The sequence below is a fragment of the Vigna angularis genome, chromosome 7 (genome assembly GCF_016808095.1).
Source record: "Vigna angularis cultivar LongXiaoDou No.4 chromosome 7, ASM1680809v1, whole genome shotgun sequence".
Taxonomy (NCBI): domain Eukaryota; kingdom Viridiplantae; phylum Streptophyta; class Magnoliopsida; order Fabales; family Fabaceae; genus Vigna; species Vigna angularis.
In genome coordinates, this window is record NC_068976.1 from 29,572,567 (window position 1) to 29,625,370 (window position 52,804).

The window sequence follows — 52,804 nt, forward strand, 5'->3', positions numbered from 1 at the left end:
CAATTAGATGCACCCACCATTCACCCCTATCTGAAATTCTATCAAATGCTAAAACAATTATTTAGGGTAACGAATGCCAAATTTAACGTGTTGTTTACCTTTCAATAAATTGACCAATTACCTTTCTTCACCTTCCAAAAAGATGACCAATTTAAACCAATACTCTTCACCTTTACCTTGTAAAAACATAACCAATATCAACCCAAGAATAAAAAACATATTTTGTTAAACATCAACTACCTTAAACCAATTGTAGAGAATTCTTCAAGCTGAGATGAACATCCACCACCTTGGCTCCCTTTCACACGTGACATAAGCCAGAGCTAGAACACGTGAAATTAACTCTTAAGTTACTCGTGACTTCACTGTGTATCAAACAAAGGGCTTGCATCGTGATATGCATGGATTGTGTTCTTTATTTATTAGTAACCAAGACGCAAATTGGAATTGATTATCCAATATATGGAATTGAATACGTTGCATTTGGACATGGTATTTTAGAAACAGTTGAGGGCAAAACTAAAATTTTAAAACAAATCACTCCAAATCTGAGCAGTTCCGCGGGTGATAAAAAAGGTCCATATCTCGCATATCCTCGTAAATCCATCCTCATATATCTGCTCAAATGAACAAATCACATCTTCCAAATCTGTCCTCGCTATTCTTCTTCAACAATGTAATCAGCTGATGCGAACACAACCTTAATGACATTTATCTAAATGGTAAAAGTGAATGTTTAATGGGAAAGATAAAAAACTGTGAAAAGGATATGAATAAGAAGAAAAAGTTAATGTCTAGTGTTGTTTTCATGTAAAGATGGGAGAAGATGTGTAGTTCAATGGCTAGAGTTGTGTGAAGTGGTTTGGGATTCTCTATGTATTCAATGGCAAATGTTAGGATTTAGAAGTATTTTATTTTACTACGGTCGAGTCAAGTATCCGTAAACATGTAATTTATTATCCATACCCAACCATTCATATCTATTTATTTCATTTTACGTATTCAATTTTATTATTGACCATTAATCTATTTTTCGGTGTGGATTTCTCGATTTCTGTAAGGGCCTGAAAAATAAAGGAGCCATTGGGCCTTATGGGAGGCAGCCAAACCCATCAAACTAGGGACAACTTAGCTTTAGGAAAGACTTCTCAAAAGTCTGATTTAGTTGCTTGAGCTCTCTCTCTCTCTCTAAAACTCTTTTGTCTTAAATTCTCTCTGCCTTCTCTCTAAAAATTTCCATTCACTGAACCATTCAATCTTGGATTTGAAGGTGCTCAGGCGTTCACCACATCAAAGGTTTCCTTTTGACCCGATCATATTTTCGTTTGGACTGGTAACTGATTTTCCCCTTTCCTTCGCTGTTTTTGGAGCCTAGGGCATGCGACGTTACTGGTTGCATGTTGCTAGAGGGGTTTCGTCTTCATATTTTCTGCCAAATCAAGCTCTAAGAGCTGTTGCTGTCACCACTTTGGTGGTTTATAGGGTCAGGTTGAGTTCTCGTGTTGTGAAGGATACTCTTAGGACAGTTTCAATTAGTGTGCTTGGAGAAACCCGGGTAAGGAAAGCTAGTTATATTTTTAGGAGCTGTATGATGTGCATGTTTGATAAATTGTGAATTGTCTTACTGTTATACTATATTTTTTGTGGTGAGCATGTTGAGTTGCCTTTGTTGAAAATGTGAAATTTGTGTAACCATGGTGTGCTGATTATTATTTGACTTGGATGAGTTTGGCTGTACTTAATTTTATTGGAGAGGTTTGGAGTAAGAATTCTGTAATATTGTTAATATGGATAGTAAGTAGGTGCACAGGTACTGTTTTAGGTTACTATGAGGGGAAGTGAGATAGTAAATTTGAGCATAGGTGGTCTTGAGTGCAATTGGACAGTTTGGCTAGCTTGGAGGAGTCAAATGGAACTGGTTAGGGTCATAAAACTGAGTGAAGTCATGATCAAAATGGTAGAATTGAAATGGGGTTCTTGGGTTAATGAAATCGGAGTTTTAAGTTAAAAGTTGGGTATTGATCACTTTAGAATCGTATTAATAATGTTTATAATCAAATAGACAAGTTTAATTAGGCTTATACTACGACCTAGGATCGTTAGAAGTTAAGGAAGAGGTATAGAACGAGTTCTGAGGTGTGAGTTGCATGGATTTGCTGAATTTACGTTCTGTAGATGATGCAGAGTTGCTATGCGAGTTGTCTCGCATAGCGAGATCCTGTAGAGGGTGCTCACTGTCTGAGGCATTCACTGTGCGAGCTGGTGCGCTGTGCAAATGACCAGAGGGTGATGCCCTATGTTTGTGGATTCGCCTGGCGAATCCTGTCGCTATGCGACTGGTGGTGGTCTGGAACCATTGCCCATTTAATTCGAGAGGCGAGTGGGGCGCATAGCGAGATAATTAAGGGGGTTGATCTCTCTCTGGGCTCTCGCATAGCGACTTGGGTGCGCTATGCGAGAGGTTTGAAGTCTGATGCATGCTGTGAGTTAATTCGCTATACGAATTAAGGGGTGCGCTGTGCCAGATCCTCTTGTCTCGCCTTGCCCATAGGGTGCGCTGTGCGAACCTTTTCGGTCCAGTCTTCTCTTTTGTTCTTTCTTTGGGTGAACCAAGTGTGTGTGAAAGGATTGAAATACATAGTATGATGGTAGTAATGTTATTGAACTGATAGTATGTGAGAATATGACACATGTTTGGTGGTGGAGTGTAACAAGTATGGTTAATGGACGTAATTCCATGATCTTCAAGGAGAAGATCCATGGTGGTGCCCTTAGTTGTTTAGAATGAAAGTAGGAGCTCAGTCTTGGGGGTCATCCTGAAACTCCAATGGTCTTTCTTCTCACGTGGAGAGGATTGAACCATGTGGTGAGGAGTAGCAGGAGGTCTCAGTCTTGAGGGCTTCCAATATGCCTCAAGGCCCGGAACATGCTAACCTCGTGAGTGTGGTAGGGTGGGGAAGCCCAAGTTTCACAAGCCACCACGAGTGCAAGATCCGCCATAGCTCGACTATCATTCTAAAGTCCGGACGAGTCAAGTCTAGTATTCAACATGTTAGGATGCGTGTTTACCTTGCTTGATTGAAGTTAACTTTTGCATGCATATTGTCATATTGTATGCTTTTTATATAATTAGCTCACCCTTGCTTGTTTGTGTTGTTTTTGTATGATTCCTTTTGCGATGATCATCCACTTGGATGGGAGCAGATGGTGAGGAGGTTTCTTTGGAGACAACTTTGGAAGAAGACAACAATGTTGCAGTTTAGGCTTCCTAGGAGTTCCTTAGTCATTTAAGGATATTTTGAAATATTTTTCCTCTTTAAGTTTATAGTTTAGACCTCTTTTGTTAAAGTTTAAATTCTAAAACTATATTTTAAGGATGACGGTAAATCTTAATACTCAACTCTATATTTTCAAGTGCTTTCTATTATTATAATATGATAACGTCTTTATAATATACACCGTATATTTTGGGAATGTCACAATTTCAATCTATTCAAGTTTATTACTTATCCTATTGTACTATCACATGACACTATTGTACACAACTATGTCTTAACATGTGACAAAAAAATTAAAAGAAACCAACAAATTAAATAAATAAATAAATAAAATAAAGAAATTATAATAATATTACAAACTAACACGTATATAAAAATGAAATATAATGGAAATGATTTAATTGAATTGTTTTAATAAAAATTAAAATTTAATTGAAAAAAACCAAATTGAATAATAAAAATAAAAATTAAGACCAAATAAACAATTTAGAAAAAAATGTTATACTTCCTTAGGTTTAAAAAAACACTATTATAGACATTATTGTAGGTAAAAATAATTGAATATAAAAAATTTAGATTTTTACTTTTGACATGTGCCCCAAATAATACGTTTCCTTCTATTTCAACCACAGTGTGAAACAGATACGTTTGAGTTTATAAGAATGTAATATTTTCATGATCGTATTCTAAGGTCGCTTTTAATCATTGAAATGAAACAAACAATCTCTGTCAACAGTGGGTTTGCTTTTTCAGAACTGGACCGCAATTGTACAGAAATAGTTATTGGACGGAAAAAGCTCCAAAAATAAAAAGGCTTTTGTTTCTTTTATCCATTTTTTTAATATGTTTCCCTTATTATTTTATAGCAACTGTAACAATGAAAATGTTCAAAGTTTGTTAAATTGTACCATTACAAAATCTTTTCGATTTAACAATTCGGAAAATTGATTTGAGTTTCATTATTATTATTATTATGGATTGTGGATTATAGATTCTGAAATGTTAGAAGTTAACTTCACTCACACCATTAGAACGAGAACATTTCTCAATTTTAAATTATGTAATCTCCAACAATATTTTTATGTTGTTTTTGAATAAAAAATAATTTAAAAGGTTAATACCTTATTTGGTTCCTAGTCGGGACTTATCTTTTTTTTTTTTATATTTTGTAAAAATGGTTCTTAGTCATTTTGACTTATCGTGTTAAAAATCTAACAGTGTAATTATTTATGTGACCAAAAGTGATTGAGGTGTTCAGTTTTGTAATACGAGACACACTAAAGTCAATTGAAGTGTAAATTTAAAAAATTAAAGTTAATGACGTGAAAAAAATTTAACAAATAGTTAAATGAAATCCTGGTTGTACCATTTTCCTACTACTTGTGAAACGGTTTCACCCTCATCATCACCATAAACCTCCATTGAGTAATTCTTCCTACACCTCTCTGAATTCTTCATGCACCTCCAAATTTACTACATTGCCCTTCTGAATACTGCACAATTTACAAAAAGAATGAAAGAATCCTTTAATGAGATTATTTTTCAAAAATTAAAAGCCTAACCCTACACCCCCAAAACACATTCCAATTTTTCTCGCACCCCACTCCCTCTCTTGCTCTCTAGCGGTGGCTCTATTTCCCTTCTTCTCTCGCCGCTCCTTGTCTTCCTTCTTATGTTGCTGCACCTTTCCCTCTTTCTCTTGCTACATCTCTATGTGTCTCAGTCGCGCTCTGCATTAAGGTTAGGGCTTTCTTTTCCATTGATAATAAAAGGACAACCTATTCTGGAAATTTCATTCACTTTTGACTGTTTTGAGTTGAGAGGTTATACATTGATAGTTCTGATCTGTGGAGGTCCTTAGTCCAATATTTAAATCAAACACACTTAACCGCAGTTAGAGCTGCGGTTTAGGTGTTGTTGTTCGAACGTCGTTTTTACATAGCTGCATATCAGAACTGCGGTTCGCCTTAGTCGCATATCAAACTGCAGACAACCCAGAACCCGAACCGCACTTCCAAGTGCGTCGGCATGCACCCCGAAAACCAACCGCAGATCCACTTGCGGCTGTCATCAGCCGCAGATCCAATTGCGCCGTCACCAAATCCGCACTTCGTAGTGCGGCGATCGTTAAACATATGTAGATCAACAAGATTGTTTTCCCACACCCACAAGATCAAGCATAAATGAAAATACCGCAACAAACTGTGAACAAACGAGCGATAGGGAGGAGAGGAAGAAATACCGTAACACGTTCAAAAATGATAAAAAAGGAGGGAGAAGAGGAGGAGGGGAGGACGTCCGGAGGGAGAAAGAAGAAATAATCAAGGGGGTGTTGGATTTGAGGTGAGATGCGATAGAGGAAATGGTCAAATTTATTTTACTGGGTGAACTTTTTATAAAACAATATGCTTCTGACACTCATAGGTAGACTTAGAGGTATAGTTGAAATTAAAACAAAATTGGGAAATGCAGGATGAAGTTTGGAAAGTGCATGAAGAATCGCTCACCTTCATTCTTTTAACACATTTAAAAAAGCTGAGTAATTAAACATCTTTTAAAATCTTAATTTAACTATTCAAACAAGATATTGATTTAATATCATCTTATATTTTCAAAATTACCTTATATTTCATATAATATACAATTTAATATATTTTTAAATTTTTATTAATAAACCATATATATATATATATATAATAATTTTTTATCGATTTTTCTATTAACAATAAGTGAAAAACTGAGAATGACATATCTATACAATTTTATTTTTTCTGCATTTGTATACGACTAATATATTTTAATTTATCTATTAGAACATGATATTGATATATTTTTAATATCATCTTTTATTTTCAAATATAATATTTTTAAATTTACCTTATCTTTCAAATCTTTTAAAATTGTCTTATCCTATAGCACAAATATTTTAATATTAAGAAAAAAATAATATCATTTTAAAATTATCTTATTTATTTAAAGATGAATATTTAAATATTTTAATATTGATAAATTTTAATATTTTCTCAAAATTATTATACCATATTAAGCTTAAAAAATACATTTTATTTTGATTTATTATGATTATATTATTTAAAGGTAGTTAGGATATATTTTCTAAATCTTTTATCTTTAAAAATCTTATATAATAAGGTATTTGGCTTACAGAAGTTTCACTTTAATAAAAAAATTCTTTCACTTCAATCAGTAGCTCTGCTTTCAATTTGTGTTCATACATTTCTTCTTGCATGGAAATGACAAATATGATTACTAGGAGCAATTATGAGGTATTTTATCATTGATTTGATTTGGAATTGATTTTAGGATTAATGTTTCTTTAAAAGGTTGTTCTTATGCATTTTTGTATGTTAAATGAAATTTCTAGGGAGAACAAGAGGAAAAGGATAAAGAAATCAAGGATCTTTTCCAAATAGAAAGAAAAAGGAAAAGAAACGAGAGAAACTCTGCTAAAATACCTTTATCAGTCATGAATGTCATGATTGAGTTTAAAGTTGCTGCTAAGGAGGATTGCGATCTTAACAGACAGGAAAAACCTGCCATTAATAAACTTAAGAAATTGTCTCTTTTTACCGACGTCCTTTCAGAGTATGTGGTTAATTAATCTTTAATTTTAATTTTTAATATTTAGTTTATTTCAGATTCTTGAGCGTGTAAGAGACTCCCTCATTAAAAAAAAGTTTATAATTTTTATAAATATAGTAACTATGAAAATGGTTTGAGTTCTTTCATAATAAAGAAACTTAATTTTCCAAATCAATAATGTATTTTTTAATATGTTTATTGAAGTGGGTAGAATAATTCTAATAATTTTTTCACCAATTATTTTGCAGGAAACAACAAGAGTTTTTAGATAATGGATTGCTAACTGTATTAAAGAATTGGCTTGAACCACTTCCCGATGGAAGCTTGCCAAATCTAACTATACGCACAAAAGTTTTGAAGATTTTGAATGATGTATATTGAATTTGTAGCAGTATAATATTTTAGGTTAATTATTATTTTTGTCAAGATTATTTAGAATCTCATTTTGTTTTTGTGGTTGTGCAGATGGACCTAGAGCACCATGATAAAAGGGAACATCTAAAGAATAGTGGCATTGGAAATGTATGATTTCTCTAATCTTATGACTAATTTTTTTTTCTTCATAAACCCTAAAATATCCGCTAAAAAATTTGTCATAATTTCAACGTTTTTTTGTGTTGACAGGCAGTCATGTTTTTATCACAATCCGATGAAGAAATTAATTCAAACAGAAAACTAGCCAATGAACTAATTTACAAGTGGGTAAGTAATACAATATTGAATTTTTACTTTATCCTATACTTTAGATATATGTTTATTTATTTATTTATCCTTTTATTAAAAAATGACATTCACTGACTTATTTTTTGCATAATTAATCTCTTTCTTTTATTTAATTGTTTCTTTCTTTACAAGAAAAGTTATGTTTATGTAAATTCTATCTCTTACTTGCAGTGTCGATCCTTATATCATAATAAAAATACAATTTCGTTTAAAAGATCAGAAGCTAAAACACAAGTGACTAAAACACAAGTGAAGAGTCCTCTCTCAGTTCAGCAACTTCAGCAACGCATAAATAAAAAATGGCAGAAGTTGAAGACATCTAGAAAGGAGCAGTTTCAACATGCAAGACCCATGATAAATAATACTTAATATTGTTATCATATTGAAAATATTTTTTATATTAATCTTTTTGTAACTGATTTTAAAAGTTAAATACATGAATGATGACAAAATATATTCAAATGATTTTTTTAATTTTTTATTTTTAAATAAAGTACGTCTACACATCAATATTAAGATTTTTGTAATTGAAACATTGGTCTTGAAAAAAGAATCATGATATATAGTGCACGAAAAATAATAATAGAAAAGATGATAAATAATGAAATCAGAAATGAAGAGAAATATACGAAGACAATGAGGTTGAATTTTAATATCTAATATATAATATAGAATTGTTGGGGTGATCAATGTTTAAAGTGGTTATACCTTTTTTAGCAGTTCATTATTGTCTTATATTTTGTAAAAACAGTTCAAGTTGGTTTTTTTGTCTTACGACGTTAAAAACATAATGATACAATTACTTTTGTGGCCAAAAGTGAATGGAGTGTACAGTTTTGCAATGCACGTTATGTAAATTTTATCAATAAAATTGAATGACCTAGAAAATGTTTAACTAAGGGTTAAATGAAGTTACAAGTAGGTTAAAGTCCATTCACGATTTGGGATTCAAGAATTTTGTGAAAGTGGTCTTCAATTTAGGTACGTGATTCGTTGGAGGTGAAATTGGAAAAATCTTCTTTGCCAGAACTGCAACCTATTTCAACATTCATAATCTCCCTTTCTTCATTCGTTTTCCAATTCAACCACAACAAAAGAGAGAAGGAAACCTACCGCACCCACCTCCATCTTCTTTTCGTGAGGCCACAACAACACCACCTTCACCCACGACTGCACTTTCCTCGCCTTGTCGCTAGCGTCGAGACGGACGTGATTGTCGCGCTGCATCTTTTCCAAGGCACGTCGTTGGCCAGCAGCTCCACCAACGTTACCATTGACCCTTTTTCTCAATTATTGTTCAACCTTCTTTGTCCTCTTTGAATGGGTTTTTTTTTGTTGTGGGTGTTTGAGGTGAAGAAGAAGACAATGATGGGTTAATGGTTGCCAAAATGTTAAGAGAGAGTTGGGGTTTCTGATTTTTTATTAATTGAAAATTGACATTAGGGTTTCTAATTTTGCACATGATTTTGTGAATATCGAATTGGGATTCTGATTGTGGAAATTACAATTGGTGCTTCTGATTTTACACATGATTTTGCACGAACCCTAACCCTTTTCTTTTACCCAATAACTTCAACTTTTAACATTTTGCCAAGTCAATTCACCTCACCTTGTCACACAATCAATGAGTGCATAACTCATTCACTTTTGGCCAAGGAGACAATTAAATCGTTAGTGTTTTTAACGCCGTAAGCCAAAAGGACCAACTTGAACCGTTTTTACAAAAAATATGGGACAATAGTGAACTGTCGAAAAAGAGTAGGACCACTCTGAATACATCGCCCCAAACTAGGAACCAAATGTTGTATTAAACCTTTTTTAATATGTTTCCCTTATTATTTTAAAGCAACTGTAACAATGAAAATGTTCAAAGTTTGTTAAACTGTACCATTTCAAAGTCTTTTCGATTTAACAATTTAGAAAATTGATTTGAGTTTCATTATTATGGATTGTGGATTACAAATTCGGGAATGTTATGTGAGGAATGAAGTCCCACATTGGTGGGAACTTCTAAAAGGTTATGACTTGGTGGCTATAAAAGAAATCCCTTGCCCCCTTTGTTAATCATCCCATTCTCTCCTATTCTCTCATTTCTTGTATTCTCATAATTTTGAGAAGTTTTGTATTAAAAGAGAGAGGTGCTGTAAATTTCTTCCACCAGTATAAAATTTCTATTTTCTCTTCTCTATTTAAGTTGTGTGTGCTTGTGCTGTATGACTGATACCCAACAGTGGTATCAGAGCCCGGTTTGTATTCCGCTGCTATTGTCATTAGAATAGTGTTGGTAAAATTCTGAGTATGCACTGTGGTTGCGGTTTAATCCGATCTTCCGCATCAGAAAAGAGTTATTACTGGAAACGTTTGGTAGTATGAAAGTACTGTCGGGGAAAGTTCTGGCTAGGAAAGATTTGGCACTTAAGAGTGTCCATTTGTGACCCACCTCTCTTTCCTGGGAACTTCTTGGTGTGTTACTTCACGATTTACCTGTGTTGTTCCAGTAGACAATACTATTCATAGTGAGAAGTGCATAAGCTGATATTTTAGAAATTATGACAACAAAATACGAGATAGAGAGGTTCAACGGGAACAATTTCTCATTGTGGAAATTGAAGATAAAGGCAATTTTGAAAAAGGACAATTGCATAACTGCAGTTGAAGGAAAACCCGTAGAATGACAGAGCAGAAGTGGAAAGAAATTGACAACAACGCCATCGCGAATTTGCACCTATCAATGGTAGATTCAGTGTTATCCAGTGTGGCGGAGAAAGAAACAGCAAGGGAGATTTGGGATGCCCTCATAAAATTATATGAGGTGAAGTCTCTTCACACAAGAATATTCTTGAAGAGGAAACTCTACACTCTTCGGATGAGTGAGTCCACAACGGTGACGGACCACATCAACCATCTGAACACTTTGTTTGCCCAACTATCAGCGGCAGATTTCAACATAATTGAAAATGAACGCGCAGAGCTTCTACTACAGAGTTTACCAGACTCGTATGATCAACTCATCATCAATATTACGAATAATAATACTGAAGGCTGTCTACACTTTGAGGATGTTGCCGGAGCAATTCTTGAAGAAGAATCCAGGCGGAGGAACAAAGAAGACATACTAGAAAGTTCAAAGGAAACACAAGCTTTTTTTCCCACACCCACAAGATCAAGCAGAAATGAAAATACCGCAACAAACAGTGAACAAATGAGTGACAAGGAGGAGGGGAAGAAATACCGTAACACGTTCAAAAATGATAAAAAAGGAGGGAGAATGGGAGGAGGGGAGGACGTCCGGAGGGAGAAAGAAGAAAAAATCAAGGGGGTGTTGGGTTTGAGGTGAGATGCGACAGAGGAAATGGTCAAATTTATTTTACTGGGTGAACTTTTTATAAAACCATATGCTTCTGACACTCATAGGTAGACTTAGAGGTATAATTGAAATTAAAACAAAATTGGGAGATGCATGATGAAGTCTGGAAGGTGCAGGGAGAATCGCTCACCTCCATTCTTTTAACACATTAAAAAAAGCTGAGTAATTAAACATCTTTTTAATCTTAATTTAACTATTCAAACAAGATATTGATTTAATATCATCTTATATTTTCAAAATTACCTTATATTTCATATAATATAAAATTTAATATATTTTTAAATTTTTATTAATAAACCATATATATATATAATAATTTTTTTTATCGATTTTTCTACTAACAATAAGTGAAAAACTGAGAATGACATATCTATACAATTGTATTTTTTCTGCATTTGTATACGACTAATATATTTTAATTTATCTATTAGAACATGATATTGATATATTTTTAATATCATCTTTTATTTTCAAATATAATATTTTCAAATTTACCTTATCTTTCAAATCTTTTAAAATTGTCTTATCCTATAGCACAAATATTTTAATATTAAGAAAAAAATAATATCTTTTTAAAATTATCTTATTTATTTAAAGATGAATAGTTAAATATTTTAATATTGATAAATTTTAATATTTTCTCAAAATTATTATACCATATTAAGCTTAAAAAATACATTTTATTTTGATTTATTATGATTATATTATTTAAAGGTAGTTAGGATATATTTTCTAAATCTTTTATCTTTAAAAATCTTATATAGTAAGGTATTTGGCTTAGAGAAGTTTCACTTTAATAAAAAATTCTTTCACTTCAATTAGTAGCTCTGCTTTCAATTTGTGTTCTTACATTTCTTCTTGCATGGAGGTGACGAATATGATTACTAGGAGCAATTATGAGGTATTTTATCATTGATTTGATTTGGAATTGATTTTAGGATTAATGTTTCTATAAAAGGTTGTTCTTATGCATTTTTGTATGTTAAATGAAATTTCTAGGGAGAACAAGAGGAAAAAGATAAAGAAATCAAGGATCTTTTCCAAATAGAAAGAAAAAGGAAAAGAAACGAGAGCAACCTGTTTCAGCATTCATAATCTCCCTTTCTTCATTCGTTTTCCAATTCAACCACGACAAAAGAGAGAAGGAAACCTACCGCACCCACCTCTATCTTCTTTTCGTGAGGCCACAACAACACCACCTTCACCCACGACTGCACTTTCCTCGCCTTGTCGCTAGCGTCGAGACGGACGTGATTGTCGCGCTGCATCTTTTCCAAGGCACGTCGTTGGCCAGCAGCTCCACCAACGTTACCATTGACCCTTTTTTTCAATTATTGTTCAACCTTCTTTGTCCTCTTTGAATGACTTTTTTTTAGTTGTTGTGGGTGTTTGAGGTGAAGAAGAAGACAATGATGGGGTGATGGTTGCCAAAATGTTAAGAGAGAGTTGGGGTTTCTGATTTTTTATTAATTGAAAATTGACATTAGGGTTTCTAATTTTTCACATGATTTTGTGAATTGCGAATTAAGATTCTGATTGTAGAAATTGCAATTGGGGCCTCTGATTTTACACATGATTTTGCACAAACCCTAACCCTTTTCTTTTACCCAATAACTTCAACTTTTAACATTTTGCCAAGTCAATTCACCTCACCTTGTCACACAATCAATGAGTGCACAACTCATTCACTTTTGGCCAGGGAGACAATTAAATTGTTAGTGTTTTTAACGCCGTAAGCCAAAAGGACCAACTTGAACCGTTTTTACAAAAAATATGGGACAATAGTGAACTGTCGAAAGAGAGTAGGACCACTCTGAATACATCGCCCCAAACTAGGAACCAAATGTTGTATTAAACCTTTTTTAATATGTTTCCCTTATTATTTTATAGCAACTGTAACATTGAAAATGTTCAAAGTTTGTTAAATTGTACCATTAGAAATTCTTTTCGATTTAACAATTTAGAAAATTGATTTGAGTTTCATTATTATGGATTGTGGATTACAAATTCAGGAATGTTAGAGGTTAACTTCACTCACACCATTAAAACAAGAAAATTTCTTAATTTTAAATAATGTAATCTCCAATACTACCTTTTATGTTGTTTTTGAATAAAATAATTTAAAAGGTTAATGTATTTATTTGAAGAATATATAATTTTTATACTAAAATAAATTGTTTGGACAAAGTAATTAGAAATAAACTAAAATTAAATTTTTTTGAAAGATATTTTAAATGAATAAAATAGAAGGTTGAGTTGATTCGATTTGAGATAAAGAGTAGAGCGTTTTCGTTTTGAGAGGAAGGTCGAGCAAATTCAACTTGACTTGAAGGTCGAGATAAATTGGTTCAGACTGAAGGTTGACCCGATTTGGTTTAGGTCAAATTCTGAGTTGATTCGACCTAAGATGAATGTTGAGATAAGTCACTCTGGATTGAAAGTTGAGATGTTGTTCGTTGGGTCAAAACTCATGATGAGTTAGTTTGGATCAAAAGTCGTGACGAGTTAGCTTAGATCGAATATCATGATGAGTTGGTTTGGATCGAAAGTCAAGACGAATAAGTTCGAGTTGTAAGTCTTGACAACTAGACTTGAATCTAAGGATGTGACAAGTTGGTCTGACCCAAAGATTAAGATGAGTTATCCTATGTCAAAGGTTAACACGAGTCGTCTCAAGTTATGATTGAGACGAATCAATAGTCAAGACAAATCGTTTCGATACTACGGTTAAGATGACTCGAGATGAGTTAGCCTAAGTCGAAATTTAAGTCAACATAGATTGAATGGTAGAGTCAAGTTATGAAAACATTTTTAAAATAAATTTTTGTTTTAAAAACGAAGTAAAATTACTTTATTCAAACAATAATATTAAAATCTAAGATATTTCAATTATTCAATCCAATAATTTAACTATAAATATTTCAAATTTCATATATTTCAATTTTTTAAAATTGTTAAAATTTATACAAAGTTTAAGCTAAGAAATCTATAAGTTGTTTATAGAATAATTGATAAAATATTATAATTCTAAATTGAGAAAGTGATTTATGAATTTCTTAATTTAAGAATAAAAAATTATTATTCTAAATCATATAATTTAAAATTGATTAATTTTGGATTGTAGATTATGAAACTCATGCTTAATTAAGCGTGATATAATTTAAAATTTAAATAAATATCTTTTTAATTAATAGCAATACAATTCATAATAAAACACAGATTTGGTTTCATATTTCTATTTCAATTAAAGATTATATAATTTTTTATATAAAATATTTATCCTTTCAATTGTACAATTCATAATTGAAAATATATCTCGGTTTAATTAAATATTTTATAATTTATAATATATATAACATTACATTTCAGTAGTATTAAACTACTTAAGGAATCATCACACATTCAATATTAAAAAAATAATTAACTCAAGAGAACATATAAAATCTAAAAATTATATGTCAATGCATACACTGATTTTTCATGTCAATACATATACTGACTTTACCACTTCATAAAATATCTTCTTGAAATTCTCTCCAATCACTTTATTCATTCATAAAAACTATATCATACCATATTAAGTCTACATTCACACTATAAAAAATTTCATTATAAAACAAATAAGTGTATAATCCAAAGCAAACCACTTCAAACAAACAAGAAATCAGAGAATAAAACATAAAAAAACCACATTAAGGCTTAGACTAACGCATAGTGCTAAACCTTCGTAACAAGGAACACTTGACATTAGAGCTCTCACAATTTTTCTTGCCCAACGAATTAACATGAATTTAGTTCCAAACCTATAGTGATAATTGGCGCTCAACGACATCTTATCACCACTTAGCACCAAACCATTTGCAAAAATGACCACTTAACAGTATAGATTAGCATTCAACGATCTCAAGCATATATTTTAGATAAATAGTATATTTTAGATAACAAAATTGATTAACTGAAATTCTATCTATACTTTTAAACTTTTAATATTAAAATAGTCTTAATATTTAGAATATACTATCACTTCTAATAGACTCCTACCGTGTATAACATATCTGGTTTTAACAAAATATTATATATAATATATAATTAATAACAAACTCAAGTTATTATTTGAAATCGGTCGGTCTAAAGATTTATTGATTTCATAATTTGAAAAAAACTTTGAAAAATCAGTACCTGACACCTCCATAATCAATGTTATTATAAAATAATAAGGGTCACTTAAAAAACTCGGAGTGCATAAAGAAATCATGGAGGTGCGGGAGGCAAAAGGCCCTTCAAAAGCGGAATAGGAGCTAATAAGAATCTCTTCATTACTAGTATTGCTTTCTGTACCTCTACAGTTACTAACTGAAGAAGCGTGTGGGGTTGAGGGGAGGGGTAGAAGAAGAAGACAAAAATAACTTCTTCCCATAAACTGTGTTTCGAAAAGTTCGTTTTGAAATATATTTCATGTACGGGTATTATGAAAAATTCATTTTATAACATATTATACATGTTCTGAAAATTTTATTTCGGAAATCCTATTTTGAAAAGATTATTTGAGAATGATTATTCTGAAATACATTTCACGCTGTGTTCTGAACACTCTGTTCTGAAAATCTTCTTTTGGAATTTTTTTTTTCAAAAGTTTTGTCCCGTAAATCTTGTTTCATAAATTTCAGAAAACTTTTTCCACAAAATTTTCCAAAATATGTATTTCGAAAATCACTTTTACGGAAGATAAAATGGTTATTTTAAAAATTTGAGGGGTGCGTGAAAAACATTGTAAGAGTGACGGAAGTAAAAGCCTTTATTACTTGGCGGTGGCCGATTCATTGGCCGCTTCTTTCTGTAGTTCCCTTTTTTTCTTTCTACAGCCCCCACTGGCTTCGTGAAATTATAATTGTACCCTCTTCGTCTTCTCATTTGTCCAATTCTGTCCAATCCCTGCACTTCTTCTAGTCCCTACACCTCTAATAGAAGCGGAGCACCTCCAACAGTGGCGGAGCTCCTTCAACAGTGGCAGAGCGCCTCTACGAGAACTGGAATCTCGCAGCTAGCGAAGATATATTTCAAAATTCAAAGATACTTTTCAGTGTATATATATATATATATATATATGGGATTGTTAAGGCGCGTACGCCTGTTTTTCAGTTGGTACGTTTTAGCAATGTGTATCGGGTTTTAGTAGACAAAAATATCCTTATATATCATGGATTCTAAGTTTTAAGGTTAAGGGTATTTTAATAATTTTCATTCTCAAAACTAAAAAAGAAACCCACTTACTCACCTCTCTCATTCCTCTCAACCCTTTCTCTTTCATCTTTCTCGCTCCAATCTTTTCTCTTTCATCTCTACTGGAGCCCCAATTGAAAAAATCAAAAATTTCTCTCAACCCTTTCTGTTTCATCTTTCTCACTCCAATCTTTTCTCTGTCATCCCTACTGTAGCCCCAATTGAAAAAATAAAAAAACATTTCTCTCAACCATTTCTCTTTCATCTTTCTCACTTCAATCTTTTCTACGTCATCCATACTGTAGCCCCAATTGAAAAAATCAAAAAACACTTGCCGTTAAACAATCTTACAAAAAAAATGATTTTATAATGAGTTTTCATCTTATAATTTTTGTCTTATCTAATTTTATCCAATTTTCACAAGCATAATTGGTAATTGACCTGGAAAAAATCAGAAATAATCGTTGTTAAACAATTTCTTACAAAAAATGATTTTATAATGAGTTTTTATTTTATAATTTTTGTCTTATCTAATTTTATCTAATTTTCACAAGCATAATGACATCAAAGAAATTGGTAATTGGCCTGGAAAAAAATCACAACAGTCATTGTTAAACAATTTTTTACAAAAAATGACTTTATAATAAGTTTTCATTTTATAATTTTTGTCGTATATAATTTTATGTAATTTTCACAAGCATAATGACATCCAAAAGAATTGATAATTGGCCTGAAGGGTTTTTTTTAGAGATGATGATTCAACATATGCAGATGATGAAAGTAGAGAGGTTAGTGAAGATGGTGAAATTGAAGAGATCTTGAATGAACCTTTGCCTGAAGGTGAATATGTCAATGACTCAACTCTTTACAAAGGCAAATTGTTTAAAGGGAAATGTTTATGATTTTTTCAATTGGAACTATAGTAGGGATGACAGAGAAAAAGTTGGAGTGAAAGAGATGAAAGAGAAAGGATTGAGAGGAATGAGAGAGGTAAGTAAGGGTTTGGGGTTTTTTTTTTTTTTTTTAAGTTTTGAGAATGAAAATTATTAAAATACCCTTAACCTTAAAACTTAGAATCCATGATATATAAGGATATTTTTGTCCACTAAAATCCGGTACACATTGCTAAAATGTACCAACTGAAAAACAGGCGTACGCGGGTTAGCAAACCCTATATATATATATACATATATATATATATATATACATATATATATATATATATATATATACATATATATATATATATATATATATATATATATATTGAAATATAATTTTTTTAAATGTATTTCTAGATTTACAATACCTTTTTTAAATCATTCTGAAATATGCATTTGCATTTTTAAGTTTGAAATAATTATACATAACTAAAAAAAATTGCAGGATTACTTTTTATCTTTTTATTACAATTTTAATAAGAAATAATTTGAGATTTATGAGTTTTATGAAGGTGCAGTAAGATAAAAGGAGGGTGCAGGAACAAAGAGCCCGAGACAGAAACTGAGTTTAGGCCCACTGAAGGAATGGAAGCCCAAGTAGCGGGTGATAGTTAATTGGATGGTGTTAAAAACTGAAAACGAGCAACGACATTGAAGAGCGTGTTTTTTTCGCGTGTTCGCTCTTTCTTACACTCACTCAGATCCCACAGATCTGCTTGCGCTTGGTCTTCTTGGTGTTGTTCATCTTGGTAATTGCGAAGTTTCTGAGTGATTTGGAATTTGCGAAATCAGATCTGGTCTCAGACAATTGCATTTCATTTCAGAGCAATGGAGAAGTCCTGCACTCTGATTGTCCACTTCGACAAGGGCACGCCGGCGCTGGCCAACGAGATCAAGGAGGCGCTCGAGGCAAACGACGTGGCGGCGAAGATCGATGCGCTGAAGAAGGCGATCATGCTCCTCCTCAACGGCGAAACCATTCCACAGCTCTTCATCACCATCATTCGCTACGTCCTCCCCTCCGAGGACCACACCATCCAAAAGCTCCTCCTCCTCTACCTCGAGATCATCGACAAGACCGATTCCAGAGGCAAAGTTCTCCCTGAGATGATCCTAATCTGCCAGAACCTCCGCAACAACCTTCAACACCCCAACGAGTACATCCGCGGTGTCACCCTCCGCTTCCTCTGCCGCCTCAATGAGTCTGAGATCATCGAGCCTCTCATCCCATCCATCCTCTCCAACCTTGAGCACCGCCACCCCTTCGTCCGCCGCAACGCCGTTCTCGCTGTCATGTCCGTCTACAAGCTTCCCCAGGGGGAGCAGCTGCTCGACAGCGCACCGGAGATCGTCGACAAATTCCTCTCCTCCGAACAGGATCCTTCCAGTAAGCGAAACGCGTTTCTTATGCTTTTCTCTTGCGCTCAGGACCGTGCTATCAATTATCTGTTTGCAAACATAGATAGAATTATTGACTGGGGGGAGCAGCTCCAGATGGTGGTGCTGGAGCTGATTAGAAAGGTTTGTCGGAGCAACAAGGGGGAGAAGGGGAAGTATATTAAGATTATTATTGCCCTTTTGAATGCTTCCTCAACTGCTGTTATCTATGAATGTGCTAGCACCCTTGTTTCGCTCTCTTCTGCTCCCACTGCCATTAGGGCTGCTGCTAGCACTTACTGTCAGCTATTGCTTTCTCAGAGTGACAACAATGTTAAGCTCATTGTGCTTGATCGTTTGAACGAGCTCAAGAGTTCCAACAGGGAGATCATGGTGGAGATGGTCATGGATGTCCTTCGGGCTCTTTCCACTCCCAATCATGATATTAGGAGGAAGACCCTCGATATTGCCCTCGAGCTGATAACCCCCAGGAACATTGATGAGGTTGTTATGATGCTTAAAAAAGAGGTAGTTAAGACTCAGAGTGGGGAGCACGAGAAGAACGGGGAATATAGGCAGATGCTGGTCCAGGCTATACATACTTGTGCCATTAAGTTCCCGGAGGTGGCTAGCACTGTTGTGCATCTCTTGATGGACTTCTTGGGGGATACCAATGTCGCTTCTGCCATGGATGTGGTTGTTTTTGTGCGCGAGATCATCGAGACCAACCCCAAGTTGAGGATTTCTATAATCACCAGGCTTTTGGACACTTTCTACCAAATCCGTGCTGCCAGGGTGTGTTCATGTGCGCTCTGGATAATTGGGGAATATTGCCTGTCACTTTCGGAGGTTGAGAGTGGAATTGCAACCATTAAGCAGTGTCTTGGTGATCTTCCGTTTTATACTATTACTGATGAAGGAGATGGTCAGGATTCATCAAAACCCATACAGCAGGTAAACTCCACCACTGTATCTTCTAGGAGGCCTGCCATCCTTGCGGATGGGACCTATGCCACCCAGAGTGCTGCTCTGGAAACAGCCATGTCACCACCTACCCTAGTACAGGGGTCTCTGTCTTCTGTTGGAAACTTGAGATCACTCATTCTCTCGGGCGATTTCTTTCTTGGGGCAGTAGTTGCGTGTACACTCACAAAACTTGTCTTAAGGCTGGAAGAGGTCCAGACTTCAAAAGTTGAAGTTAACAAGGCAACCACACAGGCCTTGTTGATCATTGTTTCAATGCTGCAACTGGGCCAGTCTTCAGCTCTTCCGCATCCAATTGATAATGATTCTTATGACAGGATTGTTCTCTGCATTAGGTTGCTGTGCAATACGGGTGATGAGATAAGGAAGATATGGCTGCAATCTTGCAGACAGAGCTTTGTGAAAATGCTTGCAGATAAGCAGCGTCGTGAGACTGAGGAGATTAAGGCGAAGGCTCAAATCTCTAATGCACAGCCTGATGATCTTATTGATTTTTACCATCTGAAGAGCAGAAAGGTATGGTAGCTGCCTTTATTTTCTCTTCTTTTAAGAAGGTTATAGCTGAATTACTTTTTTTTATTATAATCCCTGAGTTCTTCATTTTTCATGATGTTATCATTGTTATATTTATGCAATTATTAAGTTGTGATAAAATGCATTGCAACATTGCAACGTCATTGCAACGTTTGTTACTAGTCAACGTCATTGCAACATTTTTTAATGTGCGGATATACTAGCTCTTCTGATGTTTCTTCTAATGTACATTCTTTGTATCCTTTTGTTCTAAATTCTTCAGGGTATGAGCCAACTTGAGCTGGAAGATGAAGTTCAAGATGATCTCAAACGTGCTACTGGAGAGTTTACAAAGGATGGAGATGACGCAAATAAGCTCAATCGCATTCTTCAGCTGACTGGATTCAGTGATCCTGTTTATGCTGAAGCATATGTAACAGTGCATCACTATGACATCGTACTTGATGTTACTGTCATCAACCGAACCAAGGAAACTCTTCAGAATCTCTGTTTGGAGTTGGCAACCATGGGTGATCTCAAACTTGTTGAGCGTCCACAAAACTATACTCTGGCTCCAGAATCGAGCAAACAGATTAAGGCCAACATTAAGGTTTCATCAACTGAAACAGGAGTTATATTTGGTAACATAGTTTATGAGACATCTTCTAATGTTCTGGAGAGAACAGTTATTGTTCTAAATGATATCCACATTGATATCATGGATTACATTTCTCCTGCATCTTGTGCTGATGTGGCATTCAGAACTATGTGGGCTGAGTTTGAATGGGAAAACAAGGTACGTATCTTTTCTCTTTCTCTCATATCAAATTCTTTTAACCAAATGGTAAAAAAGCATGGGGCTACTTTTTTTGCCCATAGCAACCCCACTTCCATTATAACAGGTTGTGAGAGAGTTACCTTTCTGTAACTTCTGAGGTTATAGTCATATAATACTCTTTTAACTAGTCATGGAATATTCTTTTAATTAGTTTTGAATGTGTCTTGTCTACAGAATTTTCATTCATGGTTAGCATCTTGACTGTTGAGATAATGATATTTTGATGAAGTTCATTTATTTATATTAATACTTTTCATGGTTATTGTCAATGGTAGTTAGGTTGAAAGTTTGATAAGAACTTTTCTTTGCTGGTTACATTTGGTAATAATAAGATGATACTTTATAAGGAAACACACCATTTGATTAAGCTCCTAGACGTAGGTTATTTGTGAAGGATTTGAATACTTTATTAGAATTTCTATGTTTGATTCTGCATCCTCTCATTGTGCTTAAATGTAACATGCTGAATAATTATATTAATTTCTCTAATGAGTGTGTTACCCTTCCATTATATTCCATTTTAGTATGAATTAGCATGATAATGACACGTGATAACAAATGAGTAGTTTATACTGTTGCTTCTGTAGTTCGGCTCTTGTAGGTGATCTGGGGTGGGGGTTTTGTACTTTCCATTTCATTTTAGTGAGGCGCCATTTTTGAATTTTCTTTAGTTTCTTAGCTTGGGTGGCAACTATAACCTATGATTCTGCTATGTCGAGTATCCCACTGTGAAATGTAATTTAGGATAATTTATACAATTTAGTAGACGGGTATAATATTAAAATATCAAAGAAATTCTTTTAAAAAATATATTCATTCATGGAAAAATTGTAGTAATATGTAATCACTCTCTAAGTCACAATTATTAAATAGATTGGGGTTAAGTAATTTTTTAACCCTGTAAAATTTCTAGTCCCTAAAAATTGTTTTGTCCATGGTTATTTTTATTTATGGCTATATGGTTATTAGTCCCTGGTAGTGGCTAAAAGTTGGCAACAAAATAGCAAACATCTAAGGACACAGGGAAAATAATTGATGGATAAAATAAATCGTGAGACTAAAATTGAGCAAAATGAAAAGAAGGGCTGAAACTAAAAATCTAAATTTTTATAGGGATCTAAAATTGTTTAACCTTGTAAAATATAACAACTTCAGCTTAGTGAAACATATCTCTATCCAACACAGCAATATCTGACACTATAATAAAGCTGTTTTCTTTAAGCCGGAGTTACTGAAATGTAACCATACAAGATGCAGAAGTTAGACAAAGAAACATTATGTCTAAAAAATGTATGTAAAAGACTTAATATTAAGTAAACATAAACATGAAATATTAAAGGAAATACAATAAATCAGGTTAACAAAGTGCTGTTATGCTTAACACTGTAAACATTGAACGAAAGGAGATGGAGAACGAAGTTTCAGAAGCTGCTTCCTAAAATTTGTAAAGAAGTTAGAATTAGGCGAGTTTCTTTCCAATTTGGATCTGTCTTACCTGATTGGAGGGCGGTCATTGTGTGTCCTATTGGGATAACAGTCATGCAATTCATCCTGAAATGTATAAATCACAGATGGAAGGATGGCTTTGGATTATCTCGTGTCGCCATATGCAGCCAAACTGCTTGAAAGAAAAAAAACCATAATCACGAGTTCATACTGCACCCACCTCATTCATGTTTCTAAATATACTTATTTATTATACAGATATGATGCCAAAACTGCCATATCTGTGGGTGGTAAGCACAAATGTGATAGGGATTCATGTACTCAGGCAATGTATTTCTGTATTAACTGGATGATATTTATGATTCGCTGTTAATGAATTTTGCGTTTTAGGTTGCTGTAAATACAGTATTACAAGATGAGAGGGAGTTCCTGACCCACATTATCAAGTCTACAAATATGAAGTGCCTGACTCCACCGTAAGTTCTCTGACTCTGTTGAGGCCCTTTTGTAGACATAATTTTACGCACACAATATTATCTCTACCTTAACATACCCGAAGAGGTAAAACTTCTGACAATTTTGCTTTTCCTACGAAGAATGTTTTCAAATTAAATAAACAAGCATGTCTAAAAATTTTGAAATATTTTTCTTGAAAAATTTGCTAATTAATATTTTTTTCAGTCTCTAAACCTTTTAGGATTTCTATTTTTGCTCCTGAACATTTTTTAAACGCATCTAATGCCCTTGTCCTTTTCCATCCTTACTATTAGTCCTTCAACATTTTTCTAAGAACGAAAAGGAAGATACATGACTAAATTAGTCCAAATAAATTCGAACATTGAAAGGATCAGAAGCTTGACTGTTATATCAAACTATCAGTTGCCATAGAGGCCTTTTGAATAAGAAATAATTAATTGTCTTTTGAATCCCGAATTCTTTTATAATTTCTACAAATCCAATTAAAAATTTCTTATTAAGTGTTTGTGTAAGTTGATAGTTTGATTGTGTAAACAGTCAAGCTTGACAGATTTTTTTTTTTCAAATGCTGATTTTTTGTGCATCTTCATTTTGTTGCTCTACTTCTAATCTATATCTTCATATCTGAAACATCAATAATTGTGAGACAGTATTAGGTTCAGCGATTCATGTTACTTACCAGTCGACGTTGCTATTTATATGTTGATTAGATGGGAGGTTCCATATAATAATTTGATCATCATCTCCTGTTATTTAGATCTGCTTTGGAAGGGGAGTGTGGTTTCCTTGCTGCAAACCTTTATGCTAAGAGTGTTTTTGGGGAAGATGCTTTGGTGAATGTGAGCATTGAGAAGCAAGCAGATGGCAAGTTGAGTGGATACATCAGAATAAGAAGTAAAACTCAGGGAATTGCCCTCAGTCTTGGAGATAAGATAACTTTGAAACAGAAGGGAACCGCTTAATAGGAGCAAATGTCCACTTTTCTATTCTATGCTGTTTCCCAGCTTGTATGTCCATCAACATTGTGTAGCTTCCGGTGGCAGCTCTCACTTCAAGCCAAATTATTGCTTCAAATTATGTACCTTTTGGTGGCTGCCCTCTTTGTTAGTATTAATTTTTTTCCCTTTGAATTTCCAATTTTGTTTGTATTCTTTCTTTGGATCCCATATTTTATTTTTCTACACATGGGGACGGACACCGTATATTGATATGAGAATCATTCTAGTAACTGTTTGTTCTGGTTGACCTTACATACATATGTGCTTATGTCTTAGAATAATAATCATTACTCATAAATTGTAGTTTCTGTCCTTTGTTGATCTTTTTGATACTTTTAGATTCTAGGTTTCCCTTCTTCCCCGGTTTCCTTTATTTTCTGTTTCATACATTTTCTTCCTATGTCATGGTTATTTTGTCATTGCCCTCCTTGATCAGTTTAGAAACTGTAAGTGTATAACATTACGAATGAGTTAAAACTACCTGCTAACCAAGAGTTCGGAGATATATGCCCGTTTGACTCAGTCTGTGTAGAGTTTACTGTAGCACAAATCTGCAACTGCTCAATTCCTTTTTATTTATTTATTTATTATGTTTTGTTTCGTTGTGTCGGAAGATGAAGATATTGACCGGGCCTTGTTACTTTTGGGTACAGGACATATGCAGACGTTGATTTTCTGTGCTTGAAAAAATAAAAAATGAAAATATGAAAAATCACTAATATACTTTGTATTATTAAAATTGAACCATCATTATCTTGTCGGTTTCTAGGTAACTTGTGGAACTGAAGAATCTCTCTATTTGACCTTCATGATCCCTCTATATTATTATCATTGATTTAATTATTCTCTTTTTCTCAATAAATTTTAAACAACATTTCTATTACCTTTAAAACTTGCGAGAATAAAAGCCATAAAGTAATGTATCTAGAAAGAGTAAATCAAAGTGACATTTGTAAGTGTAAGCAAGGATAGATAACTTGAAAAGGATTAATTTTGATTGACATTAATAATTTTTCATGCAACAATTATTCATTACTCTCTTTAGGAAATTCATGACAATTTAACTTAAATTGTATCCCATGCTCGAACTTTTTTTATTTAATTTTTTTTCTAGATTATGGTTGTTGATACTTGAAGGTATTCGTGTTAATTACAATCTCTAGTTTAAACAATTATTAAAACAATGGTATTTATTTATTAACATACTTTTCCTTTTTTTATCTCAGTAAAATGTAATAATAATAATTATTTTACTATTGAAAACTCGCAATAGTTAATTAAACCTAGTTTTTCTTTCACTTAAAAATCATTGATGATTCTTATTCTTTACTATATTTTATGTTATTTATCATTAGTGTTTAATTTAAGTCGGGGATACTTGTTAAACAAATATTATTAACTTTTTAATAAATGTTTACTTTTTACTTTAGTCCAATAAATATTTTTTTTACTTTTTTGTCGATCCTCCTTATGTTATGTTATTTTATTATTATTATTATTATTATTATTATTATTGCAAAAATGTTATTTTTTCATTTTAGTCCCTTTAAAAATCTAGAGTAATCAATTAATGTTAGTGGTCAATTTAAAATAAAATGAAAGATTAAAATCAATAGTAAGTTAAACAATGAATCAAACTTTTGACCTGGACCGAGTTGTCTTTGGTAATCAAACTAGTGTACGTGTAAAATAAGAACAACTTGGTCACATGTTTGCTTTATCACTGCGAGATCTGCTTCAAGATTATTACAAGAGAAATTAAACTCGACGATAGCAATTGAGTGCAGAAAAAATAAGAATTCGGTTTTAAGTTTTAGGCTGATCGTTGAGGCAGTTGAAGGAAGAAGAGTTAGAGTAGCTGGTATTGCGTCAAATGAAACATGAAAGCTAGGATTGACTAACACAAAACAAGATGAGGAATGAATAATAAACAATGGCTTGAGAAATTAGTTGTGCATATGGTGCCCTAATTCAAGGAAGTTCTACCACCGGGTGGTTGACATTACAGAGATTTTTTGTATTGTAAGTGAAGTTAGCCTTAACTCCCTTTTACTTTGTTTGTTGAGTTTGGTGAAGAGATGTGAGTGGGACGATGAACAAGAAACCAACAAATATTATCTTTTTCATTGGACCAAACTTTTATGTTTAGTTGTAAATCTAAAAGCCAAACTAGTAATCATTTCGAGTCAGCACTTGATTTGCCATTGATATGGAGAACAAGGAGAATCTTGAAGCAGCCAGAAAGTGTTTGACAACTAGTTTGGAAACATCAAGCGCCCTTGCCTCTGCACTAGATGAATCTGGGTCGAGATTGGAGCTACTTAACCAGAGATATCTGGCTTTGCAAGCTTCCCTTAGACCCATCTCAATGCAAAAGTGCTCATTTGTCAACATTGAGCACGGTATAGACAGTGTTCTATGTTCTGCTGCTGCACTCCTTAAGGTTCTTGACTCTGTTCATCGGTTGGAGCAATCTCTCTTAACAGATCCCTCTTCTGATCTACACACATATGTCTCAGATACAAAGAAGCTTGAGGAAGCACTGAAGCTTCTTAGTGACAGTTGCAGGTTGACAGTTGGCTGGATGAAAGACATTTATGAGCTCTTTCAAGACAAAGCAATAACCAATGAGCTTTGCTTGTTGAAGGTGAAGAAATATCTCAGAATATTGCAAGAATTGCAGGTCAAGGAGGAAGGTGCTCGTCTTGATGAAGGCCTTCTTAGTACTGCTTTTGACAAACTAGAGCTCGAGTTCCACAGGCTTCTGACAGCAAACTCCGTGCCTCTTCCTTTGGTTTCATTGGCATCACCACACACTGGCCAGAAAACCAGTATTGCCAAACATATTTTGCCATTGACAAGTTCTTTGGCAGGGAAGTTGCATTCCATCACACAGAGATTAAATGCTAATGGCAGGCTACACAAGTGCCAATCCATATATGTTGAAGTTCGAGGCATGAATGCTCGGAGAAGTTTGAAGACTTTAGATTTGAGTTACTTGGATATTCCAACAACTGAAATTGAGGCTGTCCAGTCTATAGAGAGTTACATAGACCAATGGGGCTACCATTTAGAGTTGTTTGCTAAGCAACTGCTTGAGATTGAGTGGAGGTTTTCTGCTATTGTCTTTGAGAAAATTGGTCCAGAAGCATGCATGGGGTGTTTTGCAAAGATTGCCATTGAATCAGGAATTTTTTCTTTTATTCGATTTGGAAAGATGGTTACTGAGAGGAAAAATGACCCCTTCAAATTGTTGAACCTGCTGTCGATATTCAGGGTCTTAAATGATCTGAGGCTAAAATTCAACCAACTCTTCAGTGCGAAAGCATGTAAAGAAATTAGAACTGTGATAGAGGATCTTATAAAAAAAGTTGTCAATGGTGCCAATGAGATATTCTGGCAACTTCCAGCACAAGTGAAGTTGCAAAGGCCAACTTCTCCTCCCCCAGATGGCAGCGTTCCCAGGCTGGTGAGCTTTGTGACGGATTACTGCAATCAACTGCTTGGGGATGCTTATAGGCCACATTTGACACAGGTTGTGAGAATACATCTTAGTTGGAGAAAGGAAGCCTACGAAGAGGGTATCGTTTTGTGCCAAATGTATAACGCAATTAAGGAGGTTGCGGTTAATTTGGATGCTTGGTCGAAGACCTATGAAGATATCACCCTGTCCTACCTTTTTATGATGAATAATCACTGTCATTTCTGCAATTTGAGGGGTACTGTACTTGGAAATATGATGGGGGATTCTTGGTTAAGAGCACACGAACAATATAGGGACTATTATGCAGCACTTTATTTGAGGAACAGTTGGGGAAAGCTTCTGTCTATTCTTGTAGTACAAAAGGACATGCTTTCACCCTCCAGTGCAAGTGTGACATGCCAAGACTTGGCAAAGAGACTAACTGCTTTTAATCTAGCTTTTGAGGAAGGATACAAGAAGCAATCTGATTGGGTAATCTCCGATGAGATCCTACGGGAAAATGTATGCAAGCATTTGACCAAAGGTATTATACCAATCTACAGGGCCTATGTCAAAAACTATTGTTTGACAACTGAAAATGATGCTAAGGTTGACAAACTTATGAAATACTCAGCAGAGAGTTTGGAGAACAAGATTACGTCTCTGTTTCAGACCAAGCAGAGGAAGGGTAGTAGCATTAAACAGGCAGACTTAATTAGTAAAATAAAATATCTCAGTCATCAATTTCGCTCAACTCTAGCAGCTATATGATTTCTTTTCCTTGTACTTGCCAGAATGAATGTTAATGTACTCTATGGTAATGTGTATGTACAAAGTTCCAAACCGTTTGCAAGTAGACCTTCACTGTTACTTGTATGTTATCACTGTTACAGCTTAATTAATTACTTTCAATAAAAATGACTGACTTTGGTAACTATGTTATCTTTTGGCTTTGCAAATTTGGCTGTTCCATCTTTTTCAAAAAAAAGGGTAGACATAGACAAGACTTATTTACTTATTTACATGAATAAATGCTTCTCAAGAAATTAGATATATAAATTTATTTAGCCAGCAAATGTCTGTATACTGCTGGTAAAATAAATGTAACGATTATAGATATATGAGTTTATTAATGAATACGCAAACGCCTATTTTAGTCCATTCGACCTAGATTTGGTCTCAAAATCATGGCCTATTGAGGATATTCAACCTGAGTTTTGAAACACAATGGTAGATGCAATGGAGCAGGCTATTGAATGAAGGTGCGACAAACATTGTCATATTATTCTTTGAAAAACAAGCTAGGATGGATGATGTTTGACAAAGATTGAAGAATTGGTACGTGGGTTACAGCAAAGAGGACCTGACTGGCTTCAACTCTTTAACCTTTGGAAAGTGTGGATGTTGGAAGTTTCTTTCAACCTCCCAAGCGAGTTGTGACATACAATTAAACGTAGACTTGGCACCTTTTTCATCCGTGACTTCTCTAGGGAAGGGAATGCGGACCTCAAACACGCCTCTGTGAGGGGACGACAACCGCATGTCAAAACCCAAGCGATCAACCCATATCATCTTTGCCTCCGAAACCTTCCAAATCCATTCAAAGTCAACACAAGCAATGCGTTTTGGTTTTGGATGACATTATTTAAAAGACAAATAAACGTAGATAGAGGAGTGTTGGTGACAAACCAAGAAATCCAAATCAACGTAGACATTGCAGAAGCGAGTAATGTCTTCCATGTTGTTGGTGTTGATCTCAGTTACTAAGTTGTGTGCAGAGTCTCGAAGAGGATCCGGTTGAGCATTGCTGTAATCTGAAGAGGTTACCCAAACACCATCCTACAGTTGCAATGCAAATCATCATTCGCGAGCATAAGAGTCTAAAGGGCTGATGGGAAGATTTCTTCCCAATAGTTAGAATTAAACTATGCAAAGGTTAATTAGTAAAAACTATATCATAACTTCTGTAGAAGATGATTTTAACTTATGGAGAAGTTTATTTGATCTTTCTTCTTATTTTCTTCTGAGAAGTGTTCACGAAGAGAATCACCCAAGCAGGTCTACTTAAGTTCCATTTCAAGGTTAGATCAAGGTTAGGTAATGAGTTCTACCTCCTGAATGTCTTCCAATTGCAGTACCCGATCCACAGCAATAATGTAAATAGAATCTTGATCCACTTCTTCTCCAAACCTCTTCCTCCACACAGAAACAAAACGCTGCATATACACATGCACACAAAGTGATGAACTTTTATTCATGATCATGATCCTGATTTAATTTGACAGGGAACTTAACTAAAACTAGCGAGTTACACTTACCTTTGGATCCTGTGGTTTGGTAAGAGTTCCTTGAACAGTGCATTGAGGAGTGCGCAATCCGAATTGTTCAAACTGATAAACAAACACAGACATGAAAAAAACTTATCGAATAGATAAATTAGCAGTGGGACAGATAGAGAAAGAGATGGAAAATGAGGTACCTGAACATGAAGAGAAGAGGGGATGTTAGTGTTATCACTGGAATTGAAGCAGAACAAGGGAGTACCATGTTCGGGTTCCACCGCGAATCGAACCCCAGTGCCCAGAGGCAAACCCTCTTCGGTCAACGTACATAGCGTCCCCACCTTAGCCAACTCCATCAGGGTTCTCGACACCTCCGCCGGAAACGGCTTCGTTTGGCTCTCACTCTTCACTTCCAATTGGGCCGTCGACGCCGCCGCCACCGAGCATTTTGGGCCTCCATTCCTCCTTCTCAACCAAACAGAGCCACTTCTCTTGGTTGCGCTTGCGGGTGCAAGTTTCACCCGTGGACACGCTGCACCGAATTGCCTCGTTTGAATTTGAAGCAGCATTTCTTCAGATAGATCGCAGACACTCTCAGTGCTAAAGTAGAAAAGCACGTAAAAAGGATAAGAAGAAAGGACCTCAATATGTCGTTTTTCTAGCACAGTAACTAAACGACACTTCGTTTTGGTGCGTTTTTATTTATCCACAAACCCCTGACGCAGCGTGCTGGCGTTTAGACTTTGATGGCAGGAACAGCGGCGACACTCACGTTGACACCACCGAGATGGTGGCGGCAGCATCATCACCCTCCGATTCCTTGTTCCTTTTCCTGCCGAATGCTTCCACGGTCGAGAGGTGCGTTGGTGCATCACTTGACAGTTTTACCTTAAACCCTAAACTGAACTGAAATTAATTGTGTTGAATTAATTTGTATTGCATTTTGTAGGTTTGCGATTGTACAGAAATGGGGTTTTAGGTGCTACTTGTGGGGTTGGTTCTCGAAGCAATCAATTGAATGTGTCACCTTGGGATGATAAACCCTTTCGAATTCTTCCAAGTGGTAAAAAGACTTACTTGGATGAACAAGACGTTGTGACATTCATTGATCCTCCTAAGGGCTTGATTCCTTTGGACCCATCTTCCTATAATCCCTCTGCATACCTATGGTAACTCATACATGCATGCTACAGCTTTAATTCTTATTCTCTCTCAGTTACAGTTACACACCCACTCTGTATGTTCAGGAAAAAGATTGAAGATATTCCTGAGGAAAGGCGACATCGACTACTGCGATTGTTAAAACCTAGGTATTTTCACTCCTTATTTTTCTTTCCTTCTAATGCTTTTGTTCTGCATTTACAGTGCCTAACACTGGTAATTTTTGCGCAGGCTTGTGTCAATGGCTTGGCAGATAGCTGGTACACGGTATGAGGATCCCAAGTTGGTGAAGAAAAGTGCATCTACACTGTTGTCCAGCTCTAACAGTGATGATGTTGTGGTTGAATATTATAACTGCAGAACAAGTGGAGGTTAGTGAACTGATTTGATCATCGTTGTTGTTTGGGAGTTGTCTAGGTTAGATTAAATATCACACAATGAATGAATGCATTTTGTTTCCTATTGCCCCATTCTTTTCTCACGTCCACATGTAGGGATGGACTACTTTGCTTCCTAATACTATGCACAGTTCAATCCTAGTGCTCAAAATCTCTTCCCTCTTCGTATATGTATATGATTTTTCCTACTTCAGTTTACTGGATTCTTAAATACATTTCATTTGAATTAGGAAATGTTTATTTTCCTGTAAATTTGACCTGCTTTCTTTCGTGTTCCAATACTAATGCTGCCCTCAACGTGTCTTTTTGACTTTTAGCATCTTGAAGTTTGAAAACTAATGTCAATGTTAAACTTTTGTTACATAGGACCAACGATAATTTCCTGGATAAATTCCTTTAGAAAGGTAAATTTATCATCTCCTTATTACCTTTTTGCTCTTGTACACAAAGTAGTTACTACTTTCATTTGAAGAATTGGCTCTTTTGACACTTTTGAAGGCCATATTTACCTGCAAGGATGGAGAGGCCTACGGGCGAATCATAAGTAAGTTTCTCTGTTTTTGGCATAGAATGGCATGGATACCTTTACACAATTAATAATTTTAGTGAAATATATGCTCGTCAATCTTAAATGTAGTGGCACTTTGTGAAATATGCACATCAAGGTTGTATTGTTAGTCTAATTGTGAATGCACAGTGAAGTCCAACTACATAACATGTGGGTAAAAGAATAATTCAACTATATACTTATATATGTTTTACCTGAATACTAGCACATAATCCAAATTTCTGAATCATTGGAAGATGGGCATTTCGTTATTGTTGTTAGAAAAATTGAAAAAATAAATAGTGACAACATAAGTCTATAATCACTAGTCTGGCCACACTTCGGGCTCATTGGCTAATGTAATAAAATGGGGAAATTTGGAAGAAGAAAGAGAGGAGAACATAGAAGTATAACCATAAATATGACCAAAAGCACCTAAATCAAGAATCCATGAATTTTTTACTTTTCATGGTTTGAGAAATGCAAGTTAATGATAGGACGGACTGCGTAGAAGATTGTGCTTGGTTGCTGGATTGTAATTTAGATATGCATAACCTTATTTTATAATTAAAATTGTTTAACATAACATTATTTGGATAATGTGAATTTAAATTAATTGTAGGTGGAGGTTTGACCTTGGGTTTTTAAATTAGTAAAATTTGAACTAGACGGAATAATCTTGTATTCATTGGTAAATCTCATTTATCTCTACTAGCTACTACAAAAATAATTTAAACTTTTAAAACAAAATAATTACATGAAAACCAAAGGGTACATGAGATATGTTTGTGTATTAATTTATCTTTTGTATTATTCAATTTATTTATATGATATGCGTTCTCTCTTCATTTCATGTTTATTGTTTCTCTTAATAAAAATGATAATTTTTTTCAGAAACATATATAGATAATTTCTCCATGTGGATAGTTCTGTGCTTTGATATAAGTCACGTTCCCTGTTCTATAATGGATCACAAATGTCCAAAATAATATTGTGAGCTTTAGAGGGCAAGGTTCATCACTCCTAATACTTCCAGAACAACGACAATATCTCTAAGGAGCCCTGAACCATTATGTTCACAATTTCTGTAACTACTGCTCATGCTAACCCACTATGTTCTATGTTACTATTAGTCCCTTTTTGGCAATATTGTAATTGAGATGTGTATTAATAGCAATTTATAATATATATATATATATATATATATATATATATATATATATTGGTGCATATTATTATGACTGTTATTGAATTGTACAACATTCATAAAGCTGCTTTTTGGGTGTATTGAGTGTTATAGGATATAACTTTTCCTTGTAATGCACTATTCCCTTTTTCATATGTATAAAACATAGATCAGTTGAGTATGTAACAGTAACTCAATGATTTTTTATCATATCCAAATTCAAATATTATGTTTATATAGTTTCTTGATTGTTCATATTGTTTAGATAGACTACACTTAGTCACCCACATTTCGCATGCAGCAGGATAGTGATAGAAGTAATTTATTCTTCTTCTCGTACACAATACTTCAAATTGATCCATAATATTGAATTTATACGCTTTTTCTTTTCACCAAGGTTGAAACCGTGAAAATAAGTTTATATATGGATGTCCATCAGTAGATCGAAAAATACTGTACATGTCCATTTTCATAGTTTGTTTACATCTTTACCTGTTTAGTGGTCACTCTGTTGGTTGTTAAATCATGATTTCTGAGCCTTAATCCTTCAATAATCTGTATAGACATATACAAGAAGAATGAATTGGTTGTATAATCTTGCTGTTTTTCTTTAAGATGTTGATATAATTGTGATTTAATCAAGGACTCTTGATGAATTCATTTCTGGGGCCTGGTTTTGTTTTTTTCTTTTATGTTTTTGTGATTCATTGTTTTAAGCTTAAATCTTGGTTGTCCTTAATATTAACTTATATATTTTTAATTCCTCAACTTCACAGGTGGATCACTTTTGGCTGCAGTTGCAGACTCCTTCTCCCCTTTGTATTTTGCGGTGAGACAACTTAAGGAAGTGATGGCAACTGAACAGCCATGCGATTTAGCATATGAATTTGGGGATGGACTATATGATATCAAAGAGCTCCCATCAGGTTTTCCAAGACCAGGTAGCAACTTATTTCTTTTGTAAAGAGATAGTCTCAGTTCTGAAAGTACACATGTTACATTTTTTAAAGAATTTGTATTGCTTCTATATGTTAAAATTTAAGTTTTTGCGATAGATGTCTGCATTATTTTCTATATACCTCTTCATTGGTTTTCCTTGTAATACACTAGAAGCAAGCTGGGTGATCATGTCATTTTTCAAAGTCCTCTTATGCCCCAATTTTATTGGCTTTTGTTTATGCAGCTAAGCATCCTTATCCTCTCAACGATCAAATTGTTATGTATGTTCGCCATCTAGGACCTGGGGTCTCAGTTGGGCAAGCATGGCAAGAGGGTACTAAACTGGAGCAAGTCCCACGAAAGCTATGCGGGGAGATTTTAATGGTGAAGAATTACACATCATTACAAGAAAACCAATGAAGATAGTGGTTATGCTCCCTTGGAGTTAAAACGACTCTTCGGTTAACAGTTATTTACATATCAATGATGTGCAAACAGACAAGTTTCTAAGGCATATATGACGGAAGTATGACTCATGTCCACGTTTGCAGTTTTTGTACAGAACTCATTGCAGAAGTAGTCAAGAGAATAGTACGTTAGATGCAATGTCACATGTTTGGCTGAGACAAGGTGAAATGAGAAGTTACTGCTACATTCTCAGCAGAGCAATGTTTAATATCCTCATTCAAACTCAAGATAGCTTGAACTTCATACACATTAAATATTTCGGTTGAAATACTGTTTTCTTTTGTAACATCCAAGCATAGTACGTCCTCACATGTGATGTCGCGTAGAAGAAAAATTGCATTTCCCTTTCCTCAACTAAAAAGTTTTAATTACAGGGTACAACACATTTTTTTTATGTCTGCCTTGAGTTGAATGAGCTATCATATGAATTAAAAACTGTTGATAGATGACTTTTGACTGCTTAATAAATTGTTTCAAGAAACCTCGAGCGAACGTGATTCACACGAACCAGTAACACAAACATACGGTGTAAAATTTAAATGCCTAAATGGTGAAATGTCTTTTCTCCTTGTTTTTTTCAAGGTCGTAATTGTCGGTGGAGAATGAGTGCATAGGACACTTGGAGATAGAGGGAGAGGGACACTGCTTTTGGCAATACGGGCCAAGCTTGGTGTCACCTTTAATGAAGGGTCCAAAGATTGCACGGTTATGGCAGCATTACAGTAACGTCCAAGGATCGTTCAGTATGGCGCCATGGCCGTCTATTCCACTCAATCCTATATCATAAAAAGACAACTTTCTTAAAACATATTCTTACAAGACTCAAGCTTTTTCCATAACCAATTCTCTGTCAACCTTACTCTGGTATTATTATATGCTGCTAGAGTCTTGTGGGTCCAATGTTAAGCACTGCATAAACCAAATATCTTGTAATTTTCACTCTTTCTTTTAATACAATGAAGAAATATCGAGGAATGTTTTATATGATTGTTGTTGGAAGATTCATGTCAACCACATATAAAACTAAATTATAATATATAATTAAATACAAACTTTAATTTACACACTAGTTTGATAAGATTGAATTAGATTTAAAATCTATTTTTTAATAATTAGTATTTGTGTTAAACATTAAATATAGAAAATAATAATAATTTAGTAACAAAAGTTACTGATTTTTTGTTCATCCTTCTTATTATAAAGTTAATTTTGATTTAAAGTTTTAGTACTTAAGAATTGGATTTGTGTTAGATATTAAATATATATAAAAAGTAATAATTTGGTAATGAAAGTTACTGGTTTTTGTTCATCCTTCTTAGTTAGATATGCTATCTTCTTTGTTCCTCCTCTGCATATCAGAAAATTGAGGTTTGCACTTTACTACAATTAGGTTGAGGAAAGCACACGAGCACTGATTCTCCCTTATCTATTACTGTATGCTTTGAGCGTTGATTATGAATCAGGTGAGATAGATGAACACGGTCAACAGCACAGAACCAAAAGATGGTAAGTAGCTTTTTGTCGAATGTCCTGTCAATAAACATCTCGCACTCCTTTCCTACGACCTATATGGAATGAAAGAAATGTTTGCCCAAACAAATCTTTCTTACAAAAAAGAAAGATTTATGACAGCTGAAAACTCACTTCGGTTTAATGCACCAAAAGAAAAATGAAAATCTTAAAAAACATTAGACTGAGACCAAGAAAAAGGATTCTTTACTTGAAAAAAGTATAATGGTTTTATTTTTCCTGTCATAAAAATCTCAGAAGAAGATAGGTGGGGGTGTCTTTATTTTCTTTTGCATCCCAAAAAACAGCAGTAAGATCAAAGATCGAATGACATAAAAACAAATATGAAATGTACTTCTTATGTCAGAGATGGAAAGGTGAAAGTAAAAGTACACTGAGTGTTAGTTGGTGAAGTGGCCAGATCATGTAAACCAGTAGTACTATTCAAAATTTTATTGAGAGGAAAGACTTTCTCTTTTAAATTCGTTTAGAATCTTGGCTACAATCTCATAGTAAAGTGCTGAAGAAAGAGCATGTTTGTTATGATGGATTCAGGACTTAAGTATTTCAAAAGCATAAAAAAAATGCTTTGTTGAGACAGCAGGGTCCACCAGCCTTCCTGAGAGGTATGTGCACATGTGCCCTACAATTATTGAAATGGCGATTGACATGGTCGAATTTGGGAGTTAAGTATGACCTAAATTATCTTTTTGGTTATGTTAAAGCTTCAATTAAAACAAATGGGTCCATGTGGGACACTAACACGATTCTCATCCCTGTCCAAATCCAAGCTCCAAAATCCTCACTAATTAAAACATTCCCCTGCCGACACTATTTTATTTTTTTTTACCATTCTAAAACTACTTTCAGCATTTAACTCAAAAACAATCATTATATACATACTAAATAGTCACCATAGCATGAATAAACAAGGTGCATATTGGTAGTAAGGTAAGTTGAACTCCCTGATGTTTTTGAAGCATAAAATGTGTACTTTTGTGGTGATTTCACCAATGCGTTTGTATTCAGCATGGTTTTCTACCACCAGACCAAATACACTGATGTCATGTAGTGAAATTTGGATCCAGACACATATAAACCTTCGCATTAAAGGGAGCAGGTGTTTGTTGGGAGTTGTAACATATCAGTGTCATTCAACAGATACATACATACATATGAACCAAAAGTGATGTAAGCAACAGGGTTATCCTGACAAAATGAATCAGCTCAACGTCACAGAAAACATAAAAGGGAAAGAAAAATGAATGTATTGTGATAGATAACAATAAACAGACAAGTAAAACCAGGAAGAAGAAAAAAATGAAAAAAAAAATCTATAAATGCCTTGAAGAATAACACTTATTTATGATATGTCCCACGGTGGCTTTCAGCATGTTACCTGAGCCTTATTCAGGCACCATGAATATAACTGCGAAAACCAACTTGTCTTGTAGCAATCCACATTGGTTGGCTTCTGTAATTATTGAAGTTTGTAACAATCAATTTTGTATTTTACACATCCTTTCTGATCCTCTAGTTCATCTGTTCTCCAATTAAATCCAGGCCTACAAGGAGGAATGAAACACCTTGAAATAGTAAATAGTAGAAGTGCATGCCTTGTGCTGATAACAAGCTCCTAAATGCAGCAGTCAGCAGCAAGAATGCAAGGGCAAGCTCTTTCTTATATATCTTGTTCATTTTCTTCACAGGGGGTCTAGGAACTGTTTCTTGGCTTTCCTTTATTTTGTTAAGCTCAGAAAGTCCACTGTCAGAAGTTCCTCTGTGAAGTTGGAGACTCATGGCCTTTGAATCTCTTTCTTCAGCTGCTAATAGATCAGCCTCTGATGACCGACCGGCTTTTTTTGTAACAATCCATTCGTATGAACTTCCCAACTGGAACAAACCGGACACCATGGCATTGAATTTGGTTACTGACATTGTGTTCTCAAAGAGGAGGTAAGGAACAATGAAGGGAAAGGATTTTGGGGCAGGAAGAATGTTCAAGAAGGACAAGAATACAGGAATGTAACAAATAACCCAGATAGGAAGCTCGGCTTCTGGGACAAACATTGTCAAAGGAAGAATGATGCAGAACAACGTGAAAGAATAGAATGGGAGGATTAGCTTTCTAAGAAGAAAGAACAGAAAAATTAGGTTGGTTTTCTTCCAGAACGCAATCTGCAATATTAAGAAATCGGAACATGTTCAGATTGTATTTTACTACCAAACAGTGCACAGACAGTAACATAAAATGCATCATCACCTTTGAGGTTATAATCGCTGGAAGGCACAAACGAAAGAGTTGCATAGGACCAGAATGCCATCGATGTTGTTGTTTCCTATAAGCTTCATATGATTCAGGAAGCTCACAAAGCACCTGAAAGAAGTTTTTTAGACTAACTGCAGCTGAATTGTTCACATAAACAGTTTTTCACTGTTGTTTTACCCCAAAATTTAGTGTAACACGTCTATGAATTACTGCAGATAATTATTTCATCCGATTCAAGTTCATACCACATTTCCAAATCAATAAATACAAAAGGTGTTATTGTCAGCTATAGGCAAATAGAAATCGATACAAACTGAGAACATCAGCTTGATTAAAACCCAAAAGACAACTAAATAAAACAAAGCAGAACATTTACCTTAACATCATTGAGAAAGATAAATTTCCAACCATTCAGATGGGCTCGGACTGCTATATCCATGTCTTCTACAGTTGTTCGCTCAAGCCAGCCACCAGATTCTTCAAGTGCTTTTATTCTCCAAACACCAGCAGTGCCATTAAAACCAAAGAAATTAAGGAAGACCCCATTCACCTGTTGTTCAACCTCAAAGTGAAAGCACAGATTAACATTTTGGAGTCGTGTCAGTAAGTTCTCGTCCTTGTTTACAAAAGCCCACCGAGCCTGAACCAAAGCCAGCTCAGGATTACCCTGCAGAGCACACACACACTCACGAATCAAAAATGGGAACTAAAGCATAGATAGATCATTCGGAATATCAAGAAAGGAAGAAGGGAAGAGATTTAGCCACCTTAAAATGTGGAACAGTTTGCTTGAGGAAATCTGGATTTGGTTGGAAATCAGCATCAAAAATAGCAACGAACTCGTAATCCTTGATATAATCACAGCTCATTGCAGACTTTAGATTACCGGCTTTGTAACCAGTTCTGAACTTCCTATGGCGGTAGATTATATTCACACCTCTTTGGCTCCACTTAGAGACTTCTCCCTTGATTAACCACTGTATGCTCTCATCATCAGAGTCATCCAGAACTTGAATAAGCAACCGATCTTTTGGCCAATCAAGTTGGCTCGCTGCTGAAATCGATACTTCATACACCTACATGCACTTAATGTCAAACTCATCAACATCATTATCAGGAAGAGTTGCAATCCTTAAAATCAACTCACTAATCTACCTTCCAGATAAATAATCAAAACGGGACAATAACATCATCGTCATTAGTACTATAACTCAACATGATGAGAATAAAAGAAAAATTAAGGTGGGACGAATAATCATATCATCATAATGATGATGATAGTATGTTCAAAGGAACCACTTCATGATTGATTTGTTTTGGCACCGACAACTTTTTTTTTTTTTTTGCTTGAAAGCACCAAACTTTAATGGGGTAGGATTAAGAAGAGTGCGTCACCTCTTTCTCATTGCACATGGGAATTTGAACGAGCACCATAGGATATCCCTGGTTGGATCCTTCCAAATCATGTGAACTGAGGGGGTCTCCATCAATGACAGGCTTAATCTTCCTGAATTTGATCCAGAAACAACCAAGGCAGAGAAGTATTCGATCCACAGACTGAATTAAGAAGAGAACAATGCAGAAGGTTGAGAGAGATTGAATTGGGGGAGCAACATAGTCTGCTCGAAACTCCAACCACCTAACATAGGCAGTGTGAAACCATCCTGTGATCTCTGAAGCTTCTGGAAGGTGCAAGTTATGGTTGTGAAAGTAGTGCCACCCTTTGAAGTGAGCAACCAGCTCAAAGGACAAGAATGCCAAAGCCATCACCAGGAAAGCGAGAATCACCCGAAACAAAAACTTCGCCTTTGCAGACATCTCAGTCTCCACGTGCCCCAAGAACAATCTTTTCTTAACAGAATGGAGCAACGAACAAAGGGAATTCCCAAGCCAAGCAAGGCCACCGACAACTCTATGCGCCTTCAGAAGAAGAAGCCATGTGAACTGCTTTGCATTCTTTCCTCTCTCTTTGTCAATTGGCTGAAATGCTGAGTCCGGTGCATCTATTTCCACCACTGAGTAATTGGGGTTCTCCATGGTCACCACAACCGGGTTCCCTTTCCTTGAACTTGAATCCTTAACCCACCACTTTGAAAAATCTATGGTTCCACTTGGACCCATTTGCTTCCTCGATACCAAAAACAACAAGAACCAACTTTCCACAAACAGTAACACTCACACAAGCTTTCACAACTTACAAGACTGAAGTGTTACCACAAAGCACCACACCCGAGTAACCCGAAAAATCCATTGTGTTTCAAGTTTCAGAAAACACAGTCAAAGGAAGGACAGAGCCAGAAACTCGTATGAGTATTGTTGTGTCAGATCCACGAGGTTAGAATCCTTTGGGTTGAGTTGTTTGGTCTGAATGCATGAGGAAAGGAGGGGAAAAAAGTTGTAGAGAAGCACAAGAGAGTGTGCTTGGTTGGTTTCTTTATTGGAGTTTGAAATTACCAAGATGGGTTAGTCTAAGGCTTCTACTACACATCCAATGTTGAAGACAAACGTAATCCATGTGGGTATGATTAGTTTAATCAACGAGTTACTGCAACTATAAAACCATACAAACAAACAAAAAACTTGACTAACTCTACCATGGGTCAGAGGCAAGTCATCACTCTCTCCATTGGTCAAGTAAGAACACGACCATATGACTCAATCACCCATGTTCTTCCTTATTAATATATGGGTCAAGATCTTTAACCAAGTTCTTCTCATTTATGGAAATTAATTATTAATTACAATATCAAATATAATATTTTTAACAATGTCGATTCCAACATCTTAGTGTAGCCGTTCATAACAAAACATCACCTGTTTAAGAAAAATATTTCCATAATTTGTCATCTTACAATGTTTATTACATAGTACCTATCATTAACATATATGTCTCAAAAAAAACATGATAGAAATAAATAGAAAAGAATGATAAAGATATATATATGTATATAATTTTTCTTTTGTTTGTCCTTCTAAAATCAAATGTTACTATAAATGTAGTTTCCAATAACTAAATTATTCCATTATATTTAAAATTATATATAATGTGTTTGAGTGGTATTTAATTAAAAAGAAAATGTAACGTATTTAATGATTAATAGTAATAAATGATCTTAATAACTTATTTTTATATTCTTTTTACCTTTTTCAAAACTCTTTGTACTATTATCTTTGTTGATCAATTTGTTAGTTTCCATTATTTATATGAAAAATTATTCCTACACAGATTTAATTATATCCATTAATAAAATAAAATATTATATAATTTTGTTACATATCTTATTATAATTTTATTCTTTATGTTTTGATTGTTGTTTCTAATATCAAATATTACAATGTAGTTTCTAAAAACTAAATCAATCCATTATAGTTAAAAAAACATAATATATTTGAGTGGTATTTAATGAAAAGAAAATATAACATCTTTAACGATTAATAATAATAAATGGTTTTAATAACTTATTTTTATATGTATATATTTTTTTTCTTAGATGACATGTTAAAGGAATGTCCGAAAACATATCTACAAAACCTTCGTACTGGAATTTATAAAGAAACAATCCAATTAATCAAAACGCACAACGAAGATCGTATGAATACGATTTTGCACTTCTCCACAAATATAATTTGTTTCTTTATTCTAAGCGGTTATTCTATTCTTGGTAATAAAGAACTTGTTCTTATTAACTCTTTGGTTCGAGAATTTATATATAATTTAAGTGACACAATAAAAGCATTTTCTATTCTTTTATTAACTGATTTATGTATAGGATTCCATTCAACCCATGGGTGGGAACTAATTATTGGTTTCGTTTATAAAGATTTTGGATTTGCTCAAAATGATCAAATTATATCCGGTCTTGTGTCCACTTTTCCAGTCATTTTAGATACAATTTTAAAATATTGGATTTTCCGTTATTTAAATCGCATATCTCCTAGACAGATTTAGTTATAACCATATACAGAAGTAAAATATTTTATAATTTTGTTCATATTTCATTATAAGTTTATTCTTTATGTTTTGATTGTTGTTTCTAATATCAAAATGTTACATAGTTTCTATCAACTAAATCAATCCATTATATTTAAAAAAAAACATAACATATTTGAGTGGTATTTAATGAAAAAGAAAATGTAACGTCTTTTAATGATTAATTGTATAAATGATTTTAATAACTTATTTTTATATTTTTCTTTTACCTTTTTGAAAATTGTTTGTACTATTATATTTGTTAACTACGTTGTTAGTTTCGATTATTATATAATTAGAGAGATTTAATTATAATCATCAAAAATAACATATTTTATAATTTTGTTACATATTTTATTATAATTTTATTTTGTATGTTTTGATTGTTGTTCTAATATCAAATGTTGTAGTTTCTATCAAGTAAATCAATCCATTATAAAATATAATGTATTTGTGTTGTGTTTTGAAATAAGGTAATGTATGAACCTTGATATCATTCTAAGATCATTCATCATTTATCATTATATATATGAAAATTTATTAAAAAGAAAAAAATAAGATAAAACAGTAAAAAATATTGGTATTACATTAAACCTAGGGTAAAAATATAAATAAATATATGAAGGTAAAAACATTAAATCACTTATATTATTATATATAAATCAAAGTTAAATTAATTAACTTATCAACACAATCATTTTCTTTCCCAAAAAAATGAGATACTTTGAATAATATATATTTACAAATATAAAAATACTAATATCATCTCTTTTTAAAATTTTAAAGAATCACTAATTGATTTAAAAAATCATAACAAGATAGATTAATGAAGAATTATTCTCTAATGATACTCTCTTAAATTTTTTTTCGAAATATACTAAAAAACATAAATAACTTTATAAACTCAACATAAATAAAAATATGTATATAAAAACTTAAAAAATTACTCACCTATTTATCCTTACTTTCTCTACAAAATACTAATAAAAATACTAACACATGAAACAAAATCAAAACAATCTCTAAATATTCAATTTAAATAAATTAAAAAATAAAATTTATTATATTACATCCATTTATAAAATCACGTTCTCTAAAATTTAAATATTGATAAATTTTAGCATAAAAAATAAGATATATTGGATCTTAGATGTATTATTAGCTATACACACTAAAAGAATGGTCTTCGATAAAAAGAAAATATAACGTCTTTAATGATTAATAATAATAAGTAATTTTAATAACTTATTTTTATTTTTATTTTTACTTTTACCTCTTTTTCAAAACTCTTTGTACTGTTATCTTTGTTAACCAATTTGTTAGTTTCAAATATTTATATAAAAAACCACTCTTAGACCTATTTAATTATAACCCTCAACAGAAGTAAAATATTTAGTAATTTTAGTACATATTTTATTATAATTTTATTCTTTATGTTTTGATTTCTTTATCGTATTAATAGTAATAGCAAACTTGTTAACTATGTTTCCTTGTATTTTTAGTGTCATACAAAACAATAAGTATTGTGTATCATTATATTTCAATGACATACCGTGTTTGCACATGTAAAAATCAAACTGTAAATCGTAAGGCTTTGTTATTTTATAGGGATTTGGGGAAGATGATTTGAATGGATTTAAGGGTAACTTTTTTGTTGTTTTTTTTAGTGGATTAGTGGGTAACTGAGAGTAGATTTGGAAGTAAAGTTTGTGAAAATTAGTGTAGAATTTGATTGATGTGACAGATTTAAAAAATTAGTTTAATTAGTAGAAATTAAAGATTACCAAAATACCCCTAGTTATTAAAGTAATATAAAATGTTATTTATTAATGTTATATTTAATTGTAAAAATGTTTATAAAGAGACAAAAATTATAAATAATTTTTAAAATTAATTTTTAAAAATTATAATGTAGTAAAATGAATTTATTTTTAAATGTAGTATTTGTTTGTAATATAATTTACTACCAAGTAGTATAAATGTATTTATTACGGAAGTGAGATTGATTAATTTTAAACAAACAAATAATTAAACGAAGTTATAATATTACATGACCTAAAAAAAGTGGCAACATAATAACATACAAATATATTTGTAATAGTTCATGATGACGTTGCTTCATTAAGGTATCGTTGCAATATATTGAAACGATATTGTATTGGCATCCCTATTAGACGTCTTGTATGGGATGGATGTGAAGATAAAAAGTCGAAGCACTGTTTGAATAAATTATGATCTTCAATGTTCATAGTCCGTAATAAGTTTTCAATTTCTTTTGTAGTTGGATTAGATAATTGAATCCTAGCATTTACCAGAGATATTCGACGCTCCATGGCCTGTGTATGTCGTTCAAGAGCAGCACATAGTCTTCTTGATTGATTAATTTGTTTTTGCAGTTCATCAATGATTCGAAAATCCATCTAATTTGCAGATCATTAAGTTGACAATAAATAAAACTAGCAAAGCTAATGTGAAAGATAATAACTCAGAAAAATAGGTAATGTAATATTTCAAACACATAAGTCAATTTAAGAAAAAAGAAGTCATGTAATACATTATCGGAATAATAATGAACTTAATCATCTAAATGGTGAAGAATCAAGTTAACATTTTGGTTGAGGTGAGCAAATTGGTGGTTCATGTCGAGGGAAAGGTTTGTCAAGTTATCTTCAATATGTTGAACCTGCACCTGCATTTGTTCCATATCCTACATTATGTGTTGCAAGTCTTGTACCCCTTCCCACATTTGAGTCATCATATTAGGATTTGAATGAGGTGGAGGAGGTTGCACAGGGTTGTCATGATGGTCTGGTTGCTCTTCTTCTTCATGATCACCGACATCGTGTTGTCAAACACCGTTGACATTAACAATATTCAACCTCTTCAAAGAATTAATTTGAAAATGATGTCGGGTCCCAATTTGAGTGTTGGCATCGACATCAACATGAACTCCAATATATTGCATGATTTGTGTGATAAGGACACCGTATGGTAGTGGTGTGTCACCGGCCTTGCATTTAAGCATATGCTGCATGATGTGATGAGGCCAATTTATAGCTATATTATTTTTAAGCACCCATAACATAAAGATATCCTCCTGCAATAACCTTGCAAAATTTCTAGGTTGTGGAGTCAACATGTGAACAATAACATAATGCAGAAGTCTATCATTAATATTCAAACACCCAACTGTTTTTAGACGTTGACCTTGCATTTCTGGTCTGACCATAGTAGCTAATGTCATCTCCCGATCATAAGGAAACTCGTCTGGGATATTTGATAAAGACAATTTTTGACCCTCATACTTCATATTAGCAATATTTAGCCAATCAGCAGGTTTCAATCTAATTCTTCTTTTGTTGACCTTAGTGACCAAATATCCATTTCCAGATATCTTTAGATTTGAACAAAAAACTTTGATCAAATTCGGATATAAGGGTCCCTGCAATGTCAAAAATTCGATGACTCCTTGAAATAGAAGATGATGTTGGAAAAATAACCCCGAACCGACAAATGATTCAAAATTCATTATTTTTGGAACAACAATATTCCTTGTGTAGAAATCAACTGTATAGTTTTTCATCTGATGGCTGTGACTGAAGAAATGACACTGATCTAATTGTTCTGCAACAGATGGTCTGACATAGGCTGCATCTTCTTGCTCAGTTAGGGATTCTTTTTCCTTACGACTTTTTCTAGGCCTTTTGGTTGATAATGAGGCCATTTCACAATTTCTTGAACAAAACTATAAATGAAAACATTAACTACGTTAATTGAAACAAATTACAAAATATTAAGGTGATATACAACCAAAGACAAACCATTACATCATAAACATAACTATAACTTCAAAGTACCAGATGGGTGAAAAGCAGTAAGTCATTAATTCAAAACACGTACATCTAATAATATAATTAAAATCCAAGTAATCATATAAGGCATCCTAACAGTCACCACCCGATATCATTTTACATAACTTATTCCACCTCTTGTGTGGTGGACGTCCCATCAACCTCTTTGTACATGTGGGGTTTCCACATAAGAAATCATAACATTGCTCTAGCAAATTTTCATCAGCAATGTCCATAGCAGTCAACATTTCATAAATGTTCGCCTCTGTATATGTGTAATTTGGGGTGCGATGAAGGATCTCGATTTGGAAACGTAGTATTTGATTTCTATCTTCCATTGCTGAGACTTAACGCACGGCTACATCGGAAATTACACCAAAATGAACATTTGATGAGCTAAGGACATTTGCGAAACCATCCAGGCTGGTCGTCAACTTATCAAATTGAGAATCAATGACATCGACCATAGGTGCCTTCCTTTTGGAACCTCGTGAGGATGAAGTTCCACCGGATGGGACGGAAGGCACAGATTGAGTCTGCCCTGGACTATATTCATCCACAGATGAAGGAGGTGATGGTGGAGTTAGGTCTCTATACCCCGTCCACTCAGGTTGTTCTGGAATGTACTCAATATTTTGATTCAGATCAACACTCACACGAGGCCTAACCCGCTGTCGACGTGCTTGACGAGCGGTCCGAACACCACTTCCAGTGGCTCGATCAACCGCCCATAACTCCACCATTAAATCGTAGTGTGTAATACTATTAACTCTCCACTTTGCCGCACTTGGCCTCCACTTAGTATTTATTTTAAAATACCTGAATCAGGTCCATCCAAACTTCGTCCTCAGCTTGAAATCTCATACTTACTGGGTTCCACGCAAATCCACTAAATCCAGAAAACAGGTCATGTACCTCACGCCATTTATCTTTCAAGACTTTCTGGCGATTTTTAACATTATTTTTCGTAATTGCGACATACCCAAAGCTATGAAGATGATCAACTATGTTACTATATGCTTATGATGTCCAGCTTCCGTCAACCATGTTACCGATTCGTTATTCCTCAATCATAGAGTGTAGAAGACGTGCGTCCATGTCCTCTGTCCACTTCATGAACTCTCTAGTTGGACTAGAGGACTCAATGGCGGTTGCCTTACCTCTGTTCATTTTATACCTATTTCATAAATAAAATGGTAAGAAGTTAAGATTAAACATTCATATTACACTGGTTCTTGTCTTTATAATAACGTCAAATAGTCATACAACACAATAAAATACAATAACTAAGACTTTTGATAATCTTGCCGCATATGATCTGCTATAGAATCCCTGATACTACTTTCAATCCTATGGTCCTCTTCTCTAACTTGAGATGATGAAACATTATGCTCTTCCCTTTCATTCAACTCATTATCAACTTCATCAAGTAATAAGTCATCGTTATCCATGCCACGAAGGAAGTTATGTAAGATACAACAAGCTAATATAATGTTTGTTATTGTCTCCAATCCATAGTGTGGTTCAGTGCCACTTCCAATGATAGGGAATCATTTCTTCAACACACCAAAAGTTCTTTCAATAACATTTCTCAACGATGAATGTCGATGATTAAACAACTCGCGTGGATTTTGTGGTCCTCTATATATTCTTTAAGGTGACATCTTACGCCTCTATATGGAGTCAAAACTGTACTTTTCAACATAAATCCAGCATCACCTAGGTAGTATTTTCCTAGAATTTTGCACATATACAGGTAATTAGTCACTACTTCATAAAATAGTCAACATCGCAATGTAGACACTCACCTTGGGGGATAACCAACGGATCATCTCGATCAACAACATTTTTTAAAATTCTTGAATCAGATGCGGCCTTCCCACCCAGCAAGAACGTATGTGAATTTCATGTCAAAATCACACGCCGCAAACACATTTTGAGTTGGCCAATCTTTTCTTCCTCGAAATCTCGGAGCATCACATGTTGGCACCTTAACACGAACATGAGTACCGTCTATGACCCCTAAACAATCATAAACATAGAAATAAGAAGTCATCATAAAACTCAAAATTTGTTATCATCCTTTGATCAAAGAACATCTACAAATATGTTCAAATGAGTACCTTAAAGTACAGGTAAAACCGATTGTTGTTTAAGACATATGGATGAACCTCATTTCCTGAGGATTGGATAAGAAATTCAGATTCCAAAGTTAAGATAGCATCCAAGACATTGTGAAAGTGTCTGCTAACCGTCGAACCGGATCGATGAAAGAAAAATGCGACACTTCGATTCTTAACATTATGGCCAATTATATGAAGAAATTAAGCAACTTGTTGCTCCAATGTGGACCGAATGGCGTCCTTAACTAACCTAATTGATCTTACGGTCTGACAAAGATTAATAAATGCCTCTGGACCCATCCTAATAATGTCACGGGACTGATTAGTATGCACAAGATATGACATTAATTGCTTCCTACGACGGTCTCTGTCTGGTAGGTAATTGCTTACACTACTCGAATCACTCGAGTACATATTTAAGATATTCAACGTGTGTGCAACAATGCATAACATTGTTAGTGCACCAAATGAAGTGGTTATTTGTAATTGTTGACGTATCATTGCGATAATATTGAAGTCTACACCAACCACATCATCATCTATATCTTCATGGTCCAAATATGATAAATCTATATATTCTTCCATCTATATTTACTTAAACAAATTTACATACAATTAGTAAAATCATGCATTCATATGTTCATTAAACATAGTTCATTCATACATTCACATATCATATCTTCATATATTAAATAAATATTATACATCAATACATTAAATAAATATTATACATTAAATAAACATAATACATTATTACATTAAATAAATATAATACATTATTGTATTCACATAATCACTTATTAAAAAAAGCAAATAAAATAACACGCATTCATATATTCATTATAAATAATTAGTTCAAAGATAGATTAAGAAATACCTCTTGAAGACTTATCAAAATTTAATGAAGATTGAGCAAACACAATTTCAATGATCCTCCAATGCAATGTCACTGAAAATTTATCCACAAGATTGACCCCTTGAAATGTTAAACTTGAAAGTGTCACCCTAATAAACCACACACGACAACATAATTAGGAATATATCAATATATTATACAATACTACAATAAAAAGTTTGTTAAGCATGATATACCTTCAATGAAATTCAACCGAATCAAGAACCACAAATAACTTGGCTGCCTTTGAGTGATAAAAAGAAAAACAACCACCAAAAATTCCAATGCAAAGAAATAAATTTTTCCTTAATGCACTTTCACAACCTTCAGTACCCACCACCCGCCGTGCTCTTTGCTACCACCTGCAACACAATACAAAATTGTTAACAGGCTTTGCCCCACTACGAAAATCAGTTAGCTAAACACCTTCACACTTCATCAACCTTGGCTACCTCTACAGCACAAAGGTCCAGTACCCCCTCCCACAAGGTTCACAATACTAGCTCTAAGATGCTTTACCAAACTCCTTCAACTGCACCTTCACTAGAGTCCACGAATTACACCAACTGGACGAAGCTTCACCTGCACAACGTTCACAGGACCTTCACGTACCTCCACTTTCTTCACAACTTGTTCACCTGCAACACAAACAAAACAAACGGGTTAGGCTGCTTCATGGTGGTGCATCCTCAGCTTCGTCATGCGTACTGCATGGTCCACTCTGCATCCCATCCAGTATGCATCCTCCACCCTCCACCATCCTCCACCTTCGTCACCTTCATGCGGGTTTGTCAAGGTTGAAGAAGAAGTTTTGAATGGAATATCATGGCTGGAAACGAATACAGCAACTCATGGAAGAAGAAGAAGAAGAAGCACCCTGAAATTTCACTTCGTTCACCGGAATTGAATACTTTAGACCATAACCGAATACACCCAACTTCCTTCTTCCTCTTCAACCACATGCTTCATCTTCACCCAGCCATTTGCTTCCCTTCAAAACAGACCACCCTTCTTCATCTTCAACACTGGCAAACGATCACACACATGCCTCTAACCTGCAACAACATATCAACATTTCACAGCTGCACATTACCTGATATGAACTTCTCCTCTCAAGCCAGAAAAGTTCAGCTCAACCTCATACACCACACTCCCAACTTAATACAGTCACTTATTCCCCACACTCTTACACACACCAAACAAATGTGCCTACCCATTTAATGGGTCTTCGTCAACTTCAAAATTCAAAAGCTCACCAGCTCACCATCACTATTTGGTAGGAATCTTTGCAGCACTCCAGTATAGGGTTGTGTCAACCACAGAATCTTATCTTTGCATAACCCAGCCATGGCTGCCAAAGTAAACACAGTTAACTCGTGATGCATGGGCTTTGTCCAATAGTAAAAAGTTACTCCTCATGTCCATATCGTTGTACTATACATTTGTTTAAGTTAATGGGTATGGAAATCCTATAGCTATATTATTTTATTGTATTATGTACAAGGTATTTTTGTCAAATGTATCAGGGCAAATATGTAATTGTGATTTGAATCAGCACAAATCATCTCACTTCAGTGAAGAAGTCCAATTCGTGCAATCCCGCAAATCCATCGCTTTTCGTCGTCTCCAATCCACGCAAACGAACGCGTATGAAAGCTTAATTCATCGCTTGCAAATCTCTATAAATAGTAAATTCGCTTGAAACGAACACAACGTAAAAGTATTTACAATACTATTTGTGTTTGAAGGGTACAAGTTAAAAGCGTAAATGATTTTTTTTATTTTAATTTCTTAAAGTTAACAAATATTTTTATGACAAGTGTGTTTTGCAATTTTCTTTAAGTTGATAAAATTGTAATGGTGATAAATTTTAATTGAATGATACTTTTCCATGTCATAAAATAACAAAATTAAAACCCTCTCGAGAAACATATCGTAGAGAATACATATAATATTAGACGCAATGTATAAATGAGTTTAAATTGTTGATAATTTAATTCTGTTTCGGTGGAAAGTTTGTGGGACCGAGACACTAACCTTTCTAACTTGGCTTTCCTTCTTCTGACCTCTGAATCTCCTGCTCCAAGTTCTTCAAGTCCGAGCCAAAGGGGGAGGTACTTGCAAAGGCACTCTGACGCTCAAGTTAGGCGTCTGTTGAAAGAACTGTTGCTCACAAATGAATATTATGGTAATTGATTATTATGAACTCAGTAGAGCGTGAGTAGAATGTTTTGGAGTGTGAATTGAGCCTACCTGGTTGATATCCCTGACCTTGTATTTATAAGTTGTCATAAGCAAAATAAACTTACCTTGAAATCCGGGCGGTTGAATACAGACTTCCCTTAAAATCTGGGTGGATGCTCATAAACAACTTTATGAATATCTTTGACTATTTCAATCATCCAATGGACACTTCGCCCAATAAGCGCTAGCCCAATAATGGTCCAACTTTAATAAAATTAATCGCCCTTGTTGGTTATAGTGGTGACCGAACGGTGCTAAGTGTATGACCGTTCGGTATCTACTAGGTATAATACACAATTGACGAGCACTGACGTGGTTTAACTTGGTTGACGAGCGTTATTAGGGGCGACGAGTGCTATTATAAAAGATAGACCGATCGGTCTTGGATGCTAACCGTTCGGCCTAGATATGATACTGTACAAATTCAAATTAGGATGGATTAAAAAAATATTTTTTTAAATGCGGGTCAACGAAACCATGATATGATGGTCACTGTACTGTATTTAATATTTGCATATTCATTTGTACCATCTTAACATAGTATATAAAATAACATAATCTAACCGATCATGTAAAATATTACATAACATACACAATATATATTACATATAAAGATGTCAAGGAAACCACCTTTAGTGTCTTTTATATGATACTCGTATTCATATATATAATATAGATATAACAGGTTATCATTCCAACAATAACTATATAAGCTATTGAAAATAAATTATTAATAAAGAAAATAATTTAATTAAAATTTCAATAAATAATCTAATTTCTAATAATTATTAATATCAAAATCATATAGAAACTACATGGATTTTTATGTTAAAAATGTATTTACAAACAAATGTCTTCATAAATATTTATATTAAGTATATTTCACTTCAGACTAATACCTTATCTAATTCAAAATGTGAATTTAAAATCGAATTCACTATGAAATAATAGTAAATTTGTTACAAGAAATATTTACTCATGTTGCAATATGTAAGAATTTTTTTCCTCAGCTTCTCACCACGATATCTTAATTTACATGACTTTGATGATAGTGAAAATAAAAGAATTTTTGTTGCAACATAGGTATAAGTACTTTATATAACCATTCACACATAATCCTTAATTTTCACCTCAAATTCATACATATTCAATCAATTTTTAATAAGCATGGTAAAACAATATAATTCCTTCCAATACAACCAAAAATTAATCAACTATAAATATTGATGTACTATATATGACTTGAAACATCTACGATAATATATTATGACACCATCTCGACCAAGGTTAATAAGGATTAACATATCGACAAAAGTTACTAAGTATCAAACATAATTGGCAAGGAGATTAAGTCATAAGATGGATTAACAAAACCCTAAAAAGCTGAAGAAAAGTAATCACCTAGACAACCTAGGCCCAACCAGATAAAAATTTATGAATCTACTATAAATAGCATTGTTTACGAAATAAATACTATGCATTTATTACATTTATTACCGTTTGATGCACATAAAGCTTAGGAGAAACATCTCAATTTGAAGACTAAAGAGTGTGATAAGAGCTTCTTGTAAAGTACAATGATAATGTACTTAAGACTCTGTAAAGACAATTTATATTCATTTTGATTTTATAAAAACATACATATTCAACAACATTTTAATAATGTTACTTCTAAATCATAATTTGTTCAAACATCATTCTTTACTTATTCAAAATCAATCTTGGTCCATTAATTTT

At 34.0% G+C, this 52,804-nt stretch overlaps 6 protein-coding genes across 6 annotated transcripts; 4 read left to right on the forward strand and 2 right to left on the reverse strand.

The window, feature by feature from the left end:
• The first annotated feature begins 4,887 nt into the window (after positions 1–4,887).
• On the forward strand, positions 4,888–7,970 carry LOC108336675 (protein IWS1 homolog 1). The gene is made up of 5 exons (XM_017573143.1): positions 4,888–5,018; positions 7,127–7,250; positions 7,344–7,400; positions 7,503–7,580; positions 7,773–7,970. The coding sequence occupies exons 1-5, from the start codon at positions 4,951–4,953 to the stop codon at positions 7,968–7,970; spliced, it is 525 nt and encodes a 174-aa protein (XP_017428632.1). The 5' UTR covers positions 4,888–4,950.
• Positions 7,971–17,767: 9,797 nt separating this feature from the next.
• On the forward strand, positions 17,768–24,083 carry LOC108337971 (coatomer subunit beta-1). The gene is made up of 4 exons (XM_017574564.2): positions 17,768–20,006; positions 20,287–20,799; positions 22,678–22,763; positions 23,522–24,083. Exons 1-4 carry the CDS (start codon positions 17,958–17,960, stop codon positions 23,724–23,726), a joined length of 2,853 nt encoding a protein of 950 aa, XP_017430053.1. The 5' UTR covers positions 17,768–17,957; the 3' UTR covers positions 23,727–24,083.
• Positions 24,084–25,971: 1,888 nt separating this feature from the next.
• Positions 25,972–28,106, forward strand: LOC108337972 (exocyst complex component EXO70A1). The gene has a single exon (XM_017574565.2). The coding sequence runs from the start codon at positions 25,972–25,974 to the stop codon at positions 27,994–27,996; it is 2,025 nt and encodes a 674-aa protein (XP_017430054.1). The 3' UTR covers positions 27,997–28,106.
• A 154-nt stretch (positions 28,107–28,260) lies between these two features.
• LOC108338427 (glutamyl-tRNA reductase-binding protein, chloroplastic) lies at positions 28,261–30,076 on the reverse strand. Its single transcript, XM_017575304.2, has 5 exons — positions 29,705–30,076; positions 29,544–29,615; positions 29,337–29,441; positions 28,915–29,064; positions 28,261–28,812 (listed from the first exon to the last, which is right to left on the reverse strand). Exons 1-5 carry the CDS (start codon positions 30,074–30,076, stop codon positions 28,573–28,575), a joined length of 939 nt encoding a protein of 312 aa, XP_017430793.1. The 3' UTR covers positions 28,261–28,572.
• A 151-nt stretch (positions 30,077–30,227) lies between these two features.
• LOC108338426 (uncharacterized) lies at positions 30,228–34,494 on the forward strand. The gene is made up of 8 exons (XM_017575302.2): positions 30,228–30,365; positions 30,457–30,676; positions 30,755–30,817; positions 30,900–31,039; positions 31,433–31,470; positions 31,565–31,610; positions 33,576–33,740; positions 33,983–34,494. The coding sequence occupies exons 1-8, from the start codon at positions 30,254–30,256 to the stop codon at positions 34,156–34,158; spliced, it is 960 nt and encodes a 319-aa protein (XP_017430791.1). The 5' UTR covers positions 30,228–30,253; the 3' UTR covers positions 34,159–34,494.
• Positions 34,495–36,840: 2,346 nt separating this feature from the next.
• LOC108338661 (probable xyloglucan glycosyltransferase 5) lies at positions 36,841–40,594 on the reverse strand. Its single transcript, XM_017575683.2, has 5 exons — positions 39,380–40,594; positions 38,752–39,060; positions 38,361–38,651; positions 37,979–38,092; positions 36,841–37,893 (listed from the first exon to the last, which is right to left on the reverse strand). Exons 1-5 carry the CDS (start codon positions 40,103–40,105, stop codon positions 37,249–37,251), a joined length of 2,085 nt encoding a protein of 694 aa, XP_017431172.1. The 5' UTR covers positions 40,106–40,594; the 3' UTR covers positions 36,841–37,248.
• Between the last annotated feature and the right edge of the window lie 12,210 nt (positions 40,595–52,804).

Excerpts from the sequence above, each read along its gene's own strand:
- LOC108338661 (XM_017575683.2), bottom strand. The coding sequence starts at position 40,105 with ATGGGTCCAAGTGGAACCATAGATTTTTCAAAGTGGTGGGTTAAGGAT. Across the intron at positions 39,061-39,379 it reads CCATGTGCAATGAGAAAGAG|GTGTATGAAGTATCGATTTC; the intron begins GTGACGCACTCT and ends AAGTGCATGTAG. Across the intron at positions 37,894-37,978 it reads CAGCGATTATAACCTCAAAG|ATTGCGTTCTGGAAGAAAAC; the intron begins GTGATGATGCAT and ends TTAATATTGCAG.
- LOC108337972 (XM_017574565.2), top strand. The coding sequence starts at position 25,972 with ATGGAGAACAAGGAGAATCTTGAAGCAGCCAGAAAGTGTTTGACAACT.
- LOC108338427 (XM_017575304.2), bottom strand. The coding sequence starts at position 30,076 with ATGCTGCTTCAAATTCAAACGAGGCAATTCGGTGCAGCGTGTCCACGG. Across the intron at positions 29,442-29,543 it reads CCAAACCACAGGATCCAAAG|CGTTTTGTTTCTGTGTGGAG; the intron begins GTAAGTGTAACT and ends GTGTATATGCAG. Across the intron at positions 28,813-28,914 it reads ACGTTGATTTGGATTTCTTG|GTTTCGGAGGCAAAGATGAT; the intron begins GTTTGTCACCAA and ends TGGATTTGGAAG.
- LOC108336675 (XM_017573143.1), top strand. The coding sequence starts at position 4,951 with ATGTTGCTGCACCTTTCCCTCTTTCTCTTGCTACATCTCTATGTGTCT. Across the intron at positions 5,019-7,126 it reads CAGTCGCGCTCTGCATTAAG|GAAACAACAAGAGTTTTTAG; the intron begins GTTAGGGCTTTC and ends ATTATTTTGCAG. Across the intron at positions 7,581-7,772 it reads ATGAACTAATTTACAAGTGG|TGTCGATCCTTATATCATAA; the intron begins GTAAGTAATACA and ends TCTTACTTGCAG.
- LOC108337971 (XM_017574564.2), top strand. The coding sequence starts at position 17,958 with ATGGAGAAGTCCTGCACTCTGATTGTCCACTTCGACAAGGGCACGCCG. Across the intron at positions 20,007-20,286 it reads ACCATCTGAAGAGCAGAAAG|GGTATGAGCCAACTTGAGCT; the intron begins GTATGGTAGCTG and ends TAAATTCTTCAG. Across the intron at positions 22,764-23,521 it reads ATGAAGTGCCTGACTCCACC|ATCTGCTTTGGAAGGGGAGT; the intron begins GTAAGTTCTCTG and ends CCTGTTATTTAG.
- LOC108338426 (XM_017575302.2), top strand. The coding sequence starts at position 30,254 with ATGGCAGGAACAGCGGCGACACTCACGTTGACACCACCGAGATGGTGG. Across the intron at positions 30,818-30,899 it reads CTGCGATTGTTAAAACCTAG|GCTTGTGTCAATGGCTTGGC; the intron begins GTATTTTCACTC and ends ATTTTTGCGCAG. Across the intron at positions 31,471-31,564 it reads GGATAAATTCCTTTAGAAAG|GCCATATTTACCTGCAAGGA; the intron begins GTAAATTTATCA and ends ACACTTTTGAAG.